Here is a 71,892-nt window from a genome sequence, read left to right as displayed (position 1 = left end):
TTCATGCTCGTGTAATTCTCTGTGATTTCCTTGTAGTTTTTCTGGAGTTCCTTGTAGTTTCCCTGGAGTTCTTTGTAGTTTCCGCTGAGCTCATTCTGCTTCTCCATAATCCATGTTTTGAATTCCGTATCTGATATTTTGCTCCCCTCTATTTCCTTTAGCACTCTTTCTGGGAATTCTACCTTTCCTTTTGATGGGGGATTGTTTCTCTGTCTCCCCATTTTTGTGATTCCTATTGTTTGTTGGTGCATCTTAGAATGATCTGCTCTTTCTGGATATGCCTCTGGTATCGTCAGATCATGTACCAGACCGGCCCTAGGCAACCTATTGGAGACTTACAGGGATGTACTGCCTTTGTCTGTCTTCTTTAGTTGTTAATCTACTCAATCTGTGATTAGGCATCAGAGTCACTCTGCCCACCTTGTCTTGAGATCTTTTGTGGAGATGCTGCTAAAACGTAATCCCATTGCCCAGGCAAGAAACCCACACCCTTCAATATCTCCCCCAACTACAATCTCACTATAGGCTGCAAATGAGCCCATATTAATATACTTTTGGAGATATTGGGACTCTTATTTCGTAGGAGAAACAGATAGGAGTTGTTTTAAATGAAGGAAGGGTAATTTTTGAGCTGGAAGTTGATAGAGTATTAATATTAGCAATTGAGATCAAGGTTATGTAAGAGAGCAATTAACACTTACACTGTATGTTTGAAAAGGAGGAGAGGGTTACAGTGTGTAGTGAGAAAGTGGAAGTGTATAGTATTAGGATTATATAATCGGTATATGCTCTATGATTAGCGTGGGAGGGAGGATAGACACAATAGACATCCAGGCAGACAGACAGCAGAAATTGAAAGAGAGGGCTGAGGAGGTTAGAGGGTAGGAAACAGATTGAGAAAGAATTTTTCAAGAATAAAAATACAGAGTAGAAAATAGCAAGACAGGAAGGGAGGGAGGAAAGAGAGAGAGAAAGTAGAGAAGAGAAGGGTAGGGGAGAGAACGAAAGAAGACAGGGAGGTAGAAGAGGGTGGACTGGATTAAAATTTTTTTAAATTATATATTATTAAAAAGATTAGGATATTAAAACATGATATAAAATTGCAAGATAGAGAGAAAGAGAGAATATAGAGAGAGAAGAATAGGAGATGGGAAAGCAAGAGGATGAGGGAGGGAAAGAACACAGAGGAAAGAAGTAAATCAGGAGGAAGAGGAGATATTAGGGAGGAAAACACTGAAACTGAAGAGTTGACAAAAGATAGGATGAAGGAGAGAAATACAAGAGGAAGAGAAAGAAGTGAGGGGTTGGGGTGGAAAGAGAGAAGGGGTAAGAATGGGAGGTTGAAGGGAGAGGGGGAGAGATTAGTATTGTAATTTGAATATTAAAAGATTAGAATATAAAGTGAAATAAGGAGAGAGAAAGAGAGAGAGAGAGAATATGTATAGGGAGAGAAGGAAAATAAGGGCAAGGGATGAAAGAAAAACGAATGTAGACTGAAGGGGGACAAAATAAAGAAAGAAATTTAACAAAATTGGAGGTGCTTAGCGCAGAGAAAGGAGAGAGAGAGAAAGGGAGAGAACTTAAAATTAAAAAATTAACTGAGAATAGGATGCAGGGGAGACATGCTAAGGGGAGAGAAGGGAGAGAAGAGGAGGGGAGAAAAGGAGAGAGAATAAGAAAGGACGTTAGGGGCAGTTAGAGAGAGAGTGAGAAATAAAAGAATGAGAAGATTTTAACTCAATTCAACTTTTAAGCACAGTCTCTGGGTATTTTTGGTTTGTTTGTTTTTTGTTTTTCCTTCCTTCCTTCCTGAGTCCACTCCTATTCAAAATTCCATGAGTTTCAGATCTTTTCTGGTTGGTTGGCTGGCTGTGGGAGGGTTCTGCTTGATTCTGGGATTGCTAGTCTTGTATTCGTGGGCCTACCGCCGCTCTGCTGTGAGCTGCGTTTAGTTGTCCCCTCCTGCCGCACCCTCAGCCCTCCTCAGGCTTGTCCAGCTACTCCTTCCCCCTGTTGGTCCAGCCTGTGCCTGCCAGCAATCCCCGCCCTGCCTCCAGTCATGTCTCTATTCCCAGGCTACAGCTTCTGCTCTCTTCCCTGTCTATATGCTTGCGCACCCTACCTCTTTCCCTGTCTCAAGATCGTCCCTTTGTTCTGCAGGACTCTGGCACAGTAGGTCAAAGCACCGGGCCCAGTGGCACTTTCCTGCCCAGGGCCTCTCCCCTAGTCTGGAGCTCTGCAGCGGTTTTCCCATGTGGGCTCTTCTCCTTGCCCCAAAACTTTCTCTATTCCTAGCTACAGCTTCCGCTGGCTTCCCTGTCTATAGGCCTGCGTGTTCTATCTCCCTCCCCACCCCAGCACCGTCCCTTTGTTCTGCAGGATTCTAGTGCGGTCGGTCAGCGCAGCGCTCTCCTACCCAGGAGTTCTTCCCCAGTCTGGAGCTCCGCAGCAGCCTTTCCCTGCGGGCCCTTCTCCCCGCCCTAAAACCATCTCCACTCCAGAACCACCGCCTCCGCTCTCTTCCCTACTTAACACGCGCTGCACACCCTATTTCTCTGCTAGCCCCAAACCCGCCTTTTGTTCTGTGGGATTCTAGCGCGATTGCTCAGTTCTCCCCCGGTGCAGAGTTCCGCAGGAGCTTTTCTGTGCAGCTGGTCTCCTTGCCCCAAACCTGTCCCTTTGTTCTGTAGGGCCATAGCTCTAGTGCTGTGCGTGCCCGGAGTGCCGAGCTTTCGGTCGGAGGTTGCAGCTGAGGGGGTTTCCCTCTAGACTCAGATCACACAGTTTCTCCCAGTCCTGGTCGTTCACTGTTCTCTCCCTTCTCTGGCTTTTTTGGCCAAATCCTCTCCCTAACTCCCTATAAGAATTCACTTATCGGTGTGCTTCTAGCAGGGGGAGCCTCCAAGCTAGTGAGCTCTCCAGCTTTGTACTGCAGACGCACCGAATCCTGGATGACTCAGCCTGCAGTGTGTGGTAAACCCCTCCACCCCCCTCCACGCTGCTCCCACGCTTTCCTCCCTGTTCACGCTATCGGAGATCCACACTCACTCAGTCACTCCTCTCCGCATTCATTCCTGGAGTCTCTCCTTAACAGGAGCGAGCTGAGAACACTGTCCCTACTCCACGGCCATCTTCCCCTCTCTACTCTAGTTTTTATTATTTCTTTTACCTATTCAATTTGCATTTAATTTGCTTTCTTTTTCTAGTTTTCTAAGGTGAAAGCTTAGCTTATAAAAGTTATCTCTTTGATCTTTACTAATATATTCAAATGTATAAATATCCCACCAGTCATAACTTTTGTTGTATCACCAAAATTTTGAAAGTTGTATTTTTATTTTGATAGATTTTAAAATATTGCTTTAAATTAAACTTGGGACTTATTTCACCTGTGTAATTTAGAAATGTGTTGTTTAATCTCCAAATATTTTGAGAGCTTTCAGTTATTTTTATATTATTGATTCCTAGTTTTATTCCATTGTGGTTCAAGAGCATACATTGCATGATTTCTATTCTGTTAAATTTGTTAAGGTTTTATTACACAGAATATTGTTCATCTTGATGTGTTCCATGTGAGTTTGAGAATTTATATGCTGCTGTTGTTGGCTGTCATAGTCTATAGATGTCAATGAGATCTAGGTGAATGACTGTACTGTTCAGTTCAGATATGTCCTTACTGGCCTGCTGCATCTGTGAGTTACTGTTAGAGGTGTGTGGAAGTTTAATTATCACAGTGAATTCATCTATTTTTTATGCTTTTTTTTTTTTTGCCTCACACATTTTGATTATCTGGGTTTTTTTGTTTTTTTGTTTTGTTTTTGCTCAAACAATAAATATTTATTTCTCACAATTCTGGAGGATAGAAAGTCCACACTCAAGATAAGTATAAGATCATAAAACAAATAATAATATAATAAAAACACAAAATAAATAATTATAAAATGTCAGTAAACCATTTTTTAAAATTATTCAATGAGCGAGTTTCTATAAGACACTCTAGTTAGAACTTTCTTTCCATTTCATCCCATTCCTATATCTGGAGGTTATTGATCTGTCGTGGAATATTTGCCTCCCATTAGTGGTCTTATTTGCCATTAAGGATTTTTTTTTTGTCTTTAAATGCTGACTTTGTGTCCTTATAACAATAGAACCTGCCTGACCTAATACAAACTTGAAGAGACCTGTATGATATAACTTTTTAACTCACTTCTGTCAAGTCAAAATATTTAAATTATACTAGTCTGAGTTGAACCAATGATAGAACCTAAATTACTTAAGGAAATGAGAAGATAGCATGTACTTATATGCTTTCCATAAATAATAATTTTCTTATGCCTCATAATTTTGATATTCTTTTATTAGGGCATACACACTAAGGGTTATAATGTCTTTATTGATTTGACCCATTTACCATTTATACTGAGCCTTTTTATCCCTGATAATTTAATCTTGCTCTGAAGTCTGCTTTGTCTGAAAATAATAAAGCTTCTTCAATTTCTTTTGGGGATGTTAGAATGGTTCATTACTTCCAGGAATGTTTTGTTTGTTCTTTCATAATTTCTACATAAACAAACAGGTCACCTGAGAACAAAGACAGTGTTATTTCTTCTTTCAATCAGTACTCCTTTTATTTCCTTTTCTGGTCTTAATGCATTTGCTACAAATTCCAGTACAATGTTGTAATGCATGGTAAGAGAAAATATACTTGACGTTTTCCTGTTCTTAATGGTAAAGCTTCTAATTTCTAACTATTAAGTGTGATGTCAGCTATAGGGTTTTTGTAGATGTTCTTTATCGGATCAAGGAAGTTCTACTCTATTCTTAGATTGCTGAGCCAACTTTAGTCTTTTGCATGTGGGTATTATTTTGTCTTACCATGGTTTGTTAACACACAGGATTTTATCTTTTGTAAAAAATCTATTTTATTGATTATGCTATTACAGTTGTTGTGATTTTCCCCCTTTGCCATCCTCCACCCAGAACCCCTGACTCCCTCAGGCAATCTCTACACTACATTGTTCATGTCCATGGGTCATGGGTATAAATTCTTTAGCTACTCCATTGCCTATATTGTACTTTACATCATCATTGCTATTCTGTAACTACTTACTTGTACTTTTTAATCTCCTCACCTTTTCACCCATTCCTCCACACCCTCCTCCCATCTAGCAACCATCAAAACTCTTTCATTTTCCATGATTCTGTCTTTGTTCTTCCTGCTTGCTTAGTTTGTTTTTTAGATTCAATTGTTGATAGACATATATTTTTACCACTTTATTGTTCATAGTTCTGATCTTTTTCTTAAATAAGTACCTTTAACATTTTGTATAAAGAGGACTTGGTAATGATGAACCCCTTTAGTTTTTTTCTTGCCTAGGAAGCTCTTTATCTGCCTTTTGATTCTAAATGATAGCTTTGCTGAGTAGAGCAATCTTGGCTATAGGTCCTGGCTCTTCATGACTTTGAATATTTCTTGCCAATTCCTTCTAGCCTGCAAAGTTCCTCTTGAGAAGTTAACTGACAGTCCTATGGTAACTCACCTGTAGGCAACCAGCTTCTTTTTTCTTGCTGCTTTTCAGGTTCTCTTTATCTCTAACTTTTGGCATTTGAATTATGATGTGTCCTGGAGTGGGCCTCTTTGCATCAATCTTGTTTGGGACTCTCTGTGCTTCCAGGACTTGCATGTCTATTTCCTTCACCAAATTAGGGACATTTCTTTCATTATTTTTTCAAATAGGTTCCAATTTCTTGCTCTTTCTCTTCCCCTTCTGGCACTCCTAGGATGTGAATGTTGAACCTCTTGAAGTTGTTCCAAAGGCTGCTTATACGATTCTCATTTATTTTAAATTCTTTTTCTTCTTTTGGTTCTGCGTTGTTGTTGTTGTTTTGATTCTTAATATTCCAAATCATTGGTTTGATCCTCAGCTTTATCCACTCTATTATTGTTTCCCTGTAAATTGTTCTTTATTTCAATTAGTATATCCTTCATTTCTGACTGGATCTTTTTTATGCTGTTGAGGTCCTCACTAAGTTCCTTGAGCATCCTTATAACCAGTGTTTGGAACTCTGATAGTTTACTTATCTCCATTTCATTTAGCTCTTTTTCTGGAGTTTTGATCTGTTCTTTTATTTGGGCCATGTTTCCTTGTCTCCCCATTTTGGCAGCCTTCCTGTGTTTGTTTCTATGCATTAGGTAGAGCTTCTTTGACTCTGTGTCTTGTTAGTGTGGCCTAATGTAGTAGGTGTCCTGTAGGGTCCAGTGGCACAGCCTGTCTTATCACCCAGGCTGGGTACTCCAGGTGTGCCCTCCGTGTGGGCTGAGTACACTCTCCTCTTGTAGTTGAATCTTGGTTGCTGTGAGCAGATCAATGGGAGGGATTTACCCAGACAGTCAGCTGCAAGTACTGGCTGTGACCACTGACCACCAACTTCTTCCCTCTGTGGAGGAATAACTGTGAAGGAGCAAAGTGGTGGTGCTCCAACATGGTCTGTAGCTGTCCACTGGGTGTGCAGTCCCTGGGGTTTCCCGGGTAGTGCAGGTCAAGGTCAGCCAACACTTGTGTTTTTCCCAGGGCTACCCTGCCTGAGCTATAAAACAATCTGAGATGTCTGCTACTTTTTTCTGGGCTTGGAGATTCCTAGGCAAAGCCAAGCTGTGATGTAGGCTGATTGCTGCTAGGGCCAGGCCTGGGGCTCACTAAGAACAGCTGTTGCTTATTTGAGAGGATCTAGGATGTTGTGAAGCATGAGCCAAGACCAGTCACTCATATGAAAAAGCAGCTTGGGTGGGCCAGTAAGTTGGGTGGGGTGGAGTCTCTGGGGATCTCTAAGGTGGGTCAAACACTGTTAGCCAGGTTAATGGAGTCTCAGATATGGCACCAACCAGACATATCTGTGGCTCTTTGTGGGGAGGGTTTAGAAAAGGGGCAATGGCCTCTGATCGCCTTGATTCCTGACACTTTAGTTTCTCCCAGTATGCCACTGGTAGCTTTCAAGCTGCTACCCCAGTGCTGGAGCTCAGAGGGAGTGAGTCTGAGTAGGTGAGCCTATGTATGGGTTCTTTAAGAGGAACTGCTTGGCACTCCATAAGTTTCTTCAACTGACTCAATCCCTGCTGGTTTTTGCAGCCAGAATTATGGGAACTTATATCCCAGGCACTGGAACTCTGGGCTGAAGGGACTGATGTGGAGCTGGGACTTCTTGGTCCTGAGATATCCCTCCTCATTTTTTATCATCACACGTGGGTGTGGAACTAGCCCGTTCTGCATCTGCATCCCTCCTACCAGTCTGGATGGATGTGGTTTCTTTAATTTTATAGTTGTCAGACTTCCATTCTATTCCATTTCTGACAGTTCCAAGTGCTTGTTGTTCTATAATTTAGTTGTAATTTTGATGTGGTTGAGCGAAGAGGTAAGCCATGTCTGCCTACACTGCCATCTTGACTGGAAGTCAGGATTTCTCAATAAATATGATTGAATTCCAGTCATGGAATGTGAGTATTAATGATGTGGGCTTTTCTTGACTAAAGGTTTCAAGAAATTGGTAGACTACCTCCATTCTTGTTTTTCCCCATTTTGCGGGCTGGACACAGGCTGTAATGATGTACTACTGTAGTGATAAAAAACAAGTAAGTGATGGTTAAGTAATGAGAAACTTAACAAAAAGTACTGTGGGGCCATGCTGAACATGGCTCTTCCAAAGCCCATAATGAAAGGCTGGCCAGAGGATCCCTGGTCAGAAGGAATGTGTATTGCTTTGGAAATGGATTGCAATTCCCTTCTTATCTCCTTTTGGGAGTGGCTTCTTGTCCTCTGTGACTGCTTCTTGACCTTTTCCGTCTTCACATGCACACTGAGGTAATGTAGTTTAGAGTCATGTGCAAGACTCATGTCCCCTTTGTCTGGGACCCCTTAAAACAAGTCTCAGACTCAGGGAGATGTGGTCCTGCTTTGCTAGTCTGCTGCCATCAGTGGTCCCTGTAATGTGAGTAATAAAGGCTATGTCTACTCCACCCAGTCCTCCTTCCTTTTTTTTTTTTTTTTTCACTTATCCAAATGAGCAGTCAAGATCCCCAGGCTCAACCTTCTGTGTTACGATTGGCGTAGTTGACGACAGGATTCAAATACAATGAAAACTCCCCAAGTTGAGTCGACTGAGGGCAACATTAGGTCAAGTGGGAGGATGCTGAAAGGAATCCCAGGCTGGCCAGCAAATTCTATGTGAGACGAGGTGGCAAACCTTCTTGATTCATGGGGACTGCCATGGGATTTGGGGGGTGACCCTGAAACTCTTGTTGGCCTCCTACAAGCCTTGCATATGTGGGAGAGCACAGTGCACCCTAGGGAAAAAGAAAGGCCTCGACCATGTTGCTGTCACTGTGGGCTTGTTAATGTTATCAGCGCTGTAAAAGGTAACTGAGAGACAGAGGTAGAGGCGCATGCTGTGCATTTAGAAGATGAACTGAAACTGGAAAGGAACATGCATCTCCGAACAATGGACAATAAAGACACCCAAGGGAGATAATTAGAATAGACCAGTGAGAAATTATGGAACCTAGAGTGCTGACTTGCCAGGAGACGGGGATGGCAACTAGCACCCAACCATATACAGATGATTGTGGCATTCTGACTGTAATCCTTGCAAGTGGGATCCTATGGCTGTAAGTGAAAGTGACTCAGATGAAGAGTTCGTAATATATGAGAGCAGGGAGGCCATAGTGGTAGAAGAAGGGAAACTTATGGCTCATCTGATTATGACTGAGAAGATTAAGGCCATGGGTGCTGCAGGGCACTCCAGCATCACCTCCTCAGTAGACCTTGCACACTACAATGTGCCACTACACCCCTGCCAAGCTAGTAGAGCTGACTGCTAAGTTCAGACAGAAAGGGTTGAATCCATCATGAGGTGGCTCTTGCAGCTGTGGAATATAGGCCTAATGTCATTTTGCTTATGGGGGATAAATTAAAACATATGTCTTCTGTCACCTCTTTGAGACAAAGAATTCCCACAGCTGGAGCCCAAGCCGATCACACAGCTACCCTCCTTATGTGGCTCATGGCTGGTTGTAGGGTGGTGTGGACTAATGAGGGGGATTTACCCTCCTCTAACCCATGCTGAACCAGTTTACTGGAACTCCAGCAGTTCATCCAGAGCTAGGCATGCTACACACCATCTATAACCCAGAGTCCAATGGGCCAGTAATGGAAAGATTTACCATGGGAATAAGGGACTGCATTGTGCAAACAGTACCCCTGGCTTACTTTGGCACCCTGATACCTATGCTGTCCACCAAGATGGGCAATTTTGTACAAGTGGCACAGTTGCTGATCTAGGGGAAGTAGAGCTACTGAGACAAAAGAAAGGAATAAGACAGGTAGGACAAGGAAGGAAAAAAGGGAGAAAACCTAACTGTGAACTGTTAAGCAGAAAGGTCCAGTGAAAGTAACCTGCAAACAACTGTGGCATGATCTGGTAAAGGCTGAGGGAGATAAAGATAAGATAGACAAAAAGTCAAACCACTTTCTTCTAAGTCTGTGGCAGCAACCAAAACCTGAGTAACAGTTCCAACCCATAATGACATCTACTGTCTGAACATTAGAATGGACACTGTCACCTGGAACAGTCCCGTTGGCACCCCCAGAGCCGACGCCCTGCTTGGCTGACTTCACAGCTGCCCTGTTTTTGAGTTGCCTCCAGCCCATCAGAGGACAATCCATGGGGAGTTGTCTTTGCCTAGGGTGATGGCCAAGGTACCTGCTTACAGGGACCCAGTGGGGACCAGAAGCCACATGTAGAACTTGCTATTTACTGGTCCCCAAAGAATGTGCAGAGTGTTGGCTTTAGTTGATACTGGTACAGAATGTTATCATATTTATGCTAACCCAGAGATATTTAGAGGCCCATAACTATCATTGATGGCTACAGAGGACAGTCCATTCAGGTGCAGGCTGTAACACTGACTCTTGGAATAGGGCATTTACCACCACTCCCCTATAAGGTGTATGTTTCCTCGTCTCTGAGCATATCCTAGGAATTGACATTCTAGCTGGTATGCACCTGCAGACCACAATGGGGGAGTTTCGCTTCTGAATACAAGTTGTGAAAACCATTTTGAGGGGGCATGCCAGACACCCCTGTGTCACCCCCCACTCCCTGTAGAATAGTGGCCACCAAACAATACTACCTTCAGGTGGCCATAAGGAGCTTGGGGAGACCATAGAAGAATTGGTAAGGTTAACATCATCAGACTGGCCCACAGTGTGGCCTGTCTGAAAGCAGGATGAAACTTGGCACATGACTATAGATTATAGAGGACTAAATAAGGTAATTCTCCCTCTCTTTGCAGCCGTGCCTAATATAGCTAGCCTCCTAGACCAGCTCAACCATGAGCTAGGCATATACCATTATGTATTAGATTTAGCTAATGTCTTTTTCTCTATTGATATTGATCCTGAAAGCCAAGACCAGTTTGCCTTCACCTGGGAAGGCTGCCAGTGGACATTCACTGTTCTGTACAGACCTACTGCTTGCCACGGCCTTATGGCTGAAGACTTAGCTGCATGGACTGTACCATCCTCTGTGAAATTGTTCCATTACGTTGATGACATTATGCTGACCTCTGATTCTCTTACAGTTAGAGCGAGCTGCTCCTCAGCTGTTGGCTCACCTCCAGGGTCAATGACATGGGCAGTTAATTCCAACAAAATCAAGGGACCTGAATTGTCTGTCAAATTCTTGGGTGTTGTTTGGTTGGGTAAGACAAAGGTGATGCCTACTGCCATGATAGATAAGATCCAGGCTTTTCCCATCCCATGGAAGCTGAAGCAATTAGAAGAATTTTGAGGGTTGTTGGGTACTTGCAGGTTTTTATACCACACTTAGCTCAGCTAGTGCACCCTCTTTATCACCTCACCCACAAAGGAGCCACCTGTACACTGATGGCTCCTGCCAGGGCCAGCCACCCACCTGGAGGGTGGTGGCCTACCAGCCCAGCACTGACACTATATGGTTGGAAGATTACTCAGGACAAAGTAGTCAATGGGTTGAGTTGAGAGCTGTCTGGATAGTCATAACCTGAGAACCTGGGCCAATGACCATCTGCACAAACAGCTGGGAAGCATACAGAGGACAGACCCTGTGGCTGCTCTGTTGGCAGCAAGATGATTGGCAAGTAGTTTGAAAACCCCTGTCAGGGCAGGACTTATGGAAGGACGTTTATGAACATAGTCTTAGAATGTAACAACTTTACCATGTTAATGGACATCAACCTCTCCACAGCCTGGGCAATGCCAAGGTTGATAACCTGGCACTAATCTCCTGGATGGAAGAGTCTCAGCAGAAGACATGGCCAAGTGGCTCCACTGAAAGATGCGCCATGTGGGACAGAGACTTTATGGGAAGTGGTAAAAGCTTAGTGCCTACTGCTACATTACGCCAATATAGTCACGACCTGTCAGCAATGCACCATCCGTGCAGAGAAGCACCCTCCCCAGCTGGCCCAAGATATGGATGGCCTATGATGGAGGGACACCCTGCTGACTCACTGGCAGGTTGACAACACTTGCCCCCTACCACTATTCAAAAGTTCACACTATGCCTTGACATGTGTGGACATGACTACTGGCTTGCTGCAAGCATACCCATGCAAGCAGGCCACAGAGCAAGCCACCATCTGAGGCCTAAAGCAGATTTGTGCTGACTATGAGACCCCAAACATCATCGTAAGTGAGCAAGGCACCGATTTTATGGGACATCAGATACAAGAATGGGCAGATGCCCTCAATATAGATTGGAGATTTCATCTATCATACAACCCCACTGGAGCTGGCCTCATTGAAAGGTACAATGGACTCTTGAAAGATGCCTGGAAGACTGACTCTAACTCATTCCAGGGGTGGATGACCCACCTGCAAACTTTGAACAAATGGCCTAGGGTAGGACAAGCATCTCTCATCAACCTACTTACTAAACCTTGGACAGCCCTGGGCTGGGAAAACAAAATAACATGCTCTTGCCAGCACCTCAAGACATACCCCCAGGGGAAAAAAGCACCTTCACCTGACTGTGGAAGGTGCAGGTGGAGTCCTGCTGGTGTTCCTTGGTGGCTCCTTGTGGGGAGGAACTTGTCATGGGGTTACAGCTGGCAGCCATGGTAACAGCCTCTTGGCCCCTTACCCTTGTTTGTTACAAACCACAGCAGACCTCAATTCCTAACGAAACCTACATAGCCTCAGTTTGGCAGGTACACATACCTCCCTTGCCCCTTCGAGTGCAGGAGGCCCTTAGCCTAGGGCGAGATAGGGCATGGTACCAATGGCCAGGGCATCCACCAACCAGTGTAACCATACTAACCAAAGACTGGACCATGGCATGTGTATTGCCAGACTGCCAAGATCTACCTTTATTGGTTCTTATTAAGCATCTCTCTTATCACCCTTGTGTTACAGCTACATAGGCAAGATTGAACACTCTGAAGTGGTGTATAAAGTAAGCAAAGGATTTTACTTGCCGACCAGTCAGGCAGACCCTGAGCTGGTCTCTAACAAGGCTCCGACCTACAATGGAGTCTAAACGCTGGGTTATATACTGATGAGGCCCCCTTTGTTTCTTCTTTGGCGGGAAACAGCCTTAGGAAGAGGGGGCTGGGCAGGACTGCAGGAATGTCTTGGCAGTAACAGGAACAGAAATTTGCAAGGCTATAATGTTATCTCCGGCGGCAGCACAGCTTTCCAACCAGGGATGAATTCTCTGTGAAGCAATTTATCTTCAAAGGGCTAGATATTCTGTAAAGTATAACTTTCACAAATGTTATAAACCAGACACAAATAAATGGAAGGTGATAGAGGCTGAGGTCCTTTTAGCTTGTAAATTATCAATTGCTACAAAACTTTTTCTACATTCCTTTTCCCAAGGCTTTTTAGCAAGTCCTTGCTACTTCTGACAAAGAACATCTGAAGCCCCTACATATTTACATATTTAGCAGACATTTGAACCTTTTTACAGGGAATATTTGGTGCACCTACACTTGGACTCTACCCTAGAAACTCCTTTCTACAGTGGGCTAGTATACTAGTGACCATCAGCAACCATTCTGATTATTAGATCTGCACTGAATTTCCCACTGCTGCCTCCACCAGCCTACCATGGTGGATCCACCTTGCAAACTAGACACACTAGGACTGTCTTCAAGGCTGGAAAGCTCCTGATCCTCTCTTCAAGCAAATGCATGAAAAGGTGTTTTCTCTCATGAGGAAACAGGCCACCCATACCAAGCCATGGCTTTTGTATGCAGTCTGGTACAATGTGGGGTGGCTGTCAGCATTACAGGTAGAGATGCCCATGCCCATTTGTATTGAATGCAGAAATGGTACTGTAAATGAGACTGTTGCAGATGCTGGCAGCCCTATGCAAGAAGACAATGATAATGACTGCTACAGACCACTGAGGGCAGTCTACTAGTGCGGCATAGATCCATCCTGTCCCAGGTGAGCCCTGTGGGCTTATGGCCAATATGGTTGGCCTTACCTCCCATTTAATTGGACTCGGTGTTGCACCTGGGGAGAACCATACATCCCAGGGTGAGTGTTAAATACTCTTCCAAGTGTCCCTCAAAATTGGGACTCATTTTGGGCATGCTATTGAGTCAAGTGCTCTAACTGGTGGTTCTGCCCCCTAGCTATTCTAGTGCATGTACTATTCTAGTGCATGAAGCCATTAAGGCCCTAGCAAATCACACTGCAATAGCCCTTAGTCACACCAGACATGCTATAGCCCTGGTTTCTGATCAGGTAACTCAAATGAGGAAAGTTGTGCTACAGAATAGAATGGCATTAGACTTACTCACCACGGCCTTGAGTGGAGTGGCTGTGCCATTCTGGACACTGAGTGTTGCGTATATATCCCTGATAATTCTCACAATGTATCCAAGGCCTTATTGCCCTAGGAGCTGAGAATGATATATTGGCCACAGCCTCTGACCCCTTTACAACTTGGTGGACTTCTCTAGGTTCTTGATGGCATTCCTTTCTAGGTCTCTTTGGGTTTTGTCTTGGACTTTTAGTCTTGGGGTGTAGCCTTTACTGTATCTGTGGTATGTGGATACAATGTGAGGGCATGCTTACCACACAGGTACCCTATCAGAAGAAAGTGAGGTGGAAGAGCAATGTTGCAGTAGAGTATGGGGTCATGCTGGACATGGCTCTTCCAACCCCAACCCCCATAATGGAAGGCCAGCTGGAGGGGCCCTGGCCAGAAGGAATGTGTATTGCTTTGGAAATGGATTGCAGTTCCCTCCTTATCTCCTTTTGGAAGCGGCTTCTTGTCCTCTGTGACTGCTTCTTGACCTTTTCCCTCTGCACATACACACTGAGGTAATGTAGTTTAGAGTTAGGTGCAAGACACATGCCCCCTTATAAATGGAATCTGCACAACAGAGTGTAACAGAGTTTATTTGAAAACAGTGATTTTTCTGGGATAATTTATGAACTTGCCTCTGTTATGACAGGCATACAGTTAAGGGTGTATATTAGAACAGACAAAAATTAAGAGTCCTAATCCTAGTGCTGCAATTAGAATAGCTATACTCCTCTTACAACAAGGCAGTTTCTGGGCTGAGGTTATTGTGCCCGGTTTTGTTTTCCTTCAGGATACATTCTCTTAAAACAGAACCCACCCCAAATGTCACCTGAAAATATTCTTGGGTCAGGCCTACTCACAAGTTCTTCAGATGTGCCTTGTCTCAAGTAGTAGACACAGATTGAGAGGCTCTTTATCCTCTGCTGAATGTATACATCTGTTGAGACCATTTTATCACAAGAACCCAACCTGGTCTGCTTGGTCCCAACTGCAAGGGATTTGAGCTCCTGTGTAAAGCTCCTGAAACTCGGAGATATAAGAATGGATAGAGTCTAAGAATGCACAGGGTTTGACTCAACCTTGGACCAAACAGAGGTCCCAAAAGGAGAGTTTTCCTGAAGCACATGAAGGAGAGAAGAGAGGCAAGTCAGACTAAGTGGCATAAAGAGGTCCATGACCACAATGACTGAGAGAGACAAGAGATAATCTGAGTTGCACAAGCAAGGGATATTCTAGCGTGAAAGTTCACGTGCATGTTGTGTGGTAGGGGAGGAGTATGGGCAGAGCTGTAGGTACAATGAAGCAGCACAGCTGTTTCTATATCCTGGGACTAATGCTTGGGAGAATATTTGGTTCTGAAATTGTTCCATAGGTCTTGAGCCTATTGATGACAGCATCCTCAGTTAGGAATGCCTGGGGGTCAAACCTGGGGCTCTGACTGTATTAGGGTCCAAGGGTGCAGAGCCTAGGTTTCACAGCATCACTATTGGCTAATTTAAAGTATAAGAGCAGGAAGTTAGGTGAGGGAAGGATAAAGTGGGGTCATTCAAGGGTTCAGTTATCGAGGTTACCCAGGACTTTCTGAAAAAGAGAACTTTTATGAAGTGGCCTAGTTCCTTATCCAGTTGTTTTGCTACTAGCTGTGTTATACAGCTGGCAATGTCTATTCAAGATGGATGTCTTTTGAAGTGGATTCCTTGGCAATCAAAAGATTAATGTCAGGCACTTACACTATAATAAAAAGGCATAAAGTCATGTACTTAGACTAAAGAATTTTAAATGTCACAGGCTAGTCAGGTTTACACAGCTGCTAGTAGAGACAATGGGGAGTGGAACAATGTCTGATGTAATCACACTGGAACCCATTTGCAGGAAGAAGTAAATAGAATATTAATTAGCAGTCATTTGCATCCTGTTTCTATCTTTTCTTTGTTCTCTGATTTTAAAGATGACAACCTACCTAGTATACACATATAAAGAGCTAACACATAAAGAGATTAAAATAGGACTTTTCTCAGTTCAATAAATATTAATCGGCATGTAACAGAGTACAGAGTGGGGGAAGGATCCCCAAAGTCCCCACAGCCCATAGCTTGGGGGATAGGGGAAGGAGATAATATAACTTTTAAGGTAGTTTGAAAATCTATGGTAAGTTGATAGTTAGATAATTGCTGTGCTGCTGCCCCAGGGCAAAAGATGTAGTGACTTTCAGGATTTAAAAGGAAGGGAAGGCAGCCTTGAGAAAAAAAGAGCATGGAGACTGTGAGGAAGGGAGCATGAAAGAGGAGCATGATGGCAGGAGCAGGTTGTAGCAGCCATGTGAGAAGAAGTAGCTATACAGTTTGTAGTCAGGACTCGACCATGCTGCCTGGGCTAGTAGGAAAGCAGGCATGCTGCTTCTTTGGTCATATCCACTCTAGCTGACTCCAAACCACCAACGACTCTGCCTTGCAGACCTGGACTCTGGGCTCTTGGGACCTGGGACATATGGAGAGGACTCTCTTAGGACTAGTGCCTTTCCTGGACTTCACCATGATCCAGTGTAACATGACACATGCTTTCCTGGACTATTATACAGCGGCTGAAGACAAAGTACCCCAGATCCCGAAGGAGAGGGCTGACAGATAAGGGATGGGGAGCTATTGGGCTTGTTTTGGTTTATAGCCTTTTGGGGAGCAAGGAAAGTACTGGGTCTCGAGAACAGGGCTCTGAGCAGAAGTGCCCCCACAAGGTTGAAATATTGTAAATAAAGACCTGTTTTTCTCAACACTAATTGTTGGGTCATACACCAAGGTGCCACATGAACGAGCCCCAGTTTTCTTGGTAACAGGCATATAATGCCTGTTCTATAAATGAACTGAGAACAAATTGTACAAGAGATATTTCAAAATCTCACAATAAAATTATTATTATTATTATTTTTGCAGATCCACTCCCCTGTCAGTGAATACTTGGAATCAATATTCCAGCAACTCGAGAATTACCCAATACCTTATGCTAATATGATCGTAAACTTTTGGTTAGGAATTAAATAAAATAGAAACCATAAGTGAATTTAAGTTCAAAAAGAACTGGAATACCTTTTTGTTTTCTTTACACTGCATCCCCCAGTGTCAAGAACAAAGTATGTACTCAATATATAATTGAAGAATGAATGAAAGACAAAAGTAACTAAGAAAGAGAAGGAGCAGTTCAGGGAGACTCACACACACTCACAGAGCCCAGTAGTGCTCAAGTCACTGGAAAGGGACCAGGACCAAGGTGGGTCTGCCCCCAGCATGGTTGGGAATGTGTAAACCATTTACTTTTAATTGTCCTTGGTTAGGGAGATAAAGCCTTGCTATTTATTGTCTGGCTGTAAATTGCTCGGCTGTTTTAACTGTCTCAGTTTCTCCATTCCACTTGCCAAGGAATTTTCCTAGGTTCTTACTAACCTGCCTCACTCAGACTCCCTTTCTGAAGCCTAGTATCCACCCAAGAGAGTATACTGCAGAATAAAGAAAAATCCACAGTTCAGCTAAAGCCATTTAAACTGCACAGTAAAAGTGACTTTCCTCTGATAATTCACATCCATTGTCTCCAGATACTATATACACAATCATCTCCATATTTTTTTGCTGATACCTAAACATTACACAGTTATATTAATATCTAAAAACAAATAAAAACTGCTATGAAGTTTCATGGTAAGATTATGCTTCCCTTTTCATCCTGGGAGACATCACTGATTTTTAGCAAGTAGGAACTTTCTGCAACATAAGCCTCAAAAACCCATGCAAAAATTTATCTTCTTTAGAAAACAAAGAGAAGCGGATTGCTGGACACGGTGGTCATAGCGGTGAGAGATGAGCCCCAAAATTGATCCTCCTACGGCTGAAGCCCAAGTTAAGGGAAATGTACTTTATCTGGATGGTTAGTGAATTTGGTTCTTGCTGCAGCTGTATCAAATTACCACACCATTGGTGCCTTAAAAATAACGAAAATTCATTAACTTACAGTTCTGGAGGTTTGGAAATACCAAAAGTTCTCACTGGTCTAAAATAAAGGTGACATCAGGGTTCATTCTTCCAAGGGGTTGTAGGGAGAATCTGTCTTCTTGCCTTTTCCAGCTTCTGGCTTCCTTTCATCTTCAAAACCAACAAGGGCTTGTTGGTCTGTCCAGTCTTATGCTACTTCACTGTGACACTGACTCTTCTACCTGACTCATCCACATTTAAAGTAACTTTGCAATCACATTGGCCAGGATAATCCAGTTTACCCTTAATCTTTAAATTTGGCTGATTAGCAATCTTAAATCCCTCAGCAACCTGTCTTTTGCATTGAGACATCATATATTTACAGGTTCTGGAGAATTAGGCATGGATATCTTTGGAGCAACTTCATTCAACTTATAGTTATCGGAGAAAACCTGGTTCTTCTCGCTAATGTAGTAAATAATTACAGAACAGTGAGCTTATTAGCATGTACGCAAAATTTATTAGTGAATGGGAGAACAAAAACAAGGGTGGCCAAAGGCCAGGGTGGCAAGCTTACCCTAGGATGGGCAGAGGCCCCGCGGTCAGAAGGCCAAGAGTGCCAAGAGTGCCGTAAGAGTCAAGAGAACCAGTCCTTTGTTCTGAAACGTATATAGTAGGCAGGATGAGGGAAGGTGAATAAGTTACATACTAACAGGTAAAGGTGGAGCCTGCTTTCCAGGACTGGGGCATGGATACCAAAGCTATTAATGGGCTTCTTCCCTTAGGCACTGTAGGCCCTTTCTCACCTTTCTGGCCTTGGGATGTAAAGACAATTTCAAAGGCTTTCCTTCTCAGATAGTGGAAAGGACACAGAATCCCATGGACTTTCCTCTCCCTGCGCTAACATAGTGTTCCTTGTGCTATTGAAACACCTGGCAATATGGAACCAAGCCCAAGACTGCTGAATTAGGGGATGAGACATATCTCCCTCTGCTACTCATTCGACTGTGACATTATTACAGTGAGGGGTGCTGTTTAATTGGGTTTTAAAAAGGGAACAGTGCCAGCAAGTTTGTGTTCAATCACAGTTGTGATTAACCACGATTACCATATTTGCCCATGGCACAGACAAGAGGAGCTCAAGAAAAGAAGGATGTAGTGGTGAAGGAACCAAAGGATTCAAGAACTGCCAGGTTTCTCTCTTGGGAAGTGGGTTCATGCTAGGACTTTCTCCAAAGAATGACTGGGCAAATTAGACAGGCGTGTATGGGAAGTGGCTGAGATCCAAAGCTGGTTCTACTCCCTGCCACATTTCCCCACTGCTAAAGATCATGAGAAGTTGGATGTGACTGCAAGAGAAGACTTGACAGAAGAGAAGCCAGCGCCTGCCCTATCTGGTGCTTGACACTTGTCTGTGGGGCAATAGACAGGATTGTATGACCAGTGCGGGTCCTAACAGGGAAAGGAACTCTTGGGCAACTGTGGGAACCACAAAGCGGTTCAGATCTGTAGCCATTTCGGATGAGAAAAAAAGCAGTGTGGCAACCCCAGGACGTCAGGGGTGGTCTGGCTTGAGATCGCCTCTCCGCTCCCAGCCCACAGTCCTCACAGCCCCTCTCCCATCAGCGTCCAGGAAAGATGGCGGGTGGGATTTGAGGGGGGGAGAGAAGGGTAGAGGGAGACAGAGCAGTCTAGAGATTCACATTCACAAGGGGCTGTTTGTATCCATCCGCTGCTGCCTCCAGCGCAGCCGCTTCCCACCTCCCGATCAGGCCCCCAGGCACCTGGCCCTCCTCCTGCTGGCTCCATAGATTGTAGTGTCGGGAAGTTAGGGTGGTCGCCAGGTAGAGGCCAAGTTGGTCCACAGAGGAAGGCTGGGGCTCCTCCCGGCCTCGGTCCCGGCCCCGCCCCCCCTCCGGGTAGGAACTACGGTGGGCTGGGAGGGGTCGTGAACCCTTTCCTGCTGTATCCCTCCGCCCCTCTTCCCGACACCCTCGCTGCCAGCCGTTTGTGCCGCATCCTGCGCAGCCCCTACCTGTTTTGGTGCAGCGGTGCTGGTTGCGGGGGCGGACTGGATGCCTCTTTGGAATTCTGAGCGCAGGGAAAGCTGTGGGATCCAGAGTGAGGAGCTCTGAGAGGAGGGGAGACGACCACCGGGGGCCTGAGCCTGCAAAGGCAAGTGGGGGTGTGGTGGGGGCGCGGGGGTGCCCCCCCCTTCTCCACCAACTTACAGCCTCTGCCCAGGCCCTGGCAGCCTGGCGAGGAGGAGGCGACTCGACCCAGCCGGTAGGAGCCGGTCCCAGAAGAGAGGTGCGCAGCGCGGGGGACCCTGACGAGGAGGCGGCAGCAACTAGCGCGGGCCGGGCCCAGGGCGCTGGGGTGGCGGGAGAGGCTTCCCGTGGGTCCTGCAAAGGCGAACCACGCCGGCTACTCCCGAGACAGTTTTCCTGGCGCCTGTGCCCCGCCTTCGACGGTGTCTGTGCTGGGAGAGGGCTGTGAGGGAGGCTGCTGCGGGAGAAATGGCGGACCTGGAGCTGGGCTGGAAGCGGTTCAGGGGTAGGGGGCGTTGGCTACCCCAGCTTCTGATTCTGGAAGGTGGCTTGTTGGGCGCCGCGCCCTGGGTGCTCTCCCTTCCAACAGGCACCTCGCTGATGCCCAAATCTCCTGTCTGCGCAGTAGGTCTGACTATTTCAGGCGGCAGGGTTGCATCTGTAGAGGCGCGGCTTGAGAAAAAGCTGGAGCAGGAAAAGAGCGTGGATTTCTGTAGGTGTGTGGGGCTGAGGATTGGTGGGCAGCAACCATTAACTGGAGACCCAAATTGGGGGGTGGGGGTGACTGAGACCATAACACGTCAAACATCCAGAAATAAATCTTAAGATTTCCGTTTGTACCAGCTTCTTGGCACTTCCTTGATTTCTTCCCTTAACGCCAACCAAAATTGGGGGCAGGAAAAGATGGGTTCAGAGGCGGGGATGAGACAGATTCATAATTACAAGCACCACTGCACAACCTGTTTTCTAGAATATGCGGGCGGGCGCCCTTCCCCCAAGTTGTGTTGCACAAGGCAAACGGATGTGGTGCACCTAGTGGTGAATCCTCAGAATTGGAGAAGTGAGCAATGGGAAGATTGTGACGTCAAGAAAAGATGTCGTTATCTGGAATCCTGACACAGAGGGCCTTAATTAAACGAGAATATTCAACCAAGAGGACTCAAAATGTTGAAAGACAAATAACATATGGACTCCCATAATTGGTGTTGGTCTGTCCATTAAGTGCTCAGTTGCTACTATGGCCTCCTGACTTTCTTCTTGTCTGTTTGTCCATAGGCTTACTTTAAGTCTGGTCACTTTCTGCAAGGAAGGAAAGGAGAAAGAGACTGGCTTAATTCTCTGCAGGTTGGTGAAAAGAGGAACAATGCAGGGGCCAGTTACAAAGTAAGATCATGGCAGGTCTTTGTGATCTCCCTCCTGTTCTGCCAGATTTACACACTGCCCTATCCTCCCTTATCCATTTATTGCAAATGGTATTAGAAATATATGTGTAGGTCTAAATTGGACTGTGAATAGGAGCAGACCTGAGATCAGGAACCAGGAGACAGGAAACTAGGAAAATTTGACCGTTGAACAGAAAGAGATGTTTGCACCAAGGGTCAGAGTATCTGCCTGTCAACTAAGCACTCAGATTCTATTTTCTCCTCTATGTTTTACTTATCCACAGGATGGCCTGCTGTCTGCTATAGGGCTTAATACAACTGGAATAAAGCAAGGGGGAGATATTGAACCACATCAGAGCAGGTTGGTATGGGAGTGGGCACAAATTAGGGTGAGGTAGTGGAGACTAACATAGGTACAAGAGTGATTAATATCTAGTTTGGGGGCTCCTTGGCCCCATTACCAACATACTTTTCCACCAACCTACACCTGCTTTGTGGCAGGCCAAGTGTGTGGCAGCTCTGGGCAGATGAGGGTAACATATTTTCTAATAGCTCAACAGCCCTACCAAGAATTCAAGGTCCAATGTCTGTGTGGGTCTCTGCCTGGAGTGACACAATTGGAAGAGACTCAAATCCCTGTGCTGTTTTCTCTCCTTAGATCCACCTCTAGTGGCAGCTCTGGTGGTGTTGCAGTTGCTGTTGACCACCACCCTCAAGAGATCTACACCCATCTGGGAACCATTCATCCTCCTTCAGCTTGGTTGTGCCTCTTCTGCATTCTGTCTGTAATATTGGCTGAGGCTGGTCTTGGGAAGGAGGCTTATTAACTACTGGACTGGTGATTGACTCTGACTCTTATTTCTGACTACATTGTCTGAATCATTGAAAGATAAGAGTGTGAAGATACAGAACTGTGACACATCTGTGGTAGAGACTAAGACTGTGTTACTGGTATTTAACTGTGTCTTTTCTGTAACTGGTACTATGACTGGGACTGAGATTGAACCTGGTGCCCAGGCCAAACCTGGAAAGAAAGCTGGAGAAGAGGCTGGGGGTGGGCCTGAGAGAGAGAATGATGTCCCGATGGTGGTTAGACCCAAGGTTAGAACTCAGGCCCAGGCAGTGCCTGGGGCAAGGCCCAAAACTGAGACCAAGGCTGTGAATGGGGCAAGGCCCAAAAATGAGTCCCAGACAATGGCTGGGGCAAGACCTGAAACTGATTTCCAAGTAATGGCTGGCGCAAGGCCCAAAACTGAGTCAAAGGCTATGAATGGGGCAAGGCCCAAAACTGAACCCCAAGCAATGGCTAGAACAAGACCCAAAACTGAGGCCAGGGCAAAAGGTGGGGCATGTCTTAAAACTGAGGCCAAGGCAATCCCTGGGGCAAGGCCCAAGGATGAAGCCCAGGTGTGGGCCCAGACTGAGTTTGGGGCTGAGGCAATGTCCCAAACAGAGAGTGTGCCCCAGACCAATGCAGCAGCCTGGCCACTGGTCAGTACTGAGTCTGGGTCAGTTGCTAAACCTATGGCCCTGTCTGTGGATAGGGAACTGGTAAATATGGAGGCTGAGACCTTTCCTGGCTCCCAGGTTCAGTCAGGAATTCAATCCTGGTTTGGATCAGGGGATGAGGCTAATACAGGGTCTTGGTGTTATCCCAGGCCCAGGGCCAGAGAGGAAGTCTCTAATGAATCTGGATTCTGGTCAGCAGATGAGACCTCTACTATTTCTTCTCTTTGGGTTGGAGAAGAGGCCAGTGTCAGATCCTGGCCCAGGGAGGAGGCCAATACCAGGTCTAGGCACAGAGCTAAACATCAGCCTAACCCCAGGTCTAGGCCCAGATCCAAGCAAGATACCTATATTGATTCTTGGTCTGGGTCTGAGGAGGAGTCTAGCAATCCATTTTGTTTGTGGCCTGGAGAAACTACCAGTAACTTGTTCAGACCCAGAGTCAGGGATGAGGCAAATATTAGGTCCAAGCTCAGGACAAAGAGAGAGGACTTTTTTGAATCTGAGTCTGAAGATGAGTACTATAAGGAGTACTGGTTTTTGGCTGGAGAAGACACCAATAGTAGATTCAGCCCCAGAGATAAGGCAGAACCTAATACTGACTTGAAGCCCAAGGCCCAGAAAGATGTTAATAACAGTGATAGAGTCAAACAAGACCCCAGGTTTGAGGAGGATATCATCATTGGGTCCTGGTTTTGGGCAGAGAAAGAGGCTAGTGTTGAGGCTGGGGCTTCAGCCATCCATGAGTCCACCCCAGGGGCTGAGGACGGGGCCATTGGTGGATCCTTGTTCTGGACAGAGGAAGAATCCAGTTTGGGGGCTGTGGCAAGGGAAGAGACCAGGCAGGAGTCTGAAGAAGAGGCCATATTTGGGCCCTGGTTCTGGGACAGGGATGAGGCCTGCTTTGACCTAAATCCCAATCCTGTGTACAGGGCTAGTTCCAGGTTCAGAGATTCAGCTGAGGAGGAAATTAAGGTGTCATCCAGGCCCCAAACCTGGGAAGAGGTCACAGTTGAATTCAAACCTGGTCCTTGTCATAGGATTGGCTTCCCATCCCCAAGCTCCTTTAGAATTCCTGAAGAAGCATCCTCTGCATTCGTTGAAATGTTTGAGGGACAGCCCAGGAATGCAGAACATACCTCAGAAGGTGAAGATGAGGCCAATCAGCCTGACCCTCAATTCACATTTCAGTATGAACCATCCTACCGGTCAGTCAGGGAAATTCGGGAGCATCTTAGGACCAGGGAGAGTGCACAGTCTGAGAGTTGGTCCTGCAGCTGTATACAATGTGAGCTTAAAATCGGTTCTGGAGAGTTTGAGGAACTCCTCCTGTTAATGGAAAAAGTTCGAGATCCTTTTATTCAGGAAATATCTAAAATTGCAATGGGTATGAGAAGTGCTTCTCAATTTACCCGAGATTTCATTCGGGATTCAGGTGTTGTCTCACTTATTGAAACCTTGCTTAATTATCCCTCCTCCCGAGTTCGGACACGGTTTTTGGAAAATATGATTCTCATGGCTCCACCTTATCCAAATCTAAACATGATTGAGACATTCATATGTCAAGTGTGTGAGGAAACCCTTGCACGAACTGTGGATTCCCCTGAGCAGCTGCTTGGATTAAGGCTACTTAGGCACCTCACTATGACTACTGACTATCACACACTGGTTGCCAATTTTATATCTGGGTTTCTCACCCTATTGGTCACAGGAGATGCAACAACGAAGTTTTACATTCTGAAAATGCTATTGAACTTGTCTGAAAATCCAATGGTGGCAAAAACGTTGTTCAGTGCCAAAGCTCTATCAATATTTGTGGGTCTCTTTAACTTGGAAGAGTCGCATGATAATATTCAAATTGTTATTAAAATGTTTCGGAATATCAGTAATATTATAAGAAATGGAACACTGGCCTTAATTGATGATGATTTCAGTCTTGAGCCGCTTATTTCTGCATTCCACGAATTTGAGAGCTTGGCTAAGGAACTACAAGCCCAAATAGATAATCAAAAAGATCCTGATGGGGGAAAACCAAACTAATATGATTAACCACCTGTTTGTGATCAGCTTTATGTTCCCAAAGAGCCCTGAGTAGTACTTTGGTTTTCAGTTTGGTTTTACGTCGTAACTTATATTTTTAATGCTGGTGTTAACTTTGTCCAGTCCTTGGCTTCAGCTGGATCATTTTGTGGATGCCAAATGAATATTAGAGCCAAAAACATATTTGTTCATATTTGTCTTGCCCAGATTGCAGTATTTTTCAGTGTTGAGCGTCCAATGAACTGAGTTGCCTATGTAAGCTACCCTGCTATTTGTTGTTTAAACATATGGTTCTCTATTTGAATCTGTTTTCAATAAAGTTCTGTGTGAAAGTTGGCAGAACTGACCCTTCTTCAGTTTAAAATCCAGGTGCAGATACATTGTGCACACTTCCAAACAGATAATTAGAAGTATGACAAGCATACCCTGAGAGAGACTCTGGGTCCCTTGGAGTGGATGAAGAAACTACTCAGACATTCTCCATCTGAGGAAGAAAGGGAGGGGGTTTTCTCTAGTGGAAAATTGCCCCCATTTCTTTATTAGCCAGGGTTTTTATCCACTTTCCACATGTGGAAGTAATTAAGGAAAATATGCAGCACTTCCCTAAATGGTAGGGAGTGAAAGGGAAGTGCAGATCAATACAGGGTTGAAACATCCAGGTATTTTACACAAGGTCAAAAGCACTTCCTCTTACTTAATTGTTCTGTTCTTCACATTTTACTGACAAGGATTTGAGGCTTTACAGAGAAAAACAGAGCAGGTTTCCTTTTCCTTAAAAGCCACTTTGGATTTCTGTTCTATCTTTAAAATCCCCCAGAGGGTGGGATTCAGAGCAGGCCTGGGAGACAACCTGCCGGCTAAGGGCCCAGCTTGGGGTGGCTCCACACAGCGGTCAGAGTCTCTTAAACCAAGCCTGTCTGCTTCCCACATCTCCCCATGTCTGTCCCCAACAATATCCCTCATTGGAAAACTCCATTTCTGAAGCTTAAGGAGATTACTGTGAGCTGTGGTACTTGAGAAGTGTTTCAGAGAAGAAGTACCCACTTAAATAGGTCACTGAAGGGTAGGATAAGACAAACCATTAGGTAATTCTTGGAAGTGAGCACCGGTGGTATGAAGAAAAGTGTATAATTGGAAAATCTGTTTTAGTATCCTGGATATATCCTGTCTTGCCTGGAATAGGTGGGACAAGTTTATTGAGGGATGCAGTTGGAATGAAGCCAGTTTGGAGAGCTAAGTTGGCCAAATCTGCACATTTTACAACCCAAGGTGCAGGTGTTGCTTCAGTGCCACTGAAAGAATGAAACAGTAGGATAGCACACCAATTAAATGGAGTCAAGGTTAAGTTGTTTTTTCTTTTATCCCAGTCCAAGGCAAGTATTAAGGAAATACTGTGCATCTATTAAAAATGTATTTGTTGGCATGAAATGACACTGATGCTTTTATGTCTGGTGAGAAGAATACAATCATCTATGGAAAAATTGATCCCACTTTAAAATTTGTGAGTAAACAACTATGCAATTGCAATATGACTTTTTAAGAAACGTCATATATTCCATAGTCTGGAATAAAATCTACAATGCAAAAGAAGTTTCAGAGACAAACATCAGAGAAACAGAAATAAGATGGATTTTTTTCCTTTTAATATTCTAATGCCTTAAGTTATAGGTAGACATGTTGGGAAAGATAGTTATATAAATGAATAAACTATATGTGTTGGAATTTTTAGACATAAAATCGCTTAGAAAAGTTGGAAAGAAAAGTGGACTCCCATGAGATTTAAGAAACACTTTTTAAATGAAATGCTTTAAAGAAAAATCATCAAGGATGCTAAGTTTATATTAGTCTCTTAATTATACAAAGATTGCAACTTTTTTACAGGACTTTTATATTCAAAAGAACATTTCCTTTTGGAGTGACAACAAAGTTCTGGAACTAGATCGTGGTGATGGTAGCACAACTTTGTGAATGTACTTAATGCCACTGAATTGTTCACTTAAAAATGATTTTATGTTGCCCTGGCTGGTGTGGGTCAGTGGACTGATTGCCGGCCTGTGTAATGAAAGGTCGCCAGTTCAATTCCCAGTCAGGGCACATCCTTGGGTGGCAACCCAGGTCCCTGGTTGAGGGTGTGTGAGAGGCAACCAATCGATGTTTCTCTTTCTCTCTCCATTTCCCTCTCTGAAAATAAATGAAACCTTTAAAAAATGACTTTGTTATGTGTGTTTTACACAATAATAAGTAAAAAAAAGTTCATACTATACCTTCAGATAGAAATTGCAGAAATTAGGGATTGAATTGGTTTGGAGAAGGAATCCAGATTTGTGAGAAATATGTTTTATTATTTTTAGTTATGGTGGAAATGTTATTTGTTTTGTCGGAGGGCGCTGTTAATTTCTGAAAAGGTTAAATTATGACTTAGAAATTAGAAATGAACATGTGAAAGATTTTTCAACACAACGAAGAACTAAGAGTGTGTAAATGTTTGAAGGAGATGTGTGTGTACAATAAAATAAAAATATAGTTATTAAATTTCATACATACATAGAAAATAAATTAGGATAACATTCACTGGGTTAAATACAAAACTGGATAATTAGGGCAATAAGTTGTAGCTATTGATGTTATGTTTCACTGGACATAATTTCCATATCTATTGGGAAAAATATCTGTAGCTTAACACCAGCCTCTCAGAGTGGGAAACTTGCTCAATCAATAGAAAGTGAAACACAGCCCTGCACTGAAATAATACCCAGTAACCTATGTTGTCTTTATTCAAGGTTTGTGTAATTTTTCTGACAGTGCAACATGCTTTTTTTCCCCATTCTAATATGTAAGGTTTATGGCAGCAATTTTCAACCTTTTTCATCTCATGGTACACATAAACTAATTACTAAAATTCTGCAGCACACCAAAAGTATATTTTTTGTTTGCCTTCACAAACCATAAGTGTCAACAGGAATCACCCTGGTGGTGGAAACTGGAGTTTGAATGTTTATTTTGCCTAGCAGTATTTTTCAGGACAGATCCTGTGTGTGTTTTAACACATCACCACGAATTTTAGAAAGAATATGCAAAGTCACTTAGTCTCCAAACTCCTCATCCAGTATTCCTCGTCAGCCCTGGGTTCCCATAGAGCAAGGCCCAGGCCTTGGGCTGGAAGCTTTGGCTCCAAGACCAGCCTTCCTTCAGCTGTCTTCACCATGATCACGAGCTTCAGGTTCTGCTAGAAAGCAACTCAGCCCCACAGGTGGAAAATTCTGCTGTTTCGTGCTGCAAGGCTGTGGCCAAACGCGCGGACTGCATGGTCACGTGTGAGCAGACAGTGGGTCATGTGGGCTGACGTGGATTACGTGACCTCGCTCGCCCTTAAGCTAGCCCAGAGGTGTAAGCCACGAAAGAGGGATGAAAAGAGATGTTGATACGGGAAGGATATACACCTGACGATAGACAGACTGCTGCGGAATGAATGGTAGGATGTTACGGTGGGTGGGTGGGTGGCTGTCTAGCTGTGCGGTACTAGCCTGAAAAGTCTCAGGTGACTGGAATTACAGCATTTGTTCATAGAGGAAACAGTCTTTAAGGCAATCACGAGCGTCTTAGCCAGTGTAAGAATGGTGTCACTCAGAGAACCATGACGAGGCAGTGAGCAGAAGAAAATAACTTTATTTGAGGGAATTAGCAAGCAGGGAGGAAGCCGTGCCGCGAATGGTCCAACTCTGGGGTCCTAGGGAAGGAGGGGCTGTTTTATAGGGGGAAGAAAAACTATTGAATTCGGTCGTTACCTTGCAGCTGTGAGTCTAGGGCTCATCAAGGCCAAATGGAGCTCGGGTTTGATGTACCCCACTATCATAGGAAACTCTCAGACAGTTGCAGGTGGGTGGGGGAAGGGGAGATGGCATGGGAACTAAGGCTGTCATTCTAGCCTTTTTGTTTTAATAAAAAGAGGTGAGGGGTGAGGTGCGTTTTTTTGGGGGGTGTGGCAGAGACCAGTTGGGAGAGGGGTCATCGAATCTCTGTTCTTCTATAACGACTTCCTGCTAAGTTAGGGGCGATGAGAGAGGATTGATTGCCAGCTCAGGGGTCATCTCTTGCCACAGGTTGATATCTGAAAGATCTTAATAAGAGTACATTATGGATGGTAGAGGCTATTATGGATTGGACCGTTTTCTGAATAAAGTTAACTAGCAGTTTGAGGAAGCAAGGGCCAAGGCCAAGGAATAATAGGAGAAGCAGTGTGGTTATGCGAGGCATTAGGATCGCTTTGAAGGGAGAGAAGTATGAGAAGAAGGTTTTAAATTAGGATTTTTCGTATGCCTGTTCCCTAGCTTGGGCAATAATATCAATGTGTTTTTTACGTGTGAATGTATGATGTGATAAGTATATTTGGAGTTAGTGTATATAGTGATATGACAATTTTTTGTAAGGATCAAGGCCTACGTTAGGGTAATAAGTTATGCCTGTTGGGAAGAGGTACCAGAGGGCAAGTGTCCCAACTTAATGACAGAGGTGAGGGTAGTGATGGCATATTGTGCTCCTTTTGGGCCAACCCTATAAGAGTTTTTTATCTATAAACGATGATTTTATCTGGGGTAGAGGGGTGTCTTGTATGTTGGGGAAGAGGTGTAGAAAGGAGGAGAGATGTTGAGTGTAGTCGTGGGTATGGGTGTGGGACTGGGGGAGGGGAAGTAATGAGGCAGGGTTGAGGGGGAGAGCTGATTTATGTAGGGAGATTTTGAGGATTTTGAAGTAGCTGGATGTGTAAGAACTGAATCCAGGAAGAGGAGGCTGCAGCGATGGCCTGGTGTGTTAGTAGGCCGGAAATAGTATGAGAGGAGTGGACTGTTACCTGGGCAAAGGGAACTAACTTAAGGGTTTTTTGACTGAGAATTGCTGCTGCTGCTAAGGTGCGGAGGCAGGCTGGCTACCTTAGGAAGGGAAAATCGAGTGGTTTGGAAAAAGACTATAATCCATTGTTCTGGTCTATATTGCTGTGCTAACAGCTCAAGAGCAAAGCTGTTTTTTGCATTGCTGTATAGGAAGAAAGGCTTATTGGCTGAGTGCTATTTTGAGTGTGGTGATAGGTTTAAGGAGGGCTTGAGAGTTTTCTAGGGGTTCAGACAAGTCTCTAGCTTTTGCCTGATATAAAGGTTTGGCTAGGGAGTTAAAATTCGGTATTTAAGTTTTGAAAAGTTGGCGAGGCCTAAAAATGATAGGAGTTCCTGTTTAGTATGGGGCAGAGGGAAGGTAGTTATTAGGTTTTGTCTTTCTGGAGTTAGGTGTTTATGAGTAGGGGTGATGGAGAGTCTGAGATATGTGACCTGAGTCTGAGATAATTGGCCTTTGCCTTGTGACACGTGGTATCTCCAACTGACAAAGTTTAGGATCTGGGCAGTATGGAGATGAGAAAGGTTCTCAGATGGACTACAGAGGAGATCGTCCACGTACTGTAGGAGGACGCTTGGGGAAAGGTTAAGCTGCTGTAAGTCAGCTGCTAGGGCTTGACTGAAGAGGTGGGGACTATTTTAGAACCGTTGAGGCAGGACCGTTTGTGTCAGTTGCTGGGTTATTTTTGTGGTTGGGTCAGGCCAAGTGAAGGTAAAGGGGTCTTGGGAGGCTGGGGAGAGTGGGAAAGTGAAGAAGGTATTTTTGAGGTTTAGGATGGTAAAGTGGGAGGTTTTGAGGTGGGATTATTTGGTGGGGATATGGAGTCAAAATAACTAAGAGGTATAGATGTGTGCAGTTTGGTTAGAATATTGCGTCTGAGAAGTGGGGTTGGGCAGTGCTGCAGTACTAGAAAGGAGTGGATGAATGCCTGATGCCTAATGAGACAGGTTAGGGGAGGGGTATTTAGGGGTTGGGTCGCCTTGCCGTCTATTTTTGTAACTGATATGACAGAGGGAGTTAGGAGCCCTGAAAATTCTAGCAGGACAGAATACGTGGGTCCCATATCAAGGATAAAGGAGATAAGCTTACCTGCCAGCAATGTTTACGATGGGTTTTGCAGCCATGATGGTGAAAGACGTCTTTCAAACCTGGGCCCCGTCAGGCGGTGGGAAGTCCAACAAAGTCTAGAACCATAAAGCTAGCATCCAGATCCACTGCGGGGGTAGGCGGGCTAGTCCCTCGGTTAGGGGCCAATGGACAGTCTACCTTCCAATGACCTGTCTTTTGACAGAAATGGCAGGGACCCAGAGGAGGTAAGCGGGGGTTTGGACAGAGCTTTGCCCAATGTCTCTCCTGACTGCACCGGAAACAGGGGCCCGGTGGCTGCCTGATGGTGGAGGCTTTGCTTTTAGGCTTATTTTAATTTTTTTCCTTGGAGGAATTTTTTAGGGCATTAGCCAGGAAAAGAGAGCGCTTGTATTTCCATTTTCGTGGCTCCTTCTCCCTCTCCTCTTGCTGGTTTTATATATGGAAGGCAATTTATATATGGAAGGATTTTGGGGCTTGTCTGTAATTTTTGGAGCTGTTTTGAATGTTTGGAGCTGATTGATTAATAAAATGGGTGGGTAAGAAGAGGCGTCCCTCAGGCGAAGTGGGACACCGTGTCTATTAACGACCTCACGGAGGGCAGGGTGGAGACTAGAGGGGCGATGCTGATCATATGTTGGGAGGAACTTGGGGAAGGGGAGGCAGGGATGGGCCTCTGGGATTGGCTATGGGGAGGAGAAGGTGGCAGCAGCAAGTGGGGGCAGCCGCAGCGGCAGGGAGGGGCCACCTGGCTGCTTGTGGGATGGGGAGTCCAGGCCCCGGGCCTCTGGCGGTAGGGCCTAACCTTGATTTCCTCAAGCCTAGCGAGTCCAATCTGGCGGCAGTGGTGGCGGCCACTGGGGGCCTAGGAGCCGGGCAGGATGGAGCAGAAGAGGTGGGAGTGCCTAGCGCTTCTGCAGGGCTGGGAGAGGGAAGAAGTGCCCAGAAGGTTGGGGCTGTAGGCCAGCTATAGGGATGTTTTTTTATGATAGGTGAATGAACATGGCGGCCGGGCGGGGCCCTCACAACCGCATTCCAGCGGCCCCCGCAGCAACCGAGGTACCCCGATCGGGCCGCGGCCTAGGCCGCGCGCATGCGTCCTGCTTGCGTGCGTACTGGTGTGGGTGCGTACAAGCTCACCGCAGCTGTGAGGAGTTAGGTGACAGGTTTTGAAGGCTACTGGGAGAGGTTTACTCCGAGGGCTGGGCCCAGATAGTTGGGGGGCCAGCGGCGACTCAGGATGCGAATCAGGCCCTTCCTGTGGATCGTCCTAGCTGCTGCGGGAGCTGGTGTGCACGCGGGCACTCGGGGGCAGAGGCGAAGCCTCGCGCGGGCTTGGGTGCTGCGCCACCGACCCCAGAGATTCTGCACCGGTAGCCGGGGAGGTGCGCGGGGACAGGGGGAAGCAAAGCCGTGCGCCTTAGTTCTCCATTGGCCACCTGGCCGCGGTACGACTGGTACGACTGCAGAGATTTGGCATCGGTGGCCGGGGAGGTGCGTGGTGGGGGGGTGGCGAGGGGAGGCGAAACTGCCTGGCCGCCTTGCTGGTGGGGAGACAGAAGCAGGAGCAGGGGCCGGGGAAGGCGAGCCTGAAGGAGCTCTCAGTTCTGGCGCCAAAGCGCCCGCCAGCCCCTGTGCTGGTCGGGCGGTGCGGGAGCGGTAGTGAAAGCGAAAATGTCTAAATGTAAGAAGCTTTTAGACTAGTGGAAAAAATTTAGCAATAAAGGGCAAATGTAATTAGAGGGGTTTCTCTGAGCAAGAGTTAACAATATTAGCATTAGAAAAGGGGCATTCTGGGAGGACGTTCATTACTAAACGCTGAGAAATGGGAAAATGCAGCCAGGCAGCCCCCTTGGTCCTTGGCTGCACCTAAAACTGCCAGTTTGTGAACAAATGTTTTGGTTATTGTTAAAAATATGTTTTGGCATTTTATTGTGAGTAATTTGTGTGTGTGTAAGGAAGAAGGAGAAGGTGTTAAAGGGGGTGCAGAAGGTCTAGAGGAAGGTGGGGTTTTTTTTTCGGATAAGGAGAATTTGGTGGACAGTGAGCTGTTTGCAGAGGGAGAGTGGTCCGAAGAGTTTAGAAAGCCTGAGCATAGGGAAATTCTTTGACCACCTGTCCAACTGCCAGAGAAAGTTATGGAGGTCTGTGAGAACTCCGAAGTGCCATTTTTGTGGCTACTGACTTTGATTATTTAGAGGATATTGGGGCTACGCGACAGTGCCTTGACTTCTCCACTTAGTTGGAGAGGTGTGAGATTATGGGCTAAACACCCAAGAGGGGTATTTTTGGGTGGGAGGGACTGGCCAATTCCCATGGCGATGGTTACGGTTATCGTGGGTTCTAGAAGGAAGTAGAGGGGAAGGGGGAGTTCAAACCAACATTTCCGGCTCCGCACTCTTGTCAAGACAATTGTCCCCATTTCAACCAGAGTGTGGAGGGCCAAAGTCTGAGAGGAAGGGCGCTGATTTATTCCAGGCGTCCCTGGGATTATCAGGCTCCAGAGAAGGGGTTCCGGACTGACCCCAGGGAATGGTTCCGACTGAGTGCTCAGATTTAGGGTCTGAGTGCCTGGAACGTTCTCAGATTAGACCAGGAAACAGAACCACGGAGAAAATGGAGGCGGAAGAACTCACCTATAAACCCGAGGGCCAATGCTGAGTGGGAGTAAATGGCAGTTGGAGGAGGGGTCAGCAAGCCAGAGAGGAAGCTCGAGCTGTGGACCTATGGAGGTCTGAGCGACTCCAGATCCAAGGATTGGGGCAGGCTCAGGCCGAGTCCGACTCAGGAGTCCTGATTGAGCCAGTGTCCCAATCCCGGATTTTGGCACCATTATTTAAGAATGGTGTTGCACAGAGAACCATGAGGAGGCAGCGAGCAGAAGAAGATAAGTTTACTTGAGGGAATTGGCAAGCAGGGAGGAAGCTGTGCCACGAAGGGTCCGACTCTGGGGCTGTTTTATAGGGGGGAGAAAAAAGAAACTATTGAATTCAGTCGTTATCTTGCAGCTGAGTCTAGGGCTCATCAAGGCTAAATGGAGCTCAGGTAGATGTACCCTACTATCATGGGAAACTCCCAGACAGTTGCAGGTGGGTGGGGGGCAGGAGGTTGGTGTGGGAATCAAGGTTGTCAGCCAGGTCTGTCTTTGTCCAGGAACTCAAGAAGCAGGAAGTCATCCTGCGGGAGGCACACGTGGAGAGAAATGGTGGTTGCTGGAGGAGGATGTGGGTGCAGAGGAGGTAGGTGCAAGGCTTGGAAGGCGTCTACAGGAGGTGGTGGCTGAGACTGGATCCTGGTACAGGAAGTGCCTGGGACTCTCCTGCTCCCCCTGCCTTCTGAACACCCTTCTCCTCCCCCCATGCTGCTGCCCAGTACTGTGTGACTCAGCGTTTCTATGTGTGGGTGGGACTTGGCATCAAGGGAGCTCAGAAAGAGGAAACCGTGAAGTGACAATTCATGAACACACAATTAGTATAATCCTTTGATGCTGGCTCTGGAAAATCAGGTGTGAGGATGGGAACACTGTCCTCCCACGTATTGCCATTCTCTATTTTCTGTGTTTTCCAGAGGATGGGAATTGCTGAGACCAGCTCAAAATTGGGAGGGGGTGGGAGAGAAGGAGGGGGAAAACAGATACCTTATGTTCCAAGGCTCCAGTTGCCTAGAGATGCAAGAGAAGAATGAATCCCAATTGAGCAGCTCTAGGGAAGGGAGTTGGGAGACAGACTCAAGAGGAGGCAACTTAGATGTTGTGGGCCCCTGATAGAGGATTTCTCATTGAGATAATGCCAAGTTTCTCAACTCCCTAGAGAATCTCTGGATCTCAGCCCCAGGCAGCAGGTTCTTCCCATCTGGGAATACAAAAGTTGTTACTCCATCTGAGGTTCCCTCCATTTATAGTCCTGGGCCTCAGAGTAGGATCTTTCTGGGAAACACCTGCAGAAACTGCTTAGTGGATGGTCCCATAGGTTCCCCTCTGCAGACACTTTGCTCTCTTCCATGTGTTTCATTCTCTGTCCATTTACTTCTTAGGACTTGTTCCTTTGGTCTCACTCATAATATGTAGTGTCCCTTGATAAATTCATGTCCTCTTTCTAACAGAAAATTCCCAGACCTGAGAGGCTCATGGGAACCCCTGGTGCCCCAAGGCTGGATACCATGGCAGTTTAGGAAAGTATCACTAGGAAGTAAGTAATTTCCCTAAGCCTACTCATATCCCTATATTTATTCTCAGTTCAGTATAGAGTGGAAATTATGCTGTAATACTACTTCAGGCCCTCCTGTTTATATTTAAAAGCTAAGAATGAGCAGTGGGCATGTGGTGTAAAATTAGAGATTTGAGGCCTAGGACTACCTCTTCCTCTCTTACTCAGCCTCCTTAGTTATCCTCTTTCCTCTACTCTCCAGCAATACGGTAACATAAGTATTGGGGTCAATTTTCAGATCATGGTCTTCCAGCTTAAGCTCCGTTGTCTCTGGCCTGTGTCTGTGTGCTTTTAGAATTTGATAAAAGAGAATATCTCAAACATGGTGTGATATCGAAAGAATATATCTAAACTTTGTCTTTAGGTCTTTAGTTCCTGGCACAGACCTTGGAAATTCTTGAGTGATAGGCATATCTTTGTTATTTTAATGAACTGACTTACAGTGGGCCCTTAAATAGCTTCATGATGTGGGCTGGTCACTAGAAGGACCAACCATGATAATACAGTTGGAACTTTAAGCCACAGAGGGAAGGAGGGCTGGATTTGGGGTAAAATCAGGTGGCCAGTGATTTAACCATGCATACATAAGGAATCCCCAATGAAAATTCAGGGCCTGTGGAGCTTCCTGGTTGGTAAACACACTGATATCCAGGGAGGGTGATTTGCCCCGAACCCTTGGGAAGAAGTCATGGAAGCTGTGTCCTATGTGTAGACTTTATAATAAAACTGTAATATGAAATATAGCATTTTTAGTGACTTATGTGAGTTTTTCTAGTAAATTATCAAACCCGGGGGTGGGGGGTGGGAACTCCTGAATTTATAACTGGTCAGTCAGAAGTATGGGTGGCCCCCAAGACTTGTAACTGGCATCTTGTCTGAAGTGGGGGCAGTATTTCTGGGGGCTGCACCCTTAAATCTGTGGAGTCTAATGCTAACTCCAGGTAGTTGGTGTCAAGAATTGATGTCAGAACAATGGTGTCATTCTTTTAGCAGCCACCCCTGGATTAATGTCTGTGAACCTACCTCTGATCCTATGCATCATAACATAAATAAGTTAAAATGAAGGTTGCAGAGCCCTCTAGTATATTAGGGAGGGGGAGTAGCATATGGTTTTGTGAACGCCTACATTTAAATGATTTTTAAAGTTCTCTATAATTTTTATTTTTTATTAGAGCTTCCTCAGCCTAGAATTCCTGTTGGGGATACTGTATTTATAGTTGGGGTGTTTCACATTGTGGCCTGGCTGGATACTTCTTAGTCCCACATGTGTGGGAAGCAGCTGTTTAAGCAGTTTTCACCTGTGGGTTTTTTCAATCTCAGCCAAAGGGCAGGATAAGTGATGTGTGTGTGTCCAAGAATGAAGGTGATTATCTACATTCTGATCACTGGTTTGCCAGGATTATCCCTCAATTTTCCCTGAGATATAGTTGAAGTAAAAACTTCATCACTCATGTGGCCCTTTTGTTTCTTCCCCCTTTCTGGAAAAATATTTTGGGCTATCTCTTGTAATAAGATGATAAGGGTCCGTTCAAATGTCATTTGACATAAATGTTGCTGCTTGGGGATAAAATTTGAGTGGATATGTCTTATCTCCAGTCACGAATGAAAGAAAGGTATCTTCTTACAGTACAGCTGGACTCTTAGAATCCACTGATACTCTCTGCCCCCAGTTTCAAAAGAGCAACCTTCAATGGGATCTCATCTATAAAATACTACCAGGTTCCCTGTGGATGGTTTCAAAGCCCTGAACCCTTCCATACAATTCCACCTTTCTGTCTCCATCTCACAACACATTCTTCCAAGTCAAGGTCAGGACTGGAATGAAATAAGGACACAGTTTAAGGAGGCAGTCATTCTCAGGTACCTCACCCTAATCTAAGCCCTGCTCTAATTTGCCTGCACTCAAGCCACATTGGACTGTCTGCTATTTCCCAACCCAACTATATGCTACTTCTGTGCCTTTGCCCACTGTTCGCTCAATCACTACTCTCACAATCCTTTCTCTGCCTAGGGAAACATTTATCCTTTTAGGCTCAGCTCAAATGCTAGGGTCTGTTTGAAGTCCTTCTGATACCTTCACCTTTATTCTTTGCCCCTTGGTAGGAAGTAATTCCTCTGTCCTATGCACTTATACAGTCTTTTATTGCCTCCTATTTTAGCATCTGTTTCTTTATACTATGTACTAGAGTCGTTGTCCTTTTTTTTTTTTTTTTTTTTTTTTTTTTTGAAAAAAACAGAACTAGTGTAGAGGGACAGATAGCATAGAGGAAATAACTTGTACTCTGGAAGTTTGAATCAAACCCATCTGCCTGACTGCAAAACCTGAGCCTTTTATTACTTATAATAATATGTAATCATTGTTAAGATACATTGGGTGCTTGGTATGTACCAGATACTCTTCTAAGAGTTCTAAATGCATTAACTTATTTAGTCCTCCAAACAAACTTATGGAATAGATGCTGTTATTGTCTCCATTTTGCATATGAGGAAGCTGAGGCACAGACTGGTTAAGTAACTTGGCCAGGCTCACTAAGCTAGTTAACAGAAGAGCTGAGATTCAAACCTTTTTAGTTTGCATCTGAAGCTGATGTGCATTACCACTATGCTATGTCTGTATCCCTCTAGTGCTAATTATCACTAAAAGCTGCCATCATCACTGTCATATCTTCATCATCAGATTTTCTGTTCCTTACAGCTTGTAGCAAAGTACTTTATTCAGCATAAAGATTCTTAAACCTGTATATTGTTAGACCTCCTGTCCCTTATCCCCTTCTTCCTGCATATCAGTCTGTTCCAGCTTTTCCTTCCTTCTCAACTTAATGGTTAATCATGGTCCATCATTTGTATGACTCTTCTACCTTATCATTTAGTGCCTAGATCCACTGTCCTAGCAAAATCCCACCTCTTGATAAGTCCCAGGTATCCATCTGTTTTTATACCTGTGTTGCTTAGTGCAGTATTCGGGCAAACTTAACCAAGTCTTTCTGACTGTTGACACTATGAATTTATTTTTCTCAAACTCAGTATAGCCCCCTGAATTGAACACAGATAACCACTGATACCTTTACATTATGGACATTTCATAAGGGTGCACTTTCACAAAATGACTCCAGATTGAAACCAGGCATCTATAAGCTCAAGTATTTAATGTACCTCTGAACCACCTAGATAAGTAAGGGTTTAGGTTTTCTCCCTGTGACTTTCCTTTTAAATCTAGAACAAAAGGCAATCACAGTTGTCAGACCTGTCATATGGAAACATGAGTTCTGCTGCTTGTTTTAAGAGGTAGGTACTCACTGACAGACAAAAGTCAGGAACTATTACTCACTGAATAGTTATTCTGTGCCTGAGCATACATAGCATTTAAGATTGTTCCATTTTCATATAACAAGTAACTCAACTAAAACTAACTTAATGAGGAAATTTATGATCCACAGATTGGAAGTACCGAGGCCTTGATGTCTGTTTGATTCAGCTAGGGACTCACCTTTGTAACATCTCCTTCTGCCATTCACAATATCAGCTTTCATCCTAAGGCTGGAATCTTAGGCGCAGCAATGATTGCAGGAGTCAAACAACTTCCTGAGAAAGAAAAGGAGACAATTATTCCTGATGGCATTTTCTTATGAGTGAAGACACTTCCCTTATTTTTTTTTTTAGTCTTCTCCTAATATTTCACTGAACAGAGTTAGATCATCAACCCTTCCTGAACCAGAGAGTACCAAGGGGATGGATTACCCCTAGACAGTGCAGACACACTCCTGAAACTGAGATCAGCCTCTCTGTGGTACATGGCCACAAGGAGGATGGAGGCATACTTACGAAAAAATGATGTTCTTTTAGTAAGGGGTTAGTTATGGTAGGCAAAACAGAGAATTACAAAGCCCTGAGGTTATAGTAACAGCACAGGGCAATGTTCTATGCATTAAGACGACTAAATGCCGTCATGGGCTTCTGATCTACTCTTTCCTACTTAGCCCAGCCTACCCCATAATGTGACTAGATCATATTTTTTAAAAGGAGGTAGAAAGACCTGATATATGAGGTATTTCAGAATATCATAAAGTTTCTCATTTACTGTGCACAGGAATCCTGTGAAGTAGTTATTACCAGCTCCCATTGAGGGGTAAATTAATTGAGTTACAGAAACATGAAGTACCTTTTCCAAAGTCATACAAATTGTCAGTGGCTCTAAAATCTAGCCAAGTCTCAGAGTAGAGCCCAGAGGAGAAATTCCTGACTCACCATGTAGCCTCTTTTTAGAGTTTCCGAGGCTAAGAAACTTGTTACTCTAGTCAAAGCAAGCACCTAGTAGTATAGTGCACTGACTCTTGGTGGTGGTGGTGGTGGTGGTGACAGAGAAGACTTTCTTCTCCCAGGGTTATATTGTAGGGAACCACTCCTTGTGGTTTAGGGAATTGTAACCCTGGCTGTGAGCCTGACTCGCCCTCCCTCACATCGCCCAGCTTGTCTTTAAGTCTCAACATAAGACTGCATGGGAGACAACCGAAAGCCACTCGGAGGGTTTCCATGGGAATTGGATTTAAAAAATGCTTATTATGCTTTAGAACTTGCTCTGCTTTTCTTATCTCTTAATGTAATATAAACAATCTCTAGCAAGGAATGTATGAAACCTTGCACCTAATGCCAGCGTGGTGTCAAGATGTTTAATAGACCCTGACACAGACTGGTCACTGTGCGGTCTGTACTAGTACTTCTAATCTGTTATTGTCAACGTTAATCCAAGCACCTAAAAGCTATTGATGATTTATGAATTTTGACCTTGTATCTCCCTTGTGTATCCTCAATAAAAGGCATGAGGGATGGAGGTCTGATTGCTGTTCTCTGCTAGAGAGAGCAGCCACCTTCTTTCCCCCCCAGATATAATATAGTGTCCTGGATAGATATGTTCTGCTGTGGTCATGAAACCTCTGCTGGACAGAGCAGTTTCCAACTGAGCCTAGGGCATTGGAGGCAACTCCACCTCATTGTTGTTCAGACATCACCACCAGGAACTTTGATCCAGGAAGTCTGAATTCTAATCTGCACTCCAGGCTAAGAATTTGGAGGCTGCAATGACAAGTTCAGGGAGCCATGTAAATATCTGGGAGAGAAAAGAGCTAATGTTTATGGAGTGCTGAGGTTTTCAAGAGCAACTTTATTTCCAGATCTGAAGTTCAGCTGAAAGGAAGATGAAAACTGTTCACTGGACTTTAGTTACCTAGTTCAAATTCATAGTCCACAGACTTCCAGTATCAGTTGACATGTAAAGAGCTTGGAAGTTATTGCTCCTATACTTATAACCAGAAAAAAGCTGAACAAAACTGAGAATCAATGACTTATCTTAGACGTATCAGAAAATGGAGGTCACAGAGCAAATGACCACTCCAAATTCTTGAGAAAAGACAAATGCGGAGAGTCACAACCTCTCTCTTTACATAAAGCACAAAAAGCTGGAGACATAAGCAAGGGAAAAGACTTAAATAGTAATTTTGACAAATTACTGGAGACTATGGAGTAGTATGAGAGTGAGAAACCCAACCTGCAGTCTTAGAGGTTTAGTGGGCTTTGAATCCAGGAACTCTAGCAGGTTCTCTCAATGGAGATCCCAGAAAGAGCTCCACATGGCTTTGGCAGTGGGAGGGGAAGTGTGCTCATATGAACTACACCTAGAGCCTTCTCCATGGCAAAGGGCCTACTCTGCATCGCTGCTGAGGAAAAGGCAGTCCTCCTAACCACCTCACTCTGGTCTTCCATTTTCATGTAAGGGGGAGAAAGAAACTAAGAAATCTTATTTGTGAAGAACACAGCCTAGGGACACAGGCCCACAAAAGTACTGGAATTTAAAATTTTAAGATTATAGAGCACCTTTCCACACATTTTTACCATGTCAGAAACCTCCAGTATAAAAGAAATGGAATACAGTATTCCCTCACTTATTGCGGGTATTACATTCTAGACCCACCCCCACCCCCCCGCCATAGGTGAAAATCCGCAAAGTAGGAACCTTATATTTATTTTAGTATTTATATATACTGTATTTTAAGGCTTTATAAACCCTTCCCGCACACTTATAAACCATTCCCAGTCCCTTATTAACCTTTCATACTCCCTTAACCTTTTCCACACTTCTATAAACACTACTTATGTTCTTAAACATATTCTACACTGTTAAACCTATGTAACTTTAACAACATACGTATACAGTACCGCAAAATCCCGCAATATAGCGGAAAAGTCCGTGATAATTAAATATAACATTTTTAAAAACCCCGTGATAAAGTGAAGCTGTGATAAGTGAACGGCAATATAGAGAGGGACTACTATATCGCTAGAAGAGATATAACATGCAGACTCTGCATAGTACTTAGGGAAGTCCAAATATAAGAAGACAAAAGTAATGCCAATGGAGGAATTTGAAGACTGGCTCCTACAGCTACAGCAGACATTACACACAGCTCAACTGCTAATCATCCTAATATAAAACTTTTTGTTAATGGTCTATTCACCTCAGTTCCTGTTGCCCAATGCATCATATCCAGCTTTCAACAAAAAATAAAAAGGCATGATAAAAGACAAGAAAAAGCAGCTGGAAAATACAAAGCAAACATCAGAGCCAGACTCACATATCATGCAGATTGTGTAATTGTCAGAGAAGTTAAAATACGTATGATTAATGTGTTAAGAGTTCCAATGGATAAACTAGACAGGTGTGTATGGGAAGTGGCTGACATCCAAGTTGGTTCTACTCCCTGCCACATGTCCACACGGCCAAAGATCATAAGAACTTAGATGTGACTGCAAGAGAAGACTTGACAGAGGAGGAGAAGCCAGGGCCTGCCCTATCTGGTGCTTGACACTTGTCTATGGGGCAATAGACAGACAGGATAGTATGACCACTGTGGGTCCTAACAGGGAAAGAAACTCTTGGGCAACTGTGGGGACCACAAAACGGCAACATGTGTAGCCATTTCGAATGAGAAAAAAATCAGTGTGGCAGAAGGAATGACTGGGCACAGTGCAGTGGATTGTTTCCTAGGGTTAGAGATCTAGATCTGCCCTCCTATAGAAGAGGAGTAAATAAATGGTGAGGCCTCCACGGCAGGCCCCTCTTGCCTTCCTCCCCTCCCTCACCCATGAACAATAAAAGAAAACCTTGGAGGCTACCCCAGGACGTCAGGGGTGGTCTGGCTACAGATCGCCTCTTCGCTCCCAGCCCAGTCCTCACAGCCCCTCTCCCATCAGTGTCCAGGAAGGATGGAGGGTGGGATGGGGGGTGGGCAGACAGAGCAGTCTGGGGATTCACATCCACTAGGATCTGTTTGTATCCATCAGCTCCTGCCTCCAGCGCAGCCGCTTCCCACCTCCGGATCAACCCCCCGCGCCCCCCCTCGCGGAACAACGGTGGGCTGGGAGGGGGCGTGGCCTCTTTCCTGCTGTATCCCTCCCGACGCTCTAGCGGCCAGGGTTTGTGCCGCATGCTCCGCAGCCCCTGCCCATTCGCCTGCAGCGGGGCTGGTTGGGGGGCGGACTGGACGCCTCTTTAGAATTCGGAGCTTACGGAAAGCTGTGGGAATCTGAGTGAACAGCTCTGAAAGGAGAGACGACCACTCAGGGCCTAAGACTGCAAAGGCAAGTCGGGGTGTGCCCCCACATTCCCCACCAGCTTACACCCCGCGAGGAGAAGGACGCGACCCGACCCGGCCAGTAGGAACCGGTTCCTGAAGAGCGGTGCGCAGCGCTGGGGGGACCCTGACAAGGAGACTACGGCTACTGGCGCGGGCCGGCCCAGGGCGCTAGGGTGGCGGGAGAGGCTCCCCGTGGTGCTGCGGAGGCGAACGACGCCGGCTGCTACCCAGCCAGCTTTCTTGGCACCCACATCCTGCCTCCGACGGTGTCTGTACTGGGAGAGGGCTGTGGAGGAGGTTGCTGCAGGGGAGGCTGCTGCGGGCAAAATGGCGGACTAGCAGCTGGGCTGGAAAGGGGCTGAGGGGGAGGGGCGTTGGCGTTTGCTACCCGGGCCTCTGCTTCTGGAACAGTCCTAGCGTCCTGGGCTCTCTCTCTTCCAACAGGAACCTCGTTGATGCCCAAGGTTCCTGTCTGCATGGTGGGTTTGACGATTTCAACAAAAGGGGGACTGAATGTGTAGATTAAGACGACCTAATGTTCATACTGCATAATCGACACTGTATTCTTAAGTCTGTGTACTAGGGTAATAGTAGAGTATGGTTAAAGAAAGGGGACTTTGTTCTGAAAACTATAACATTATATATAATACTAAAATGCCTGACACAAATAGTTTTTATTCAGTTACATTTTTAACAAGCAAAAAATAGTATCCTAAAATAAAAAATGTCATTACAAAATATTTAATATGAATATTTAAACTTATTTCCTGGAAACTGATTCTAATAAATGTTATAGCACACATGTTGTTTGGCTTGGCTAGACATAAAATAATAAAATTAACCATTTAAAAAATTTTTAGATACTATTGCCCGAATTGAATTCTAAAACCTTCCACATAATGATTTATTAAAGCTGAGTAATTTTAATTACTCAAAAAGAACCAGTAGATAAAAATGTATATAATGATCAGTATAATTATTAAATGATAACAATAAAGAGTTAAATTTTTAAATTCTGAAAAAAAACACTAAAATGAAATGTTTACCCGCCTCTTAATACAGCAGTTTTATTATCTTCCATGTTTAGGTCTTGCACCAAATTAAATGCAAGCAAATGACAGGGTGAGGAGTCCATGTAAATAAATAGTGTTCTGTTAATCCATCTTTATCATTCAGGCTCTGTTTACTTAAAAGTCCCAGCCCATTGTAATATGTTGAGGTAATGGTGGTTCAGAATACAGGGGAAAATTTTCTGAAGAGTCCATTTCAAATGAATGAAGTCAGTAGTCTGCTTATTTAATTTCTAGTTCAGGAAACCTGAACTCCCATCTCCAGCTACCTCTCACAGCTCCTCTCATTTTGGTGCAGAGACAGTCTCACAAAGATTTTGTGGAGTTCATGGGATTGGTTACCTGAGGAACTATGGGAGTTGAGAGACATTTATTTGCTTTTTTCCTGATTCTTGAAAAGGAGGTGTTAGGACCTGAACTGTGGGTATCTGTCCACTAGCCTGAAATTTTTGCATTATTGTCAACATAATTTCTTGGTGTTTTGCTGAACAGTCCTCCCTCTTTTGGTATGATGTGACTGTTCTCCAGCTAAAGGACTCTTCTTTGGTGGAAAGGATAGTATCTCCTGAGATCTGCTGTGTGGGCTGGCTGGCATAGGTAGGCTCTATGTATACACAGAGAACGGGAAAGGGCAGGGACATGCAAAGATTCTATTGAAATAACAGTCCCCATTATTTTTAATGCCTACTTTCTAATACAGTTGCCTATTTTCCACTACACACTCTTACACCTCATATTTTTGTACAAGGAAAGAAGTGGGGCCTCTGCTTGGAAAATGACTGATTTCAGCGTTGGAAGGTGTAATTAGACAAGCTGCAGGTTTTAGAGGATTGGATGGAGAATCATTTGGCAGGAGCAGACAAGGGGGAGACATTAACATGACTTTGACTATATAAAAGTATATGTTATAACACTTGTTGTGGGTTTTAGGCTGTTTCAATCTATTCTGTTTTCTCTGCTTGTTTTTGTATGTTTGATTCTTTATAGGTTCCTGTGGAAATCTGGAGGTAGCTGTTGACTTTGAATTTAATTAAGAAAGAGGACCGAAACTGTTCATCTGGATCCAAGGTGAGTGACATGAGCACCCCTATTGATTAAATATGGTAATTGGCTTTTGGCAAGTGGATGAGACCAGATTTTATCTCGGAGCCATTATCTTCCATCATTCTAGACAGCTCTGCCCTCACATTTGTGAATAGGAAATGGGGATGGGTGAGCCATGATTGTGCCTGTAGGGTTATTGATAGATACCCAGGAAATGGGAAGGGGAGCCATGAGGAGGTGAGAAACATAGTTGACCCTTGAACAAACATTGCACTGTGTGGGTCCACTTATATGTGGATTTTTTCAGTTGATCTCAGTTCAGTTGACCCACAGAGTTCTTTTTTTTTAAACTTTTATTTATTGCTTTTCTATTACAGTTGTCCCACTTCCCCACCCCACAGTTCTACTGACTACAGTTCAAACTTGCATTGCACAAAGTTCAACTTCTTGGTTGGGAATCCACATATGCAGAGAAACTACTTTAGTTATATGTGGGTTTTCAACTGCAGAGGAGGTCAGTGCCTGTGACCCCCACATTTTTCAAGGGTTAACTGTATAACCAAAGCCCCAGATTTGGAAATGTAGGTATTAGGTTTAAAAACCAAAGTGCATGTCTGTCTACCAAAACGCTGAATTCTGTTGCTTCCTGTGTTTTTGTCCATAGATCTGTGTGTGATTTCAGCTGTCGGGCTTATCAACACTGGAATCAAGAAAGGAACGAAGGAGATCAGTGCAGGTTGGTGTGAGGCCCACCTGGATGGATAGACCTATGGAGTATAGTGGTGTATACCAAAGGGACTGGTTGCTCTGTAGGCTCTCTCACAGCAAGTTTTCCCATCATCCCTGCTCCTATTTAATGCAGAGAAGAGTGTGGTAGTGCCTGGGCAGGACATCCCTGGGCATTAGTGGGGGTGTGGAAGGGATAAAATGAGGTAACAGTCATCTACAATTCCACTTCTCCTATCACACAGTCTATCTCTACTCCCTCATGTCTTGCGTGGCTGTCTATGTAGATGAGCGTACTTGGAAGAAGCTAAAAGTCCATTTCCTTCTACTTTTCAGGTCTGTCTCCAGCGGTGGATGTGGTGGCCTTGGAGTGGCGGAAGATAATTACTTTCAACCAGTCTGCACTTAGGAACCATCGTCTTCCCTCAACCTGAGTGTCTCTGCCTCCTCTCTGTATCATTGACAGAGGCTTTGTGTTTGGAAAGGGAACTGTGTGACTGCTAAACTGATAATTGGTTCTTTAATTCTTGCTACAGAGTTTATCTCTGATGCAGTGAAAGCATGTCGAGATACTGACCTGGGACACATTTAGAACCAAGGCCATGACTATAGGGCTATTACTATAACTTGACTTTAACCATGATTAGGAGTAGAAGCAAGACCAAAACTGAGAAAAGGATTGGTGTAGAAGCTAAAACAAAGAGGGAGGTTACTGACATAGTCAGACCTGTAGCCAAGACCCAGGCTAAAACAATAGCCAAGCCAGGGTTTCAGGCAAGTACAGTGGCAGAGATGAAGGCAGTGTCTAAGAACAAGATTGTTACTGAGATGAAAGAAGGAGCCCTGGAAATTTTTAGTCCCAAAGTTGAAGATGAGGCCACTCAAGTATCTCGGTATTGTTCTGTGGCTGAGACTAGTGCCAAGTTCAGACCCATGTGTAAAGATAAGGTTGGTACTGATGCCTGGTTCTGGGCTGGGGAAGAGGCCAGTGTTGGTCCCTGGTTCTGGAGTGGAGAAGAGACTGGTAATTCCAGTTCCAAGGGTGAAGGTAAAGTTAATACTGGTGCTCCATCCTGTGCTGAGAAGTTAGAGCCTCTGTCTGGGGCTAGCTATAAGGCTAGGCCAGGAGCTGAAGAAGAGGAAGAGAACATTATTGGGAACTGGTTTTGGGATGGAGATGAAACTAGTTTTGACCCTAATCCTAAACCTGTGAGCAGAATAGTTAGGCCCCAGCCTGTGGATGAAATTAATGAAAAAAATAGGCCCAAGGACTGGTCTGAGGTAACTATCTGGCCCAAAGCTCCTGCTGTAATTCCAGCAGTGTTAGGGTTTCGATCCAAAGTTCCATCTGAGACAAGGCCACCTCCTTGTATTGTGCTGGCCTCAGCTGAGGAAAATACTCATTCTTTACCTAGGACAACAGTGTGTCTTTCTGAGAGCACACCCTTATGCTTACAACTTTTCCCAGAGTACCCATTTGGTTCTGATCCTTGCATTCAGACCATAGAGGAGATTAGACGCCAAATCAGGATCAGGGAGTTGAATGGGATTAAGCCATTTGCTTGTCCTTGCAAAATGGAATGCTACATGAATTCTGAGGAATTTGAAAAACTGGTTACCTTACTTAAGTCAACTACTGATCCTCTCATTCATAAAATAGCTCAAATTGCAATGGGGATTATTAATGTTCATCCATTTGCCCAAGAGTTCGTTAATGAGATAGGTGTAGTGACACTTATTGAAAGCTTGCTCTGTTTTCCTTCCTCTGAAATGAGGAGAAAAGTGGTGATTACACTGAATCCCCCTTCTGAGAATGAAAGACACCGCAAGATTGAATTACATGTTAAACATATGTGTAAGGAAACTATGTCTTTTCCCTTGAACTCACCAGGACAACAATCTGGCTTAAAAATACTAGGGGAATTGACTAGAGATTCTAACCATCACCATATTGTGACCAATTACTTTTCAGAACTGTTTCATTTGCTTTCCCAGGGAAATTGTGAAACCAGAAATCTTGTTTTGAAAGTACTTCTGAATATGTCTGAAAACCCAGCTTCAGCCAGAGACATGATCAATACAAAGGCATTAGCAACATTGAAACTAATCTTTAACCAGAAAGAAGCAAAAGCCAATCTTGTTAGTGCCATGGCCATATTTATTAATATAAAGGAGCATATCAGAAAGGGCTCAATTGTAGTTGTCAATCACTTGAGTTATAGTACCCTCATGGCTATTTTCAGTATTGTTAAAGGAATTATTGAAATGATGTAAAATGAGCCAGAAATAAACACAATCTCCATAATCTCATTGTCTGTTCTCAATGAGCATTGCATAATGCTTTGTTTATTACAGTGTACACATTATAAATTACATCTTTATATTACCTGTAGTGGTCTCTAGGTTTGAGATAGACCATTTTTGGGGGTTCAAATACTACATCGTGAGCTGAAAATGCCTGTTGATTTTTACTTTGTATAGATGGGACGTGTCTCAACATTTTACTTGAGAAATTAGTGAAGCAGTTCATCCTGAGTAAGCTAACTTGTTCATTAGTATCTGCTTAGATCCATTTGTGGCTTCAAATTGCAAAAAGAAAAAACAAATTTATAATCTAGTTGCAGAAATAAGGCATATACACACAAAAAGATAACTGACATACATATATTCACAGTCACACTCATTGCAAAATGTACACTCAATATGTGAAGCAGGTAAGGGTTTCTTTAAGCTGTTTAAGAGGAATTAGTTTTTCTCTTAATCTTCCTGCATTGTATAACTCACTGTTCGACACAGAAGTGGCCCTGGATCCTACGTAAAGTGCAATACTCATTTTTAAATGTTGCTACTGTTACAGAACCCCACAGGCTGTTCAGTTATGAGGGGCCGGTTGCCCGCTGCCAGAAGCATAACTCAACAACAGTTTGGTGAAAAGAGAAAGGATTGTTTGTTTAAAGATTATGTGGATTTAGATCTGTGGAGTTCCCAGCTTCCTTGCAAAGAAAGCCTGGATCACTACCCCGCTGCAGTACCGCATGATTCTCTCCCTTTCTCTTTGTAAACCGCCTAATTCTCCTCTGCCAGCCTCGTGGAACTCTCTTTCTCTCTTTTCTTCCTACCCAAATGTCTGCTGCCCTTTCTTTAAATCCCTGACTGTGGCCTGTGATGCAGTAGGCATGTTAACTGGTTATGACCATTCACAGAACTTTCCACAGGCCTTGCTTATTTACTGCCCATTATTCCTTGGAGCTGTGGAAGAACCAAAGCTATTTACATAATTAAGACCCTACCTACCAGCCATAGATATGCAAAGGTATCTTGAAAGCTGTTTCTTTTCCCCCATCCTTCAAACCACAGGCTCTGGGGTTTTCTGGGGACCCCACTGGGTAACACTACTACATTTATAACTCATTGTTAGTCAGAGTCATCTCACAGAAGACAAAGGAGGTAGTTGTATAGAGGAGACAGTTCCTGAGTACCTGCTCTTATGTCTGATACTGTGTTGGCACTGTACTTCACATGTTTTCTCTTAGTGCTCTTGTGAACTAGGTATTCAATTATACTGGATCACCTCTAATGTGAATTAAGGAAGTTAAATACTTTTTCCTAGATGCCCATGGCAGGCAAGTAGCTTATCTGTTTTCTCTGACAAAACCCACTTGCTATGCTACCGTACAGTCCTCACTTTTTTAGGTGGTGGCCTTGAAGGTTCAGGGTCTGGTTTTAATGATTCAGCTCACTATAGATAATGGCCCTGCCAGTCTTGCAATTCTTCACTTCCTCCAAATGCACATGTCCATTAGGCATTTGACTATACATACATGTTTGGGGTCAGGAGAAAGGTCTAGGATGAGTGTATGGATATGAACTGGCAGTATCTATAAAACAGTCAGCACCCATCCCTGGCTGGTGTGGCTCAGTGGATTGAACCTAGGGGTTGCTTGCTCAATTCCCAATCAGGGCACATGCCTGGGTTGCAGGCCAGGTCTCCAGTTGGGGGCGTGCGAGAGGCAACCACACATTGATGTTTCTCACCCTCTTTCTCCCTCCCTTCCCCTCTAAAAACAAAATCTTTAAAAAAGAAAACACCAAAAACTGTAAAATAAGATGTAAATTTGGAGTCATCAGCAAGTAAAATATGCTATATACTCTTCTTTTTCAATCTTACTGTACTTTTTTTCAAAGAACTAGAATTATTCTGTAAACTGTCACATATTTATTTTAAGTATATTTTATTGAAGAGGAGTAGCTATTAAAAAAAGTATTTTATTGATTATGCTATTACAGTTTTCCCAATTTTTCCTCTTTTGTGCCCTCTGCCCGGTAACCCCCTTTCCTCCAGCAACCTCCCCTGCCCTGCCCCCGCCCCCCCCCCCCCCCCACTTAGTTCATGTCCATGGGTCATGCATATAAGTTCTTTGGCTTCTCAATTTCCTTTACAATTCTTAAAATCCCTGTGTCTATTTTGTACCTACCAATTATGCTTCTTAATTCCTGAACCTTTTTCCCCGTTCTCCCCCTTCCTCCTCCCAGCTGATAAGACTCCATATTTATGATTCTGATCCTGTTTTGTTTGCTGAGTTTGTTTTTGTTTTATAGACTCAGTTGTTGATAATTCTGAGTTTGTTGTCATTTTAATGTTTATATTTTTTAACTTTTTAAAAATAAGTCCCTTTAACATTTCATATAATAATGGCTTAGTGATGATGAACTCCTTTAGCTTTATCTTGTCTGGGAAGCACTTTATCTGCCCTAAAATTCTAAATAATAGTTTTGCTGGGTAGAGTAATCTGGTTGTAGGTCTTTGCTTTTCATCACTTTGAACATACCTTGCCAATCTCTTCTAGCCTGCAAAGTTTCTTCAGAGAAATCAACTGACAGTCTTATGTGAACTCCTTTGTAGGTAACTCTTTGCTTTTCTCCTGTTGCTTTTACGATTCTCTCTAACATTTGACATTTTAATTGTGATGTATCTTGGTGTGGTCCTCTTTGGGTCCAACTTGTTTGGGACTCTCTGTGATTCCTGGATTTGTATATCTGTTTCCTTCTCCAAATTAGGGAAGTTTTCCTTCATTATTTTTTCACATAAGTTTTTGATTTCTTGTTCTTCCTCTTCTTCTGGCACCCTTGTGATTTGGATGTTGGCACATTTGGAGATGTCCCAGAGTCTTCTTAGACTCTCCTCGTTTTTCTGAATTCTTGTTTCTTCATTTTGTTCTGGTTGAATGTTTATTTCTTCCTTATGTTACAAATTGTTTATTTGAATTCAGGCTTCCTTCCCTTCATTGTTTGTTTCCTGTGTTTTTTTCTTTATTTTACTTAGTGTAGTCTTCATCTCTTCCCTTATGCTTTTGCTGTATTCAACGAGTTCTCTGAGTATTCTGATCACAAGTGTTTTGAACTCTGCATTTGATAGGTTGGCTATCTCCAATTTGCTCAGCACTTTTTCTGGGGTTCTGTTCTGTTCCTTCATTTGGGCCATATTTCTTTGTCTCCTCATTTTGGCAGCCTGCTTGTGTTTGTTTCTGTGTACTAACTAGGTAGAGCCAATTTGACTCCCTGTCTTTATTTTATTTTTTTTGGATGTTTTATTGATTATGCTATTACAGCTGTCCCAACTTCTTTTTTCTTTGCTCCTTTCTACCCAGCAACGGCCCTCCCTCCAGCAGTCGTCCCCACTTAGTCCATGTCCATGGATCATGCATATAAGCTCTTATTAACATCGCCCTGTCCATTCTGCACCCTCCTACTATGCTTCTTAATTCCTGCACCATTTCCCTCCCTCTCCCCTCTTCCCCCTCCCAGTTGACCCCCCCCGCATGCTCCCCATACCTATGATGCTGTTCCCACTCTGGTTGTCTGCTTAGTTTGAGTTTGTTTCCATTCCCTAGCTTCTTTTGTTGATAGTTGTGATACGGTTTTCATTTAATGTTCATGGTTTTTATCTTTTTCTTAAATCCCTTTTAACATTTCATATAGTAATGGCTTGGTGATGATGAACTCTTTCAGCTTTACCTTGTTTGGGAAGCACTTTCTCTGCCCTTCCACTCTGAATGATAGCTTTTGTTTACAGAGTAATCTTGGTTGTAGGTCCTTGCTTTTCATCACTTTGAATATTTCCTTCCAGTCCCTTCTTGTCTGCAAAATTTCTTTTGAGAAATCAGCTGACAGTCTTATAGGTACCCCTTCGTAAATAATTCTCTTACCTCTTGCTGCTTTTAAAATTCTCTCTTTATCCTTAACTTTTGGCATTTTGATTATTATGTGTCTTGGTGTGGTCCTCCCTGGATCTAGTTTGTTTGGGATTCTCCGTGCTTCCTGGACCTGTATGTTCATTTCCTTCCCCAAATCAGGGAAATTTTCCTTCATTATTTTTTCACGTAACTTCAATTTCTTGCTCTCTTTACCTTCTGGCAACTCTATGATTCAGATGTTGACACGTTTAAAGCCATCCCAGAGGCTTCTAAGCCCCTCCTCATTTTTTCCAGTTCTCGTTTCCTCCTTCTGTACTGGTTGACTGTTTATTTCTCCCTTATGTTCTGATTTGTTGATTTGAACTCTGGTTTCCTTTCCTTCACCACTTGTTTCATGTGGGTTTTCCTTCATTTCACCCAGGATAGCCTTCATTCTTTCCCTCTCCTGTTTAACCTTTTCTGTCAAGTCTGTGAACATCTTTATCACCAATGCCTTAAACTGTGCATCTGTTAAGTTTGCTATCTTCTCATCTGTTAGGTTTGCTATCTGCTCATTGCTTAGATGTGTCACTGGGACCTTGATTTGCTCCTCCCTCTGGGCTGTACTTCTCTGTCTCCTCATCTTGACAGCTTTCTGTGTTTGCCTCTGTGATTTGGGTAGGGCTGTCACATCTTTTATATTATAGGGGGTGGAGCCTTAGGTATTCCTTAGTGCTGGTGACTTGTTTCACCACATTTTGGCACTGTATGTGGAGAAGGGGTCTGAGAGAGAACAGTGCCGGTTGCTGCCGCTTTTCCAGGCACTTCTCCCCCTTCACGTACTAAGAAAGCTGCCTCCTTTTCGAGACTAGTAGCTTCTTCCTCCGCCCCAACTCCCACTGGCTTTCACAGTCAGAAGCAATGCGGCTCTATTTTCCCTGGCACTGTAACTGCAAGCTAGTTGGTCTGGTCTGGGGTTTTGATCCATCTGGTTTGGGGCTGGGGTCACTTCTTGGATTTAAGCTGTATGACTGTTTTTCGCCATGGCTGCCGTCACTGTACTGCTAGCCGCGCCCGCCAGCCACATGCCCACCAAGCACTGCCCCTGCAGGCGCTGCTCCGCTCCTCTTTCTCTCTGTCCCTGCTCCGCCCCTCCTACCTTTCTGGCCTATTATTTCTCCTTTATTTCTTTGCTGAACTTCCCTGATGTTCCGATTTTCTGTTTGTTTGTTTTTTGTTTTTTGTTTTTGTTTTGAAATGGCTGTAAATTCCTTTTTAGTTATGAGGAGATGCAGTGTGTGTATTTACGCTTCAATCTTGGCTGGAAGTGACTCCCTATCTTAGAGCACCTGTTAAGTTGTATGGGGTGGAGCCTTGGGTATTTGCCAGGGTGGGGCAACCCACTTCATTGCTTTGTGGATCCATGTGTGAGGGAGTAGGTGTCAGAGGGGGGACAGTGCCACTGCTGCCTGATTTCTGGAGTCTTGCCTGGCATTCGCACTGTTTCCAGTCACTTAACCCACTTCCTGTATGTGACTGGCACCCCTCCAGCTGCTTCCCTGGTGATGGTTCCCAGAGTGGATGGGTTTGCATATGTTTGGACCTGTGAGGTCCCTGTTAATGAATTCTCCTGAGAAACCAGCAGTTTCATTTGCCTACCCAACCCCCACTGGTTTTTACAGCCAGCAGTTACAAGGCTTTATTCTTCCGGGTGCTGGAACCCTGGCCTGCGCAGTCTGGCCTGGGGCTGGGGTCCCTTGCTTACGAGATATACCTTCCTGTGGGGAACCGCTCCTTGTGGTTTAGGGAATTGTAGTCCCGGCCTGAGCCTGACTTGCCCCCCACCTCCGACTTGTCTTTAAGTCTCAACAAAAGGCTGTGTGGGAGACATACCCAAAAATCATTCAGAAGGTTTCCATAGGAATTGGATTTAAAGAATGCTCGTTATGCTTTAGAACTTGCTTTTCTTTATCTCTTAATTAAGTATAAACAATCTCTAGCAAGGGATATATGAAACCTTGTACCTGGTGCCAGTGTGGGATCAAGATGTTTAATAGACCCTGGCACAGACTAATCATTGTACCCGCTGTACTGAAACTTGTAATCTGTTATTGTCGGTTGTAATCCAGGCACCTGAAAGCTATTGATGACTTATGAATTTTAATCTTGTATCTCCCATGCGTATCCTTCTCAATAAAAAGCATGAGGGACAGAGGTCTGGCTGCTATTCTCCAATAGAGAGGGTAGCCACCTCCCTACCACCCAGACATAATATAGTGTCCTGGATAGATTTGTTCCGTCGTGGTCGTGAAACCTCTGCTGGACAGAGTAGTTTCCAACCGAGCCTAGGGCGTTGGAGGCAACTCCGCCTCATCTGGCACCTGGATGACAGGCACTCAAGAGAAGTGACGCCTGGAATGGCTGAGGGGCCAAGAGCCTGACCAAGGACAACCACACTGCATGGAAGGGAATTTTGGTGCCTCTGCCCATGGTAAGGGCTTGCAGCCCCCAGGCTCTTTCTGGAAAAGGCTGCCTGTGTGGTTAAGTTAGGGAAGGGAGGATTTTTCTTTCTGCCACTCTCTCTGGCAGGGGTTTTGGTTTTGCCTTTGTCTCCTCTGATTTACTAAAGGACCATTTTGGCTTCTCTCGTTCAATAAATCGCCACGAAATTGCGGGCACGGGTCAAGCACTTAAAATTCGATAGGGCACTTGCTGCTAGAAGTCTCCCACGACAGGATAAGCTGGTTCACAGACCAGGTTAGAGCACTAGGCTCCCTCCAGTCACAAGTCAAAGTCCGTGCAACATCAGGAATACAGTCACAAGCACTCACTACCAGCCCCGTGGCGTCTCCTCCCAAATAGGATTTTATGAGAGCGAGAGAAGATTTAGGCCAGAAATAGAATTTATATGAGGGCTCTGGCAATGACTGAGCTCCAAAGATAAGAGGCATTTCCTCCCTCTGGCCCGAATTCTTGGGTGTCCCTATGTGAATTGGGACCTAGCAGAGGTGCCTGGGGTCAATCCCTGAGATGTGTAGGGGCCTCATAGGACATTCCACTCACAGTAATAGAATCCTTGGTTCATCCGGGGATGTGCAAAATAAGAACTGGTCATTCAGCACTCCGAGCCCTTCCAGTTGTTTTAGACGACTGGGAGAGAAACCGAGGCACGTAAGAGAGGTAGGGATGATCAAGGCGTGACACCCTTGGGAGCCCTCCTCACAAGCAGCACATTTCAACCCACTACACTAATTAATCCCTAGTTTAGAGTTAGGGAAATTACTGGTTCACTTTAAGCAAGAGGCAGGAGAAGAGGGCAAAACCAAAACCCACAAAAAGGGACACACTACCCATGAAAGAATGGGATCAGGGTTATCCAAAGAACAAGAGCTTTACTTTCAGTTACTGCAGCAACTAACAAAAGGAACTGGATGCCAAATTAAGGAAAGGCATCTGATTAATTTACTGCATACTGCTGTGGCTCAAAGCACTGCAGTCTCAGAAAAACAAAGGGAAAGTAAGGAAAATAACTCAAGCTTAAAAGGTGCCACAGCTGCAATAAAAATAGGAAAGGAAAAGAAAAGGGGAATATGTGGAACACTGCCAAACAATCAGCTCTGCAGACCCCTTCCCTCTGGGATCCTAAAAAGCCACAATGTCTCTCGCAGCCTCTGCCAGCGAGACACAGGTCCGCAGGCTGACACAGGTCTGCTTACTGCTGCCTGACCCAAACTTTGACAGAAAAACTGTAAAAAGTTTTTCCTACAATTGCCTAAACACTAAGGTTCTGTTTAGTCAAATAATTATATATTGTGGTATATTACTCAAATATTCAACTAATATTAAAAAATTCATGTCTCTCAATGCTAAGAACTGAATTTTTGTTAGTCTATGTTAATATTATATACCTTTTATTATCACTTTAAGTAAATAGACAAATATCATTTCATAACATATATTCCTTAGTTGACAAAATATCCAAGATTTAAAATTTAAAAGACTTCTTTATAGTCTTGGGGTATTTCGAAGAGCCCTTGAAATATCTCAAGGATTTATTATTTTCTTCTTACCCAAAAGAAGAAAACTCTAGACCAATCAGGCTTAATACATTTTAAAATACTTGGAAAGCTTTGTCAAATAAGGAAATGTTACAAAAATCTCCAAAAGTCTACAAAGTTCTAATTATCTATAATTCTAGTAACTATTTTAAAATATTATATTACAGACTTGCATATATTACAAAACATCTAATCATATAAGTCTTTAAAACAATAACTAAATTCTAAACCTAGGAGTTACTAAGTCCTAGGAAAAATAGGGTAATTAACCTGCTATTCAAACCCATACAAGAAATAGCAGGGCGCCTAAAAGAAAAAGAAAAAAAAGTGACACTTTTAAACTCCAGCCGTTTTTCAGCTGCAGCCTGTCATCTCAACCACTTCTCTCTAGCCCCTGCCATGAGAGAGCAGGGCAGGAATAGGAAAGGCCATTCTAGAACAAAGACTCTTAAAAGTCACCTTTGTAACAAAAAGCTGGCCAAATACTTATTTTAAAATTACAAAAAATAAATAAATAGGCCAAATCAATCAATTAAAAAACTTTAAAAAACTCAAAAACAATTAGCTAATACCTTTGCTCATTTACAGCAATCTGTAGCCCAGGCAGGCTTACAAATAGCCCTGGAAAAAGTCCAGCAGTACCAACCAGCCTTGGCAATATTTAGATCTCACCTTATTTAATAGAACAATATGACCTCAAACGGTAGAAATTGTTCCTTCTACTCTATTAACTGTCAACAATCTTCAACAATTATTAAAAATCATTGATTGGATTCGGCCCAGTTTAGGTATAGCTACTCAACAACTTACATTTTTAATACCCTTAAGGGAGACCCAGAGCTAAACTTATCTTGTACTTTTGTTTCCTCGGGCTCTAAAGGAACTTGATGTTGTAAATCAGCATATTAAAACTAAGCAAATGGAAAAAAATTAACCCTTCCTACCCAATTAGGCTTTTCTGTTTTCCTACGTTAAGTTCCCCTATGGGACTTCTAGGACAGCTACAGCCACAACTTACTATGATTGAATGGTTATTTCTTTCCCATCAACCTCAAAAAACCATAACTACTTATATCTCTGCCCTTTGTCAGTTAATAATCAAGGGGAGGGACAGAGCGCAACAATTATTCAGCTATAACCTGGAGGTTATCCACTTGCCTCTACCTCAAATCTATTTACAACATCTTTTTAGTCAGTCTCTAGACTTCCAATGTGCTATAGCTGATGATGTTGGAAAGCTCGAAATCAATCTTCCTTCAGATAAACTTTTACAAAATATATCTCAATTAAATCTACATATTAAAAGCAAAATTAGTCCTACCCCAATATCTGGGGCAAAAACTACTCTCATAGATGGATCAGGAAAAACTGGAAAAGCAAGCATTACATGGAGAGAGGGACAGAGTTGGAAAGATTGTGTAACTCACAACTACTTATCCACCCAGAGAGCTAAAAACTCTGGAGCCACTATTATGGCCCTCCAACAATGGTCAAATTAACCCCTGTATCTAGTCTGTGATTCTGGCTATACAGTGTATACTATACTCCACATAGATCAAGCTTTACATAAGGAGTCTATAGATCTCCAGTTACTTAGTTTATTCCTAACTTTACCAATTAATAGGAGAGCATATTCTGTATTTGTCACCCATATTCACTCTCACTCTGGCCTTCCAGGCCCTATGGCAAAAAGCAATGAATGTGCTGACGCCTTAGTCAGCACTTTCACTACCTTTCAAAAGGCAGTTGCCTCTCATCAGTTTTACCACCAAAATTTCCAAGCACTTCACAAAGAATTTGGCATTCCTCACTCTCAAGCTAAGCAAATTATTTGGGAATGCGCAGACTGCCAGGCACGAGGTGCAGCACTTACCAGCAATGGGACCAACGCTCGAGGATTGGCCCCCCAATTAATTTAGCAAACAGATATCACGCATTACCCACCTTTTGGAAAGCTTAAGTATCTCCATATATCAATAGATACTTATTCTGGAGCATTACATGCCTCCGCTCTTACAGGAGAATCAGCCAAGCATATTCAAGTACATTGGCTCAAGGCATTTAGTTTCTTAGGCCGACCACAGCAAATAAAAACTGACAATGGGATAGGCTATATAGCCTGCTCCACCCAAGAGTTTTTACAAAGATGGGACATTAAACATAAAACAGGAATTCCATACAATCCAATGGGCCAAGCCATAGTTGAACGAGCCCACCATACTTTTAAAAACCTTAAAAAACAAAAAAGGGGGAGTATGGTGTCCTTCCTGAAGAATCTAATTTAGCAGTTTATACTTAAATTTTTAAAAACTGTGATGTCTCCTTTTCTACTCTTATTGAAAAACACTTCTGTCATCATGGACCGGAAGATAGAGAATCTCGTCCTTTAGTGTTGTACTGGGACCCTCAAGGAGCACAGAACTGGGAGGGCACAGTTGATTTGCTAACCTGGGGGAGGGGATATGCCTGTGTTTCTACTTCCACAGGACCTTTGTGGCTACCAGTAAAAAGAGTGAAATCATACCATGGGGGACGGCCCGCACCTGTGGACCACCCAGTCGGACCAGATCAGGCTACTCAAAGACTTGACCAACCAGCTGTCTCAGCTGGCAATAAATGAGCACTGACACCAAAACCAAGCCAGTGGCCAGCGCCAGAGGAGATGAACAAGAGGAGTTGAGTGGGGGTGGGGGAGCTCAGCTCTTCCTGAACCTAGGAAAATAACTTGAAAAGATTTGAAATCCCTTGATGATAAAGCTGAAGAAGTAATAAGAAATACTGGAGCACAGGACACGCCTGAAAACCGTTTTCTAGGTTTTTTATCTGTGGTGTCCTCTGATTTGATAAAAACTCTAACAATTATAGTCATATTAAGTTGTCTCAGAGGCCTCTCTATTGAGACAAAACATATATTTTGGAGCCATGTACTTGATCCACCAGTTTTTAAGCTCCTTACTTGGTGGAACTCTGAGCCTTCTCTGTCTAAGAATGACACTAAGTGGACTGGAGGCACCTGACTTCCACCTGATGGGCCTTTAGAAGAAAACGAACATTGGGTGCCCGTCCCTACCAATACTGTGTATATATCAGAGCATTTGCCTGCTTGCTTCTCCATGCTATCTGGAACCCTGTGTTTACCTTTAATGAATAAGTTCTATGCCCATGCTGTCTATAAGGAAAAACAGCAAACTAATATGTCCATAATAGGGACAGTTGGGATCCGAAGAGAATATCAGACCTCAGCCAGTATTCCCCCAGAGTTGCCTATTTGCGAGCCAATTACTTAGCCAGTAGAGACTATTACATGTTCTTTCTGCAGGAGCATAGAGGCCTCCATTATAAGAATTCCTGGCACCGCCTTACAAGCTGTGAATTGGGGGGCCTATTGGGAAATTAAAGGCAATGCCAACAATGGTCTAGTTAGGGCATTTCCCCACGTTACCTATGCCAAACTAGCATTGACAGAGATAGGTACTGGGGCTCCAATTATTCACATTACGTCTCAAAATCATAGTAGCCCATGGCATGTAAATATATGGAAAATGGGATTGCCATTTATAGAAAGAATTATAGGACTTTTCTCATATAATCAGGATCCTGAGACAGGAAAAAGCTACTTTAATATCAAAACCTTAAGCAAAGAATGGGTAACCGTATGTACTTCTCACCCTTACTTTTTTCTTGCTATTCTTGGAGTATCTTCATATTACTGCTGGCTCTATTTACACTAGCTGCATTACTCGGACTAATGTTATGCAGCTTAATGTAACAACCATCTTCAGAGTACGAAGGCAATCAGAAATTTGGTTGCCAGTTAATGTCACAGGAAATGGCGAGACCCTAGGGGTCTCACTGCACTCAATCAAGCTCTTGATGAAATTAGAATCCAACAGCTTATAGTGCTTGTATTATCTCTGCTATTGTTGTTCTTGCTACAGCTGCCACCACTGTGACTGCCCTGGTGGAGTGTGTCCAGACTGCCCATACAGTGGAAGCCTTACTCACCAACAGCACTCAAGAGGTAATCCAACAGACTCTCATTGATAAGGAGATACTGGCCTAACTCTCAGCCATGGAATCAGCCATACTGTGGCTGGGGGAACGTCAGGATGCCCCGATTACCAGGCAACAGCTCACCTGTGACCCAGGGTTTTCAAAATTCTGAGTTACTCCCCTGAGATGGAATTCCAGCCAGCATTCCTGGGCAGACATCCAACATCATCTTCAAGGGGCCTTTTATACCAACCTTGAAGGCCAAATTGATCAATTGCAGTTTGAACTCCATCAGTAGCTTATGGGCATTAAGCAGCTTGCTGAACAAAAGGTGTTTCAAACCCTAAGTGATAACCTTCAATGGCTTAACCCTAAAAATTGGTTTCAAGGACTGAATTTACATATATGGATAATGGGAGCAGCTGGATGTTTATTAGTCATTGTCATACTCTGTGTCCTCCAATGTATCTACAAGTTATTTACCCATGATTGTATTTGAGAAAAGCTAGTAGCAAACTTTATAGGTCTTTCTACTATAGATGTAACAAAAACAAAAGAAAGGGGAAGGTGTAGGGAACCACTCCTTGTGGTTTAGAGAATTGTAGCCCTGGCCTGAGCCTGACTTGCCCTCCGCCCCCCAGCTTGTCTTAAAGTCTCAACAAAAGGCTGCGTGGAAGACATACCCAAAAACCACTCAGAGGGTTTCCATGGGAATTGGATTTAAAGAATGCTCATTATGCTTTAGAACTTGCTCTGCTTTTCTTTATCTCTTAATTAAGTATAAACAATCTCTAGCAAGGAATATATGAAATCTTGTACCTAGTGCCAGTGTGGGGTCAAGATGTTTAATAGACCCTGGCACAGACTAATCATTGTACCCGCTGTACTGGAACTTGTAATCTGTTATTGTCAGTTGTAATCCAGGCACCTGAAAGCTATTGATGACTTATGAATTTTAATCTTGTATCTCCCATGCGTATCCTTCTCAATAAAAAGCATGAGGGACAGAGGTCTGGCTGCTATTCTCCAATAGAGAGGGTAGCCACCTCCCTACCACCCAGACATAATATAGTGTCCTGGATAGATTTGTTCCGTCGTGGTCGTGAAACCTCTGCTGGACAGAGTAGTTTCCAACCGAGGCTAGGGCATTGGAAGCAACTCCGCCTCACCTCCCAATTTTTATCCACAACGCATGAATGTGGGCCCACCCATTCCACCACCTTACTACTGCCACATCACGCCCTTTCTGCTCCAGCTTCCTGTCTCCAACCCTTTTTCCCATCTGGATGAATATAGCTGCTTTAAATCCTTGGTTGTTGGACTTCCATATAGTTTGATTTTCTGGCAGTTTGGGTGTTTTTGTTTTGAGGTTAGTTGTGATCCTTCTTATGGTTGTGCAAGGAGGCGAAGCATGTTTACCTACACCTCCATCTTGACCAGGAGCCACATCGTCGGCAGCCGTCCGTCTCGAGAGACGATGGTGTAGCTTCTTAAGAGTCTATTTGCACCGCCGAGAATGGCTGTGCAGTCCGACTCGGGAGTGACATGGTATCTGTCTCCTCCCGTGTTGAATAGACACCTTGCGATGACGCTGGAGTGTCCTCTCCAGTGAAGCTGAAGCTACAGAGCCTGGGCAGGGTGATATGGAGGGTCTGCTGTTGCCCATGCAGCAGAACCCCCCTCTCTTCGCAGCTGAAGGATCCAAGGGAAAGACGGAGTCAATACAGCTTGGCTTCAGGTGCTCCGCAGGAGTTGCCGGTATTGACTACAACGTCAAACCGCCTTAGGGACTCCGGCTCCGGATTTTCTGTCGGGGTTTACTCCCTTAGCCTTTCCCCAGAAGAGGTATGCCGCAAGGCAGCGGAGGTTTTTTGGAATCAGAGTTTTCCTTCTCTGATGTGCCCTGACTGGAAGATCGAACCAGCGACACTTAGCTCGCAGGCCGACGCTCAATCCACTGAGCCAAACCAGCCAGGGCTAGGAGCCACATATTACGTTTAAAAAAGGTCATTTCTTTCTTCTTCCTTGCAAAATAGTTATATTTTTACCACTTGTAATTTTTCTTATTTCATATATATGTCTTGAAATGTCAAAAGGCTCCATCTTTTACTAATAATCTGGTCCACTTTTGGCATTTGTACCAACTAAAACTGTACAAAATAAACTTAATTGGAGAAATTTAGACCCCAAACTGCAGGTTTATCAAAACGGAACAGGAAAACTAGGAGATAAGCTGCTGTCTCAACTAACATAATAGTGATTCCTAGAAGTCTTTGCGGTTCAGAAAATATCCCCAGCACTTTTGGACTGTTAGATGTGTTCTCTAAGGCTCATGGTAGGAATTATAATCCCTGGTCTGAGCTGAAGAGAGAAAGTCTCAGTGTGTGAAAATAATGGGTTATATGCTTTGTAATGTTTAAACAGTTAAGAAATTAATACAAGATCATACTGTAATACTGTTTATAACTTGCTTTCCCCCACCACTACCTGTATATTGTGAACATCTTCCCATGTCAATAAAGATGATTCTACAACACATTTTTTAATCACTCAGTGTTTTCTGTGTGTGTTCACAGTTGGTGCATAGTGCCTAATCTTTTATTATATATCCTCTTAAACAACAAGAACAAATTCTTTTGCAAAATTAGGGCTATAGTGTTCTGCAACTTGCTTTTTTTTGTCTTTCCAATTATATTTTCAATTTAGTATTATACAGATCTGCCACATGCTTTTTATTTAATAGCTTTATTGAGATATGATTGACATACATTAAACTGCACATACTCAAAATATACATTTGATGTTTTGATATATGTATACACATGTGAAACCATCACCACAGTCAAGATAGTGAACATATCTAACATCCCCAAAGGTTTCTTCTCCTTTGTAATTCCTCTTTCCCGCCCGTCTCTGTGTCTCCTCGCCCTCAGACAACCACTTATTTTCTCTATGACAATAGAGAATCATTCTCATTCTGTAATTTTGTATAAATGGAATCAGTACATGTATTCTTTTTGGAGGGTCTGGCTTCTGTATAATTATTTGAGATCCATCCACGTTATATGTATCAATAGTCGTTGCTTTTTATTGCCAAGTAACTTAACACAGTATGACTAAACCACAGTTTCTTATCCATTTACCAGTTGATAGACATTTGGATTGTTTCCAGATTTGGGCTATTAGAAACAAAGCTGCTATCAGCAGTCATGTACAACTGTTTCTATGGACATATGCTTTGCTTTTCTCTTGGGATAACTGGATTTTGTGTTTATATATTTAACTTACATTTCCAAAGTAACATTTTACATTCACACAGCAGTGTAAGGGATTTCTTGATCCTTCCACATCCTTGCTAACACTTGGTGTGGTCAGTCTTTATCATTTTAGCCATGTCTCATTGTTCTAACTTGCATTTCTGTAATAACTAATAATGTTGGACATTTTTCATATGCACATTTGACATTCATATATCTTGGGTGATGTATGCGTAAATCTCTTGCTTTTTTAAAAAATTGGGTGGCTCATTTTTGTTGATTTTAAAGAGTTCTTTGTATATACTGGATACAAGTCAATTGTTAAATACATGTTTTACAAATATTTTCTCTCAGTCTGTGGATTGTCTTTTTATTAAGAATATATTTTGAAGAGCAGGAGTTTTTAGTTTTGATGAAGAACAATTCTTTTTACCAGTTGTATTTTAGTGTTACATAAAAGAAATCGTTGCCTAACCAAGGTTAAAAAATTTTATCCTGTATTCTTAAAAGTTGTATAGTCTTAGGCTTCATGTGTTGATTTATGATCCACTTTGAGTTTTTTGTATATGGTATAAATTATAGGTTGAAGTTCATTTTTTGGCATGTGATAACTAATTGTTCAAGCATCACTTGCTTAAAAGACTTCTTTCTCTACTGAATTGCTTTGCATCTGTCAAAACCCAGTTTTTCCCATATACATGGGTATGTTTCTGGAGTTGTTTTTCTGTTCTATCGATCTGCTTGTATGCCTTAATTATGATGCCAGACTGTCTTGATTACTGTAGCTTTATTATGTCTTGAAATAAGGCAGTTTGAGTGCTTTGACTATTATTTTTCAAGGTTACTTTGGTTATTTTTATTTTTCCTTTTCCATATGAATTTTAGAACTAGCTTGTCACCACGGCTGGGTAACTCAGTTTGTTGGAGCATCATTGTGATGTGCCAAGGTTGTGGGTGCAATTCCTGGTCAGAGCACATAGAGGAACCAACCAATGAATGCATAAATGGGTGGAACAACAAATCGATGTTTCTCTCTCCTTTCCTCTCTAAAACAAATAAATAAATTTTATTTTTTTGACCTAGAACAGCCATTTTGTTTTATTTTTATCATATTTTATTGATTATGCTATTATACTTTTCCCAATTTTTTCCCCTTTGTCACCTCCCACCCAGCATCTCCCACTCCTCTGACAACCACCCCTCCTCTGTTCACGCCCATGGGTCATACATTTAAGTTCTTTGGCTTCTCCAATTCTTGTACTTGCTCTTAACATACCCCTGCCTATTCTGTAATTACCAATTTTTACTTCTTAGTCCCCTCAACTTTTCCTCCATTCCCCCAAACACCCTTCCCAACTGACTGCCATCTCAATGTTCTCCATATCTATGATTCTTTTTCTGTTCTGCTGTTTGCTTAGTTTGTTTTTTATTTTATTTATTTATTTTTTGTTTATTTATTTATTTTTAGAGAGAGGGGAAAGGAGAAAGAGAGGGAGAGAAACATCATTATGTGGTTGCCTCTCACTTGCGCCCCCAACTGGGGACCTGACGTGCAACCTAGTTATGGCCTTAACTGGGAATCGAACCAGCGACACTTGGCTCGCAGGCCGATGCTCAATTCACTGAGCCACAGCAGCCAGGGCCCAGTTTTTTTTTTTTTTTTTTAGATTCAATTGTTGATAGTTGTGACTTTATTACCATTTTAATGGTCATAGTTTTGATCTTTTTCTTAAATAAGTTCCTTTAACATTACATATAATAATCATTTGAAGATAATGAACTCCTTTCACTTAACCTTGTCAGGGAAGAACTTTATCTGGCTTTCCATTCTGAATGATAGCTTTGCTGGATAGAGCATTCTAGATCGTAGGTCCTTGCTTTTCATCACTTTGAATACTTCTTGCCAATGCCTTCTAACCTGCAAAGTTTATTTTGAGAAGTCAGCTGACGAACTTATGGGAACTCTTTTTATAGGTAATTATCTGCTTTTCTCTTGTTTCTCTTGCTGCTTTTAAGATTCTCTCTTTATCTTTAAACTTTGGCATTTTAATTATGATGTGTCTGGTGTGGTCCTTTTTGTGTCCATCTTGTTTGGGATCCTCTGTGCTTCCGAGACTTGTATGTCTATTTCCTTCACCAAATTAGGGAAGTTTTCTTTTACTATTTTTTCAATTGGGTTTCCAATTCCCTGCTCTTTCTCTTCCGGCACCCATATGATGCAAATGTTGGTATGCTTGAAATTGTTCCAGAGGCTCCTTACTCTATCCCTATTATTTGGATTTTGTTTTCTTCTTGCTGTTCTTATTGTATTTCTTTTGTTTCCTTATGTTCTAAATCACTGATTTGGTTCTCAGCTTCATCTGCTCCACTCTTGATTCCCTGTAAATTGTTCTTTATTTCAATTAGTGTCTCCTTCATTTCTGATTGGATCATTTTTATGCTGTTGAAGTACCCAGTGACTTCCTTGAGCATCCTTATAACCAGTGCTTTGAACTCTGTATCTGATAGATTGCTTATCTCCATTTTGCTTTGTTCTTTTTCTGGAATTTTGTTCTCTTCTTTCATTTGGGCCATATTTCTTTGTCTCCTCATTTTGGCAACCTCTGTGTTTGTTTCCATGAATTAGGTAGAGCTACTTTGACTCTGTGTTTTTGTACCATGGCCCAATGTGGTAAGTGTTTTGTAGGGTTCTGTAGCACAGCCTTTCCTATCCCCCAACCTGGGTACTCAACATGTGCCCTCCATGTGGCCTGAGTACTCCCTCTTGTAGTTGAATCTTGATTGCTCTCAGCAGGTCAATGGGAAGGATTTACCCAAGCCAGACAGCTGGTAGGACTGTCTGTGACCCTTGACCAGCAAACACCTCCCTCCATGGCTTGTGGAGGTGGATGGGTGGTGGTGCTCGGAAGTTGTAACTGTGTGCTGGATGTGCAGACTCTGGAGTTTCCCATGTGGTGCAAGCCAAGGTCAGCCTCCACCTGTGTTCTGTCTGGGGCCTCTTGGTATAAGATATAAAGTGATCTGTAGATGGTTGCTGCTATTGCCAGGCCTGGGGCCACTCAGCAAGAGATACCTGCCTGGGCTCAGCTGTGGCTTGTTTGAGTGGATTTAGGAAGGTCTGAAACCTACACCTAGCCCAACCATTCATATAGAAAAGCCACTATTACCAGGTTGGGTGGGCTCACAAATTGGATGGGGTAGAATCTTAGGTAATCATCAGGGTGGAGCTAACTATGTGAGCCAGGTTGTTGGAGTCTCAGACATTGTGCCCCACACTGTGGCTCTGTGTGGGAGAGGGTTCAGAAAAGGAACAATGGCCACTGTCTGCAATTCTGTCCAGGATGATGCTGTCCCCCAGCTCTTGCTCTGATGCCAGACACGTCAGTTTCTCCCCATATGCCACTGGTGCCCTTCAAAATGCTGCCCCGGTGCTGGAGCCCAGAAGGAGTGTGAGTAAGTCCATGTGTGGGGCCCTACAAGAGGAGCACTTGAGAATCCTGCAGTTTCTTCAGCCAACCCAACCCTCACTGGTTTTTACAGTCAGAAGTTATAGGGACTTATCTTCCTGGCACTGGAACCCTGGGCTAGGTGGTCTGGTGTGAGGCTGGGATCCCTTGCTCCTATAATATTCCTCTGATTTATATCCACCACACATGGCTGTGGGACCAGCCCATTCCACATCGCGTCTCTGCATCTCTGCATGTCTGCTCCTTTGCCCCTCCTACCTGTCTAGATGAATATGTTTTTTTAAATTTCTTAGTTATTGATGGTTCTGAGTGATAGTTGTTCTGTAGTTTAGGTATAATTTTGCTGTGGTGTGCGTGGAAGTGAGCCACGTTTACCTACACCTCAATCTTGACCAGAATTCAATAAATAAATTTTAAAATTAAAAAAAATAATCAGCTTGTCAATTTCTATAAGAACTTCAGCTGCGATTTTGATTGTGACTGCTTTGAATCAATAGGTCAATTCCAGGAAAACTGGCACTTTATATCAAATCTGACCCATGAACAGAATATACAGGGTGTGGCAAAAGTAGGTTTACAGTTGTTCATATGGAAAATACTACAGTAATAGATAATAATACAAGAATAAACTTTTGCATACTCACAACTCTAAACCTGCTTTTGCCCACCCCAGTGTATCTCTATTTATTTAGGTCTTCTTTACTTTCAGTAGAATTTTGTAGTTTTTGTGCAACATACTTTTTAGTATGTTTTTCATATTTTTTACTATATTTGTGTATTCTTTTTTCTATGAAAATGGATGATTGTTTGTTTATATATTTATGTTTGTTTGAATATTTCTGTATTATAAATTCCTTGAAGTGGAACTGCTTTGTCAAAAATCATGAATGGCAATGTCCTCCAGCCAGTGAAAAACTATCAGAAATATGGCTGTATTTTAACACATTGAGTTGCATGAGAGAGAAAACACACCATGGGGAAACATGGGGTGTTTTAATAAGAGGGTTTAGAAGTGACTTAGAGAGTTGGGAGTTTTGTTAGGTGATTTAGCAGACAGTTTAAGGAAGAGAGGCTTTGCTGCAGGTTGAAAGATGTCAGAAAGCATGAGGAATTCGATGATTTGTTATCTAAATCAGTCTTGATCTACAAATGAGTATGACTAGGCCAAGGCTAAAGTCATAGGTAAAGAAGTAGCAGTCACTCATATTAACAATAATAGGGAGATATTCAGTGATTTTTGTGATTGGAACAATATTTATCTGTGTTCATACATGATTATAGAGTAGTCTTATTTTTTTCTTGATACATCACAGTCACAGAATGGCTTCATCTGATGTTCTGTGATATTGTTTATATTCAACAAGAAAACACCAAGGCCCGGCTATGAGTGCTAGGCCAGTTCCTGAGCGTCAGGAGCTGCTTTTTTTCCTTTCCAAGGATATTTACAAATTTTGATATATATTATTTAACTGACCTTCAAAAGATGTCCTATAATCAATGGAACACGAACGTATATTTCTTCATATACTTTCAAATACTTGGCATTAATATTTTGAATTCTTGCTACTCTCTGAGGCAAAATAATAATAATCTCTGTGCTTTTAAAATATGCTTCATTGATTATGGTGTTACAATTGTCTCAATTTCTTTTCCTTTTGTTCCCCTCCACCCAATGACCCCCTTCCCTCCAGTTGTCCCCCCCTTAGTCCATGCCCATTGGTTGTGCCTATAGTTCTTCTCAACATCTTCCTATCTACTCCACTCCCTCCTACTATGCTTCTTAAATCCTGTACCATCTCCCTCCTCTTCCCCCTTCCCCCTCCCCACTCACCTAGCCCCAAAATGTTCCCCATACCTATAATTCTTTTCCCACTCTCATTGCCTACTTAGTTTGCCTTTGTTTCAATTCCCTAGCTTCTGTTGTTGGTTGTTGTGATACAGTTTTCATTTTAATGTTCATAGTTTTGATCCTCTTTCTCCTAAACAAGTCCCTTTAACATTTTGTATAACAGTGGTTTGGATCTGATGAACTGCTTCAGTTTTACTTTGCCCTGGAAGCACTTTCTCTGCCCTTCTATTCCAAATGACCAGCTTCATTGGATAAAGTAATCGTGGTTGTAGGTTTTTTGCTTTTCATTACTTTGAATATTTCTTGCTAGTCCCTTCTTGCCTGCAGAGTTTCTTTTGAGAAATCAGCTGAGAGTCTTATTGGGACCCCTTTGTATGTAATTCTCTTCTTCTCTTGCTGCTTTTAAGATTCTCTCTTTATCCTCAATTTTTGACATTTTGATGATAATGTGTCTTGGTGTGGTTCTCCCTGGGTCCAGTTTTTGTGGTACTCTCTGTGCTTCCTGGAACTGTAAGTCTATTTCCCTCCCCAAGTTAGGGAAGTTCTGCATCCAAAAATATCTGCAATAAATATGTTTCTAGAAATTTGTCCGTTTCATCTAGTTTGTCAAGTTTCTTGCCATACAGTTGTTTGTAGTAATTTCTTACAATCCTTTGTATTTCTATGATATCGGTCATGATGTGTCCTCTTTCATTTCTGATTTTGTTTATTTGGGTCCTCTCTCTCTTTTTCTTGATGAGCCTGGCTAAAGGCTTGTCAATTTTGTTGATCTTTCCAAAGAACCAGCTCCTACCCTTTTTGAGATTTTGAATTGTTTTTTTTAGTCTCTATGTCATTTAATTCTGCTCTTATCTTGATGATTTTCTTCCTTCTACTTGCCTTGGGCTTTGTTTGTTGTTGTTGTTCAAGTTCTTGTAGCTGTAGGGTTAGATTTTTTTATTTGAGACTCTTCTATTCTTTTCAGATATGCCTGTATTGCTGCGAACTTTCCTCTCAGGAATGCTTTTGCTGTTTCCCATAGGTTTTGGGATGTTGTGTGTTCATTATCAGTTGTTTCCAGAAACTTCTTAATTTCTTCCTTGATATCATTGTTAACCTATTAATTATTTAATATCATGTTATTCATTCTCCATAAGTTTGAATGTCTTTGATTTTTTTTCTTGAGGTTGATTTCTAGTTTTAAGGCATTATGGTCTGAAAAAATGCTTGATGTAATTTCAATTTTCTTGAATGTTGAGCCTTGTTTTGTGTCCTACCTCCTGGTCTACCTTCGAAAATGTCCCATGTGCATTTGAAAAGAATGTATTTTTTGCTTCTTTGGGGTGAAAATTTCTATATATATATCAGTTAAGTCCATTTGATCTATTGTGTTGTTCAATGCCTCAATATCTTGGTGCTCCTTTGCTTTGAAGACCTGTCCACTGTTGATAATGGGGTGTTAAAGTCCCCTACTATGAGTGTGTTGCTGTTGATATCCTTCTTGTAGTCTTCTAGTATTTTCCTTATATATTTGTGTGCTCCTTTGTTGGCTGCATATATGTTTACCAGAGTTATATCTTCTTGATGGATTGTTCCCTTCAGTATTATGAAATGCCCTTCTTTGTCTATTTTCATGGCCTTTGCTGTGAAATTTGTTTGTTTTTTTTTTCTTTCTTTTTTTTTTTTTTTTTTTTTGTAAGTATTGCTACCCCAGCTTTTTTTCATGTCCATTTGCTTGGAATACTTTTTTAGATCCCTTCACTTTCAGTCTGTGTAAATCTTTTGTTTTGAGGTGTGTCTCTTGTAGACAGCATATATGTGGGTCATGTTTTCATATCCATTCCGCTACCCTATGTCTTTTTTTTTTTTCTTCATATACATATCTTTGAGCATGGATACAAGTATATCTACAGGACAGTTTTTAAAAGTTGCATTTCTGAGTTGAAAAGAATATACATTTTAAATTTAAGTCACTTTTTTTTAAATAGTAGAAAACCTTTTTCAAATTAACCTTTACACAGAATCCCACTATATTGCTGTGGGACAGGGAAGCAGAACTCTGGAGCTCTAACCCCTTGGCTTCACTCTTTTTTTTTTTTAAGTATATTTTATTGATTATATTGTTACAATATTTCCAATTTTTTCCCCTTTGCGCCCGTCCACCCAGCACCCCCCTTCCCCAACAATCCCCTCCACAAGTCCATACCCATGGGTCGTACATACAAGCTCTCCTGCCTCACCCTTTCATATATTCTTCTTCTTTTTTTAAAAATAATTAATTAATTAGTTAAATATTTTAACAATAAAAAATAACAATCCCTCCCTCTCAGACTTAAGACCCTTTACAATCTTATAAAGGACAATGGACGAAGGTCTCGAGCTCCTCTAGCTGCTTCAAGCTGGACATGGTCGTCGTTCTACCTACCCTTGGGTACCCTATGTCTTTTGATTGGAGCATTTAATCCATTTATACTTAAGGTTATTATTGACAGGTATTTATTCATTTCCCTTTGTACCTGTGTTCCTCTCCCTCTCTTTTTTTTTTCTTTTTTTTCTTACAGCACTCCCTTTAGCAATACTCGCAAAGCTGGTCTGGTGGAGATGTATTCCTTTAGTCTTCCTTTGTCTGCGAAAATCCTTATTTCCCCTTCCATTTTGAAAGAGAGCCTTGCTGGGTAGAGTAGTGTTGGTTGTAGGCCTTTGTTTTTCATTGCTTGAAATAGTTTTTGCCATTGCCTTGTGGCTTGTAGTGTTTCTGTTGAGAAATCAGTTGATAGCCTTATGGGAGCTCCCTTGTATGTTATTTGCTGTTTTTCTCTTTCTGCTTTAAGAATTCTCACTTTGTCTTTGAATGTTGCCATTTTAATTATGATGTGCCTTGGAGTGGGCCTTTTTGGGTTCATCTTTATTGGATCCTCTGTGCTTCCTGGACTTGCATTACTTTTTCTCTCATCAAGTTTGGACAGTTTTCTGTTATTACTTTTTCAATCAGGTTTTCTATGCCATGCTCCTCCTCTTCACCTTCTTGTATTCCTGTGATTCAAATATTTTTTTCATTTAATGTTGTCCCGCAGTTCTCTTACACCCTCTTCATTCTTTTTAAGTCTTTTTTCATTTTGTTGTGTTGTCTGGGAATTTTTTCCTACATTGTCCTCTAACTCAGTGATCCAATCCTCTGCTTAATTAAATGCCCATCTGTAGATGAGTGAATCAAAAAACTGCGGTACACTTACACAATGGAATACTATGTAGCAGAAAGAAAGAAGGAACTCCTGCCACTTGCAACAACATGGATGGAACTAGTGAGAATTATGCTTAGTGATATAAGCCAGGCAAAGAAAGAAAAATACCATATGATATCACCTAATACAGGAAACTAAAGAACAACACAAACAAACGAACTAAATAGGACAAAGAGCACAATAGCAGTCAATAGGGGGGAGGGGAGAGGGAGAGAAGGGGGATAAGTAAGGGAAGGGTTTAGTCAAGGAACGTGTATAAATGACTCATGGACATGGACAACGGGGAGGGATATGATTGTGGGAGAAGGGGTGGCCTGGATGGGGGAGAGAAATGGGGGAAAAATGGGACAACTGTAATTGAAAAAAAAAATTTAGCCTGCTTTTGATTGATTCTACTGTGTTCTTCTGTTCATAAATTGTATTCTTTATTATCTTCCTGGTT

General features: G+C 43.2%; 2 protein-coding genes across 6 annotated transcripts; both read left to right on the top strand.

Moving 5' to 3' along the window:
- Positions 1 to 19,797: 19,797 nt before the first annotated feature.
- Positions 19,798 to 25,122, top strand: LOC149991073 (G protein-coupled receptor-associated sorting protein 2-like). 5 transcript variants are annotated; one of them, XM_090265081.1, is made up of 5 exons: positions 19,798 to 20,117; positions 20,487 to 20,574; positions 20,829 to 20,918; positions 21,134 to 21,202; positions 21,899 to 25,122. In XM_090265081.1, exon 5 carries the CDS (start codon positions 22,225 to 22,227, stop codon positions 24,784 to 24,786), a length of 2,562 nt encoding a protein of 853 aa, XP_090121207.1. In that variant the 5' UTR covers positions 19,798 to 20,117; positions 20,487 to 20,574; positions 20,829 to 20,918; positions 21,134 to 21,202; positions 21,899 to 22,224; the 3' UTR covers positions 24,787 to 25,122. The 5 variants fall into 5 exon arrangements, with proteins under 5 accessions (XP_090121207.1, XP_090121209.1, XP_090121206.1 ...); XM_090265083.1 differs by lacking the exon at positions 20,829 to 20,918; XM_090265080.1 differs by having other exon boundaries at positions 20,829 to 21,202.
- A 20,649-nt stretch (positions 25,123 to 45,771) lies between these two features.
- Positions 45,772 to 47,737, top strand: GPRASP3 (G protein-coupled receptor associated sorting protein family member 3). Its single transcript, XM_090264594.1, has one exon. The coding sequence runs from the start codon at positions 46,072 to 46,074 to the stop codon at positions 47,704 to 47,706; it is 1,635 nt and encodes a 544-aa protein (XP_090120720.1). The 5' UTR covers positions 45,772 to 46,071; the 3' UTR covers positions 47,707 to 47,737.
- The last annotated feature ends 24,155 nt before the right edge of the window (positions 47,738 to 71,892 follow it).

Source organism: Furipterus horrens, unplaced genomic scaffold (assembly GCF_987537825.1).
Source record: "Furipterus horrens unplaced genomic scaffold, mFurHor1.1.pri manual_scaffold_17, whole genome shotgun sequence".
In the NCBI taxonomy this organism is placed as follows: Eukaryota; Metazoa; Chordata; class Mammalia; order Chiroptera; family Furipteridae; genus Furipterus; species Furipterus horrens.
This window is presented reverse-complemented; position numbering and strand designations above follow the sequence as displayed.

Coding starts and splice junctions, on each gene's coding strand:
- LOC149991073 (XM_090265083.1), top strand. CDS start 22,225: ATGACTGGGACTGAGATTGAACCTGGTGCCCAGGCCAAACCTGGAAAG.
- GPRASP3 (XM_090264594.1), top strand. CDS start 46,072: ATGATTAGGAGTAGAAGCAAGACCAAAACTGAGAAAAGGATTGGTGTA.